Here is a 72089-nt window from a genome sequence, read left to right on the forward strand (position 1 = left end):
ACATTAGTTGTACCACAAGGGCATATGGAGAAACGTTGTGGTACATGGTTGGACAGAGAATAGGACAGTACGATAGTAACAAGCAGGTATGCTTAAACACTAAGTGATTAGCTATCAAAGGTTTGGAGGAAAAAGAAGCAACTTAAGAAAAAGATTAAAGCTAAAAGAAGCGATTCTTCAGTGTGGAGCCACAATAGACAAAAAGCAGGAATGCTGCACCGTAATCATAAAGATGCTTGACAAGACAAAAGGATTTATGATGTTGACAAAAATCAGGAAAAAGAACCCCTCCCTCTTGTTTACACTTTTTGAGCATGGTTAAAGAAATGTCAGACTTCTTTCATTTCCATAAAAAATTAGAAAGAAGTGAGTCAAGCTTCTAGAAATATAATAGAGAGATTCTGACCGGTATCACAGATATGGTATGGACGATAATGGATGAAATCATTAGATTAATAGCACCTTAATGACCCCACCAGGATAGAAATAATTGATTCCAGCTACAAAGCAAGCAGGTGGATTTGGAAATAACTTTTACCAAATTAAGTTGAACTGTCTTCGTGATGGAGTTAGAGAACCAAAGACCCAAATACTTGATCTTAGAAGGAGATCGAGTACAACCTGGTGATAGGAACAATTACCTAAAGCCATATTTATTTAAGGGAAGAACTTCAGTTTTATCAAAATTTATTTTATAGCTGGAGACAGATCAGAAGACAGAAAATTCAGCTAAGAGAGCTGGCAATGAAAAATCAAGTTTAGATATAAAAAGCAGAATGTTAAATGAAGGTTCCCACACTGAAAGCCTGATATCTAAGAGTTATTCTGGATATGAGGGAGAAAATGCTCTTAAGAAAGAATACATAAAAGAGGAGAAAGAGGGCAACCTCGATTGATTTGTCTTTAAATTGGGAAATAGGGAGATGTCATACCATTTACAATCAGACTTATATAATAAGGATATAAGAGATATAAAATGAGGACCAAATTCATGCCAGCACAAAGCTGAGAGCATAAAATCTCATCCTAATCTATCAAATTTCCTTTCAGCATAAATCACGATTGCTGCCAAGAGTATGGCAAAAGATGAGCTTCACCAAGAACATCAAAGAATAAGCGTGCATTACTTTAGGAACATCTCCCCTCAATAAATTCAGGTTGTTTTTTTCCAATTAGCCTAGGTAGAAACTGATCTAAATGAAAGGGCAAAATGTTCGCATGGATGCTGTAAATGGTATTATCAAGGGATATGAGGTGATAATGTTTACAATGGGTAGGGTCTTTGTCTTCCTTATATGTGAGACAAATAGGTGCTTTCTGAAATGTGCCTGATGGAGAATCAGGAGAGTCAAAATTGGAATAATTGGAATAACCTTGGAATAAAAAGATCAGAGAAATGATGGAAAGGGTCAATAGAAAAGCCATCTGGAGCTTCCTTAAGCATGGAAATAGCAGGAGTAACTTTTTTTTACAGAGATCTCTGCTTTTATGGGAGAGAAAGCTATAACGCTATTCCTAGGAGAGCAAAATTCCTCCAAATGATTAACAATATCAACCTGTTGAGGCACAGCATCTGGAGTATATAGATTCTGATAAAATTGTTCAAATTCAGCAAGAATATCATAATCTTAAAAGATAGTAGTTCCCTTGAAATTATGTGGATGGTCAATCTTAGTGCATTATTTCTTGACCTTCAAATAATTTGCTAACAGCCTTCCAACATTGTTGCATCCGCCATAATTTTGAGCATTCCTCTTAAGTAACAAGGTTGAGGCATTACCTGGGGAGATATTAAAACATAGCTTTGCTCTAATCAAGTCTGGCAATATCGTTTTGGATTTAGATTAATACAATCGGTGCTCTAATGCCTTATTTGAAGCAAGCAAATCATTATGTTCTTTGAGAAGAAGTTTCTTTTTCCTAGCTACAAAGTCAATTATGCATCCACGAGCAGTCACTTTAAAAGTGTCCCACAGCAATGGAGTTGAGAGAGTGGGATCATTATGAGTTGCAAAAAAAACATGTACAAATGAATTAAAATGTGAAGTAAAGGTACAATCTTTCAACAAAGAGTTTACTGAATCACCATCTGCTACACAGGCCAAGAAGGTTGCCGCAACCTGTTTTGGACTATTGAGAAGCTTATGGAAAATCCTGGATAGGGTGCCAATACAGCTCAGGAAGACGGTGGTCCACTCTCTGGTCACTTCTCGACTAGACTATGGAAATTCACTGTTCATGGGGGCCCCTAAATAGGTTTTGCGCAGACTGCTGGTAACACAGAATGCAGCCGCTAGATTGCTCTGTAATGTTCCCACACAGAAATCAGTAAAAAAGCACCTAGTGGACCTCCACTGGCTGCCGATAGAAGCAAGAATAAAATTCAAAGTCTTGATCATCACTCACGGAGCACGCCATAATAAAGGTCCGGAAAAAATCAAGAAGTTAATATCTCCTTATATCCCAAATAGGCGGATACTTTCCAGCACGGAGGAACGCCTAATACAAAAAAAAGTCAGGAGTAAAAGATGGTGCGGAAGATCATTCTCCCATCTGGCTCCCAGACTCTGGAACTCCCTGCCGTTGGAACTCAGATTGATAGACAGAGAATTACAATTTTGAAACGAGATCAAGACTTGGCTGTTTAACCAATATCTCTAAGTGATCGGCACCCTACTCTGTTTCCGACCTTACAGCGCTGGGAAGCCTCAGGACAGCCATGCGCTCTACAAATCCCCAATAATAATAATAATAATAATAGGAATGATACTCAAATCAATAATGACCAGAGCATGATCTGAAATCAGAATGGACTCATTCTCACTGGAGACAACATTTTGCAATAAAGTTTTGCTTATAAAGATATGATCCAGTCTGGACAAAGAACTGTGGACCGTTGAATAAACTGTTTAATCTCGGGAAGTGGGGTGACATATTCTACAGGAATAAATCAAACCTCCCGGGACATAGCGGATCAAAACTGGTTATGCTTTTCGTTCAGGATAAATTTAATGGGAGTTTAACGATCTATAAAAGGCTCCATAATCTGATGACAGTCCCCCAGTACAAAATAATTACCCACATATTGGATTCATTTTTTTTCCACGGGAGACGAGAAATGATAATCAAGCTGCGTAGGAGCATACAAATTAAATATTGTTAAGAAGAAATGTAACAAGTAGCCACCTACCCTGCTCATTTTTTTCTTGAGCTAAAACAGTAATATCTAGTCTCTTGTTGCAAAGAATAATAACACTATTTCTTGCTGAGGGCAGGTGAGGCAAGAATCATTTCCACCCAATGCTTTTTAAGTTTCTGAGCCTCATGCTCCGATATGTGTGACTCCTTTAAAATAACGAAATCTGGACTAATTTTACCTAAATGAGAGAGAACTCTCTGCCTCTTTATCGAATTAATAAATCCTTTTACATTCCATGAAATATCTCAGAATGTTATAAATTGGAAAAAATGGATAACTCATGTGGTGTTCTTCAATAATTAATAAAAACAATACAATAGAGATTAGTGAATTGAAAGAAGTAGATGGAAACACAAAACAAAAAGAAATAATAAAGAAAAAGCTACGAGAACATATATAAGAAAAAGGGAAATAGGATTAAAATCAAAGCAGAAAGTACATGTCAAACAAGTGGTGACTCCAAAAACGTACCTGCTTGGAATGGGAAAAAGAGGGGTGGGGTGGAGGCAACACTGTGGCAAGATAGCAGAACCAGGGAGCAATGCACACCAACTACAATATGTATAATAGGACAAACGAGGATGAATTAGGAATTTCATGTTATTGAATACACCTGCAACATAAACAAAAGAAGAAAAGTTAAAAACACGAAACAAACAATTCTCACTGTTAACATGTGATTTGCTCTGTTAACCTGAGAGTGGTTTTCTGACTAGTTATGCAGCAATATTGTGGTGTGATCATGGAACTGCCACTTCAATTTATGTCTGTTTTCATGGGAAATATATACAGTTAAACGAGTTACCACTAGGGGTGGGCAACATTGTTAATTCCATAGGCAGAATTGCAGAAATTCAGCAATTCTGCATTACACTTGTAATGCGGAATTACTAATAAATTCCTCCACTCTGCCTTTGGAATCAATCAGCCCTGTTTGTTTTTTAAACAGGCTTGGAAGAAGCAGCAATCCATCTATGTTTAAAAACCACTGCAGATTACATTTAATCTGAAGTGATTTTTAAAAACAGATCTGTTACCATGTGACTAGTTAAGCACATCCAAGTGATAACGTTGGGTATACGTTAGACAAATTAATCCTTTAAAAAGTTAAATCAAGTTAACAGTCAAAAGTCTTCAAACAAATAATGGTCATTTAACCCTTTATAATATTGTCTTCTATATTCAATAGCAGTATAGTAAATTATAGTCAATATTCAGATCTCACATAGTAAATGCTAGTAAAAAATTTTCGAAGAATATTGCTCATTCAGTTCACATAACACATTGGTTATACTGGGGAGACCTTTATACAATTTGCATAGTGAAACATTTTACTCTACCAACACATTGTTGAGTACATATTTCTTTAATATTACTACACCAGACTAACATAATTTAACACTGCATTAGGGTACTTTTCTTCAATCTCAATTTTCTTAGCTCAGCTTGAGTACAAAGTACATACATACTCAAAAATTTGTAGCTAAAAACCTAAAGATTGTATTTGTATTTTGTCCCTTTCTACGTTTAGACACTGTAAAACCGACACTACATTTGCTCCATAAAGGCACTTCAATGTTTTCACTGGTATTTCCTTTCAAATGCTCACTGAGAGTGAACCCCCATTGCAACACAGCTATGTTGCTATTCTTCTTAACATAGTTGCTCGCTTTCTGGGAGATAGGAAATGAAATGTCATTTATTTAAAAACAGAGACCACCTCAAAGAAGTAAATTTCAAATATTAATTTTTGGGGGAGAAAGTCAATTTCTAAATCACAAAATGCCTTTGAACAAAAGTTAAAAATAGTGATATGATTTTCTCTCAAATCATACAAGATCATTGTTTGGCCCTAAAGGGTTAACAATGATCTGTGCCTTCACCAGTATTCGCTAACTGAAAACGCTTTCTCTGACAAGTTTTGTCAGACTTACATATGCCATTAAACTGCCTGTTTATTTATCAGATCCATGTTACAGCAAAGATCATAATCACAATTTAAGACAATATTCCCTTTATCTTGATGCTTTGAACACCTCAGTTACAGCATATCTAGTTGTGCCCAAAAGTAAGTAAGCAAACCTCCATCCTTTCCTAAAACCAAACACTCCATGAGCAAATTATCTCATTCCTCCCTCTGACACCACATGTTCAAGAAAAAAGTTGCCACAGTCCAATTTCAGTTTGGTGAAATGTATTAATTGTGACACAGTTTTTAATAAGAGTTTCACCCAGGCTTTGGAGTTGACCCAGTAGTAACTCTCAGTTCTAATGACATCAGGATAATCATAGACTCCAGCTGTATCAGTTTTAGACACCTTCCAAAGCATCAACCATCAGATTCTCCTGACAAAACATTTGGATTTGCATTTTGGGGGCAAAGCAATTAAATAGGTTGAATATTTTTTGACAAACAAATTCAAGTCAGTGCTGATTAGACCTTTAATCTTTAACCTTTTATGATTGTCTGTAGATTTCCACAGGGCTCCTCTTTGACTCCTTTTTGGTTCAACTAATATTTGTCATCTGTAGCACATCTGCTACGTGGATTAGGTATGTTCTTGTACATATATGCATGTGAAACGCTAATTTTTGTCTACTCCAAAAAGTGCTAGACTTGGTACGATTGTACCAACAATTGTGAGTGAACATGAAGTAGCTGAAAATAGCCACTTATGTTGCTGTCCAAGATGTTTATGATAATTTGTTTAAACATTTTTATAAACAAAGTCTTTCAAATTAATTCTTCCATATACAAAAATCGACAGTGGCAACACTAAGAACTCATTCTGGAACTTCTTTTCTACTTCCATTAATCAATATCATAGGTCTACCTTAGGAACCCCACTGGATTTATTAGAAAAACTGCAAATATGGATCTCCTTTGGATCTGATTCCTAAAATGATTCATCGTTTAGAAATTCATGGATTGCCCCATGCTATTTTCACATTTGTAGATCTTTTCTTGAAATCAGGCATGGTCTTGAAAACTGAAAATGCTAATTGTTAAAACTATTCTGAAAAAGTTTAATTTAAATCCTGAAATTATAATGAATTATAGTCCTATTATTCTTCTTTCAGCTATGTCTAGAATGCTAGAAAGTATAATAGCTAGGCAGTTGCCCTCCTTTCTTGAGACTCACCCAATCTTAGATGATCCTCAAATGTGTTTTCACACCCATTGATGTACAAAAAATGCCCTAGTTGTTTAGTGGCTGATCCTCAGATGGTTGCTGACTCTACCAACATGAGTGTTCTGATTTTATTGGGCCACTCTGCAGCAATTGGTACAGTAGATCACAATGTCCTGATTTTCAGGCTTGATGGCAGTGGATTTTCAAGATTTGCTTTGAAATGGCTTTCCTCCTTTCTTAATGATAGGTTTAAAAGTCATGGTCACTTTTTATCTCCTGTCACAACCATGAACACTGTGGTCCCACAGGGATCTGTACTATTTCCCTATTTATTTAATATCAACATCCATGCCCTGGTCAAAGAGGGAAAGTAAAAACCAAACTGCATGACACTCCAGGTATGGGAACACATGGAGAGAAAAATTGCCTGTTTTTAATATAAAATCGGGGCCTTCGGTAGTCAAATCACTGAAAATACAAGATTTGAAAAACAATATTATTGACTAAGGGTGCACGTGGCAGACAATTTCTATGGACTGGATTCAAGAGAATGCTAAAGTGATCCTGGTATTTACTGACCTCTGCTGGTTGTTTTCTATCAAGAGAGTTAAATAGAAGTAGTTACCAGAAAAATAAAAAAAGTAAAGTTCCTCAAGCAGAAAGCAATTCTGGTATTTTACTGACCTCTACTGGTCCTTTTCCATTAAGACAGTTAAATAGAGGCAGTTGAACAGAAAACAAAGTCCCTAAGTGGAAGCTGACAAGTCCTGGGGCTGATCTCAAGAGCCCACAAAGTACATACACATATAAGTATATACAAATATATAAGTATATATTAAAGTATATACAAGAGGTCTTGAATGCTCGACCGATAAAGGCAGTAAGGTTATGAGACAATCGCACTTGTATTTATCTGTATTATCGGCTACGCAATTTAAACACTCAACTGTTTGTGATCCAACTGCCCATGAATCACCAAATACAAAGACCTTTTTGCATAGATAGAGCAGGAGCGTTTATCTGGATATATTTTATTCTTAATAGTTAAGAAAAATGCTACACCATGATCATCTCGTCAATTTCTTATGCAATATTTCCATCATTAAAAATATCAAAATGTAATAACATTTATCTGCAATATGTGCATTAAGTCCAACCCGAATCAACAGGGAATAATCATTAGTAATATATGGGAGCCACATGGTCTTGAAGACATTTTTTTATTTATTCCTATTCTTTTGTAAATATAGACAAATACTGACCCCAGCCAAGGCGTTTCATCCTTGCGGACTTCATCAGGGTTGTAAATTTCACTAAAATCCTGGTATGTCTTCTCTAGAAGTGCCCTGCACTGTATATACACAAATCTCAGACGGTAGTATCCAAATATATCTATATTCTCATTAGTGTATATTTACAGTCCGAGATTTGTGTATATACAGCGCAGGGCACCAGGATTTTGGTAATAATTTTCAACCCTGAGGAAGCCCGCTAGGATGAAATGCATTGGCTGGGCTGGATATTTGTCTGTATCTACAAAAGAATAGAAATAAATCAAGAAATCTTATTAGAGACCACATGATTCCTATGTTTTACTAATGATTATTCCTGTTGATTCAGGTTTGACTCAATGCACTTATTGCAGATAAATATTATTATATTTTGATATTGTTGATGATGGAACTATTTCATTTGAAATTGATAAGATGATCACGGTATAACATTTTTCTTAACTATTAAGAATAATATATGTCCAGATAACAAACACTCCTGTTCTATCTTTGTAACTCTATCTAAAAGGGTGTAACAAGGATCATGGCCATCTAAAAGAATGTGTATGTGATCTGAACAACAGGATGGGATAACAAATTGTTGAAATTGATCATGAGAAAACCTTGGGTTTAGAAGTGAGTAATGTACCTGCTACTTGTCACCTTCATTATGGCCAACTCAAGTAAGTCTTTTCCACAATGGAAGGGCCTTGTTTAGATCTCAGCGGATGGGATACTCTATCACAAACGTGATGGATATCCTGTCTGCCATTTTACAATCTCCAAAGGATATAATGTGACTGTAATACAGCGGACAGGATATCCGTCACATTTGTGAAGGAGTATACCCCTCTGTCTAGATCTAATTCAGGCCCTAGATCTACGTTAAAGGTCAGAAGTCCATCTAGATCGTAAATTAAAGCTGCACTCTCAGGTCAATGCAATTGCCTTTTCAACCACTTTTTATATGCATACTGTTAGACGTATTCTTCCCTTTCTCAGTATAAAGGGCAGCTAACATGCTATAGCTTCTATTATTGACTCAAGATTAAATTATTGTAATGGTTTGTATCTAAGAATTTATAAATGTTTGGTGCTAAGATTCAAAACAATTCAGACTTCCTTATCAGACAAGTCTTGCTATATCAGCCTGCCACTTTTCCACTGCTAAATATATCTTAACTAAACCCCACTTTTTATTTACACATTTTACAATTCATTTCAGAATACTTTGTCCAGTCCATAAATGTCTCTATGGTAAAGCCCCTGCTTTTCTTGCTGACAAAGTAATTTGTTATTTCCTTTCCTGCATGCTTTGATCAACTTTATACAACCTTTTAGGAGGAAAATCATTATCAGTGCTTGCCACTGTCTCCATGCTTTGCCTCAGTCTCCCTTTATACTTAGAGCCAAGATACTTCATGGTGTATGCAGCACTAAATTAATAGTCTGAACATAACCTAAAATAACAAGCAAAACTGTAATACTGTTCTCACTAAAGTCACAAGGCTTTACTGGAACTCAACACACTGACCTTTCTCATAGGTGCTTCATTACTCCATGGACAGAGGTTGTTAGATCCACCTTCTGATGCCAAAATCTCATTGATATCCCCAATCACCATACTTTTCAAAGGTTGCTTTTATTGGCAGAGTCCTAAGGGGTGTGGCTAGCATTCTGAACCATGCTTGAAAGGTCCTGGCAGTCCATTCTTGGCTCTATGTTTGCAATTCCATCCATGCTAGCCTCCTAGGAAAGTCTAGGAATAAACTAAGGTACATGAAAATGTATGCTTTCAGAGTCATTTTGGTTTTGAAAGATTGGTCTGAATGTCGATTTCTACAAAACGATTATCATTGGCTGCCAGTGAGCGAGCGAGTAACTTACAATTGGTTTCATGATTCACTGTATTTTATGTCTTTATAGGTATCCTTCTGCACTAAATATGTTATGAAGTATATCCCAAATAAACTTTGTGCTTTGCCTCTCACCTATTATGAGTTGTTTCATCATACAAACAAGGAGGCTAAGGAAAAAGGTCTTCCTCTGCCATCTCCTCTGGACTATCACTCAGGAATACTCTTCCATTGGAATAACAGCACATTTCTACACTATCAATCTTTAGAAACAAATTGTACACTGTATTGTTCTAATGTCAAAATATTTTAGGACAGAATGTTTGTATGACAAGCTTCAATTTATGTCACGAGACACTCTTAAAAGGGTGAATGTCTGCACTTTATAAGCATCCATGTAAAATTGAGTAATAGAATGAAAGGTCTGCAGACCACCTAGTGGTTGAGACATAGATCTAACATGGAATTCAAATATCAGTGTTAGATTTTCACAAAATTAGATAAAGAGGGTGAAGAGAACACTAACAGTTATCAAGTCCTAGGAAGAGGAAATTTATCTTGAACTATTTTCTGCTTAAATCTGTCCTCTAAATATGTAAAGATGGAAAGCATGACTGATCTCGAGAGAAAACTTGTGAATCATGATGAAGCGATGAAGCAATAGTGGGTTCAGTGAGTCTCAGACAAGCCCACAAACGTTTACTGCATGTGTTAGCATGTGATAGTGCAAGTGATATTACTCACATGCCACCCCTTTTTACAATACTAGAAGTGGTATCATGTTTTCTTTAGGCCTTTACTCATCAAAGTAAACAGCATTATTTATAAAACATTGTACATTAAAAGTAAGATTGTGGCATTTCTACAGTAAATAAAATGCTGATTTATTTAGTGAGTGCATTTCTACCAGTCTTTGCCAATGATGTTCCACAGTAGGAGACATGATATGGCATGGGCACATGCTTTATGTATCAGGAGTACTGTCTCATATGCCTAATGATAGACTGGTATGCCATCATATGCTGGCTGATACATCTTATGCAAAATGTGCCCTTGCAGAGACATATGTTCTTGAGTACTTCCAGATAATGTACAGGGTCCTGAGAGGGGCACTTTCTGCAATATTTTGTAGCAATAGTTACCAAGTCTGGAACCCATACTCTCACCCCTGGTAGCAATGCTTGATATGTAAGGATGCCTGCTGGAAGATTTTGACAAATAGGTTCAGAGGTAACAGGACACAAAGAACTACAAAGAACTATTCAGTGGTATGACCAGATCACTGCTAAAATCTTATTGTTGGATAGAGAGATGTTGTTGCTTCTTCGGAAATGAAGTCAAATTGGAGGTTCTGGACTGGTGATTGGAGGGCTGTAGCATGAAGAAATTATAAAAGCAGGACACAGCAATTCAGTAGGAGATCTTACACAAAAGACCTAACAGAACAGCACCTTGTAAGAATGGCATGCCTGTAATGGGAATCTATGACGTTATTCCACAGCCTTTTTCCCCGCAGGGAATCACAACGCGGTTGTTACAATGACCGCGTTGTGATTCCGCATACCATTACTCCGCAAGTCGAAACAACGACTTGCGGAGGGGGGGGGGGCGCTGGATGTTGGAATAGTATAATTTACTATTCCAACTCCAGTCTGTGCGGACACTAGGGAAGGTGTTGGATTTTAAATCGAACACCTCCCCCCCTCGCAAGTCATTGTTCTGACTTGCGGAGTAATGGTATGGGGAATCACAACGCGGTCATTGTAACGACCGCGTTGGGATTCCCTGCGTTGAAAAAGTTTCGGGGTAAACGTTGTTTACCCTGTAATGGATATGCAAGCCTCGAGTGGAAATTGCACAAAAAATCGAAAGAATAGGACTCATTGGCTGAAAAGAATATGGTTGATTAACATAGATTTAGAATGGAAGGAGGGTGGTAGCATACTGCCACACATCCCAGCACTCAATTTTCACCAGTGCATCCTAGTAAATGCAGTGCATGATAAGACTTACTTCAGTAGTAGTCTTTAATCTTTCAGCCTTGTTTTTGCAGCAATCAGTCTTGTTGGTGCAGCACGCTGCACCAAAAAGGCAGTGTCTAGAGGTACACAGCACAAGCTACAGAAAAAAGGACGAAACATTAAACATTACTACTGAATTAAGTCTTATCATGCACTGCATTCACCATGATGCACCGGGGCAAGTTGAATGCTGGTATGTAGGACAGTGTGTTCCCATCTTCCTTCTGTTGGAACAGGCTCCCTTGACCTACTGAGCTGATGAACTTCAGTTGATGTACCTGCACTCAGTGAGATATACAGAGACCTGAGAAGAAATTGGGCAGCATTTCCAACACCCCTTAAATGATTTAAATTACTAATTGCTCTCTACTGATGAAGGAATTAATCCAGAAACACGTGTATGGAGTTACACAGCACAGGCTGCCCAGAAATTCAACAGTTACTTGCTCCCCTGACATGCACTGCTTATGACATCACTCATGACATGTTCGAAAACATCATTTATAGCATCACTGATGACATCTCAAATGACATCATTGATAATATCACTGATGACAACATTCAAACGTCGCTTTGCAGCACATTGGTCTATAAATTGATATGGCATTAGAGGCCTGAGAGTAAGTACATAATAGCTAAGGAGAGTATCAGCCATTATTACTACCATCACATATACAACTCTCTTAACTGCAGAAAGCACACATTTTGTGCAACGTTAACCATATACCATACACTTTTACAGCTAGCATAGTTCACATTAACAGTCAACCACGGATTTATGGGAAGCCCTAATTGACTACAGTGCTAATCTGTATATAACCGTTCAGAGAAAGCCAAAATAGTGAAAGTCACTGACTCACCTCTCACTGACAGAAGTCATATGGCCAACTTAGATTTTGCTCGATCTTTTAGTGATACCAGATCTATGTCCCCTACCCAGATCAGAATCAAAAGAGTGGGTGTCTTAAGTTTTCACTTTGACAAGTCAAACAAAGAGGCCTTACACCTTATTGGACATTTAAGGCATTTTTGATTTCCCTATGGCTGCTATCCTCTGAGAAGACCATAAAGAAATTCCTTCCAAATACCATTCTATCCACAACCTATTTACCTTTGCCTTATCTAATCCTCCTGTTCTGAATCACTGCTGGACCGATATCAATATCCCTACTCTGAGAATTAACATTTAATGTACCACCTCTACTCTTCTGCAGCTTTCGACTATCTAAAGCAACTTGCGTACTTGGCACATTTTGCTTGCCTACTGCAATTACACATTTGACCCCGAAATTATCATCTTATTGAGAACAACCATGGGAGATGGTTCAGCTCTCAGCTTAGCAGACTAAATGGTATCAGGTATGCTTCATACTGTAAGTAATGGTTGCACTTGAATGGTGCAGATACATTTGCAATCCATGATCAAATCAAACTCTAAAAATGATCAAGAAATGTTTTTACAGTGGGATTTGGGTTACACTGCACTCAATACAGGACATTTCTAAACTCATTCCATAATGTAGTACATCTTCATCATTTGGGAACTATTCTCCACCAACTAAACAGGTGGACTAACAAGGAAAGCCAGCTTCATTGCATCTGTTGGCTCACATGGACCCTCTTTTATACATCAAAGCTGCCATTGTATCTCAGTTCAAATGGAATTCCACTTTGAATCTGGGATTGATTTGTAGTAAAAAAAATGTATGGTCATTTACTTATGTATGTATTTATTTTTATTTTTTTCTTAATTTATTTATTTGATAATTGTTCCATAATGTTGCATTTGGAGCACTTTTAATAGATACAAAAGCAGGGGGTCACCCTATACTCCAACCGCATCTGGGTGAAGAAACATGTGAAAAGAACAGTAATGCGTTTGAATAAATCTCTACAAGTAATATATAGAAGAAACACTTGAATTATTCCTTCAAAATGCGATACACTCTCTGGATTCAATCACCATATAATAAACAACATTGACAGAAACAAATTTGACTTAGATACCTAAAAGGGTATTTTTTATGTATATTAATGTAACACAGTATAAAAATTACACAAAACTATTGACAAGTTCTCAAAATAAATAACAGAAAAAAACGTCTAGTCCTTATTTCCCTACTAGTGAAAGTGGATGCTAACACTTATTTTTAGTAGCATTTTTCCGTATTTTTTTTCGTACGAATCGTACAAGGCACGTCCGACCCGTGAAGTACGATTCATACGGGAAAAAGTACATACGAATCGGCCCGATCCGTACGAATCGTAGCGGACACTTTTCAGTACGATTCGTAAAAATACAGTCCGAGCGTACAAGTACGATCCGGACCGGCTATCCAATTTACGAATCGTACGGAAAACGTCCCGTACACGGGGAATGACTCTACCCGCTACGAAGCGAAGTTTGTACAACTCGTAGCCCGGGAAAAGTTGTTCCCGGGGTATGAGTCGTATAGTAGCGTATGTACGCACCGTACCCCCTCCGTATGTATGCACTGTACCCCCCCCATATTTACACACTGTACCCCCAGCACGTATGTGCTGGGGGTACGGTGCATACATACGGGGGTATGGTGCGTACATATGGGGGGTATGGTGCATACATATGGGGGGGCCTGTACGACTCCTACCCCTGGGGACTCAGCTTTTACGGCTGTTATTGGCTCCCGTGTAAAAAGAGCCGTACGGAGTGCCGTAGGGACGGATCGTACTTGCTGCGCCATAAAAAGCTGCTTACATACGTACGGACATCGCGTACAGGCTGTTCCGGATCAGATTTGTAGTTTTTTTTTACCCGTACGGTCTTTTGTACGATTCGTACGGAAATAGGCTTCCTCTACGAATCGTACTTCCTAGGTTGTACGGACAGTTTACCGGGTACGAGTCGTACGGAGAAAACGCTCCGTACGACGATTCGTAGGGCCTTTTTACAGGATCGGAATCGGCACCTTAATGTAATGAAAAAATGAACATTGTTAATTTAACTTCAGAAATCGTTTTAAACTCCCAAATTTTAAAACATTTCCTTAACATACTTTCTTCCTGTGTCCCTCATTGAAATCCGGCTGGTGTATTCTCTTTCCCAGACTTTCTGAGGGACTTTCTCCCGCAATTTGAAATTTAACGTAGGTGTGTGAACACTAAGGAGAATGCATTGATAAACGATCACCCACTATTTTACAACTGAGCGTTCAACATATTTTTATGGGATTTCGCTCGTCAATTCCCTTGCACCAACATCAACAAGTGGCATTCTGTAGAGAACTTACAAGTGCTGAAGTAATACTCAGGAGTGAGTCCTGCCCTTGAACTTCAATGACTAGTTGTAACAACATAGTAAATACGGTGTAACATATTCAAGTTTAAAAGAAACCTATCTTTATCCAGTAAAAAGCCCTTCATAAAGAAGGTCCATTGCAAATATATGAATAACATTTTTTTTCCAGTTGTAGACCCGTTTGTAAGCTGTAGCATTACTTTTTTTAATTTGCGCCTCCGTCGTTTGATTTATATCAGAAAACCGATGCACTGAACTATTTTTAAGTTTCACAGGCACGTTTCAGTGGGTGAGTGCAAACGTGATCATTACTGCTTTCAATGTGTGCCTGTACTACACAGAACACATTCCTCTGCTCTTTTGTCTCTTAAAATGCAGAGGAGCAAATGCTATTTATATTACAATAGAAGCAAAGTTAAACACACTATACACAACTCATATTCACTTGGATGAAATGTCGTTTCTTGCATAAGAATGCGACGTTTTTTGTTTACTTTATGTTTCTTTTTTTTAGCTAGAGAAAGAATACTGAAAATGAAAAGAGGAAATGGGAGGGAGCAGTGACTCAGAGCACTGGGGGCTTGCATCTTGTCATGAGGTTTTATTGTCCGGAAAGCAATGCTAAGTGTAGCCTGTCAAATGACTACTGCTGTGTTTAACTAGGCCTTCTGTTTCCTAGAACTCTAACAAAAACATGTTATAAGCATGAGCATTTGTATGTGGGTTCTAGAAATATTCACAACAACTCAGGGGGATATTCTCAAGGACCTATCGTCGAGTTAGCGGCACTTTATCACAGCCAAGTAGTGATAAATTCATCGCACAATTCACAAGCTGATGCTAACAGCTGATATCACAAATTTCCCTGCGATAGTAGACGCAAAAAACAGCGCCGGCAACTAACGCTAATGAGATGCAGAGAAGGCATTCCCGTGCAAAAAGCAGTGACAACACCACTTCGCAACATTCTCAACGAGCAGCCAGATCGGCGATAAGATCACAAAACATGAGAGAAGGCGCTTTAGGAGCAGGAATTTAACACCTGCTCTTACCTGGTGTTAAGTCGGACGAAAACCTGCACCATGAAAGGGAGCCCAGCACTCAGCCACACCTGAAGAACAACAGATGCCATGGAGCCATTGATCAAGCTGCTTGGACACCCAAGAGGGCCACAACACCCACCGCCCCCACCCCCTGGAACAGTGGCCCTACCCAGGGCCCTCCCCCGTGGATGAAGATAGTTCACATCAACTTTACAAGTTCTTAAACCAAAAAAATCGCCTGAAGCCGCACAATAACAACAATTAACATTCATGTGTGGACAGACAAAGGTAAATTATTCATTCACCTTTGAATTTCCCAAAAAGAATAATTCCTCCAAATGTAACTCAATACTACTATTTGGAAGAGTCATGGCGGGTCTCCCATGGACAATCTGTAAGTCACAGCCTGCAAGACAAAATTCAAGATAAGAAGGTGTGTCATGTGCACATCAAAGGACAGAGAGAGAGAGAGAAAGAGAGAGAGAAAGATATAGAAAGGGTAACAGAGGGAGAAGGAGAGAGGGAGAAACAGAGGAAGAGAGAGACAGTGAAAGGAAGAGAGGGAGAGAGAGAAAGAGAGAGAATCATCCCTGGGCCCTGTGCGTGCTTCATTTCTGGGCTGAACAGGAAACCAACTGATTCATGTGTCTCTGTTGCAGTGTCAGCGCCACACGGACCTCAACCGACAATGTCACCCTGTTGCATGCACACGGAGGGCGGCGGTGCAGGAAGGGATTGTACAAGGAGCGCAAGGCTGCTCGGGGTCTTGCTGATACATGCCAACTGTTGTGTGTATATCGCTCTTGGTTCACCATTAGCCTAAGGCCCAGCCGCATTTACAAAGCGAAAGCCACATCACATTTCAAGAATGCAAGCAGCAGTCAGACTGACATTGTGGATGAAAGCTCCTTTGTCCCAATACAGAAGACAGAAGGACATCTGCACCTACAACCTTGGCAGTGCATGCGGCGGGCATCCCCTGAAAGATACACCATTGCAGATGACGACTCCCACCCTCCACACAGCGCTAAAGAAAAAACAACGTATCCACACCCCTCAAACAGAAGACCTTGCCCGAGATACTCCTGCATGGAATGCCCTTGACACTTAAACATAGCAAAAGTCATACGTCCAAACTTTGCACACCCATATGACTCATTGCTCCGAGCTGTGGATCATCCACACAACAGCTGCAGGTCAGAAGAGTGCTGGTTCTCCGAGACCCAACAAAGCAATGGTAGGACATCCCAGGCACATGCGAAACCCGTGTCTCGTGGAACTGTACCGTGACAGAATGGTGTATCTGTTGGGGGTACTGCCATTGGCAGTGCTGTGGATCAATTGCCGTTTGAGCTTCCAACTTTCATACGTCACCTGCGTCCAGCCATGGTTCCACTGTTGATCATGCATATTTGAGTGGCCCATGGATGTCTGCCTATCCAACACAACGGTAGCTGAACTGGATTATGACATGTGTGTGCACCCCCTGTTGGCCCACGGCCAGGAGTGTAACCGTGATACCCGTTCATGGGATGCCTTGATATTTGGCGTATGTGCTGGCAGGTGGGCATGGCAGATTGCACAATTCCTCGTGTGCAGTAACCACATCGAGGCGCTCCCCTATTGGGCTGTGTTGCGGATTTGTGAAACAGCATGGAAAGAGAACATCTGTCCGGACCAGCTAATGGAATGGCTTGCCCTCGTGTTCATTGTCGACAACTACGTAATCTTGGAACTGATTGCCAATGCAGCTGCGCTCGCTCTCATGGACTAGTAACTATGTTCCTGCAGCCACAACTGATTGTAACCCATAGCACAGGTCCCAACACTCTTTTGCATCTTGGAGGAATGGTCACATATCCCACAATTACAGTTGACATGGCTGCATTCGCCTGGACTCAGAATGCATGTGCGTGCAACACTGCAGGTTGACACACACCTGTGCAAGGTGAGTGGACAGTGGCGTATGGCAATGTTCCTCAATCTGACACCCTGCTGGAGGAAGTGTACACACATGGCAATATAGTTCTACATGTGACCCTTTTGGACTATGTCACCTGCTCACTGTCAGCAGAGCAGACAGTCAGCACAGTATGGTGGTACAGGACTATGCAGATCCCATGGGCTGTGAGTGGTGTCCCCTGACACAGTGCAATGAGAGTACGCCAAACATCACATGACTCGTCCAGCAAGGCAAGGTGGGCTGAGACCGTTGCCATCCGTGATGATTTCTGTCCATGTTTGCATCCCCATGTCTTGCACCTCTACATGTTCCTATGCTGCCTTTTAGTATATGATGCATTGGTCTGCATGTTGTGGCCCTTGTCTTGCCCGTACTGACACGCAAATGCTAATAAAGTGTACACAACTTCACTAGTGTTCAACTGTGATGAGTGTTGATTAGAATGCCAAATCGTGTGCCTCAATGAGCATTGTTTGTACACAGAGAGGGACTGCCTGATGCATCTCACTTAGTAGTGAGTCCCCATTGGCAGCTCCACCTCTGTGAGCCAGACATTGTGTTTGGGAAAGTTGCTGGTAGACCTCTGCGCTTACGTGTCTTTAGCAATGTGAGCATGGTATTCAACTTCTTGCCATGTGTGATCCATCGAAACAGGCTGTGTCCACACATTTGAGTGTGTGTAGGTATGCAAAGAGATGTACTGTTGTCACAAGTGATGAGGGACACTACTTTGGTCCTGCCACCTACTTTGACATTTTCACACACAGCCATATTTCATACATGGACGTGGAGCTACGTTGGGGAGTTGTGAGATTGTTGTAAATGAGCAATGAGGCCACAGCTAGTTCACACGTTCGCAGACATATGATTGGCCATGTGTGTCACGGTCAAACATGCGCATTGATGTCATTTCCCAGGGTTTACGTTTTTGTGCAATCGATGTCCGTACATTCAACCATACTTTTTTTCTTGACTGAACATAGACATGACACATCTGTGTGATTTTGAATATTTTATTCACATTCTGTGGAGTGTCGGAGCTAGAGCAGTACATGGCCATGCACAGCCCACATTACATGGTTGCACAGTGGAGTGTCAACCAGAGTCCTTTGGGGAATGACTAGTTATTCGGAAGAGGAAGAGTCCAGTCGTGCAGCCTGATTGCTGTGTCATTGGCAACCAGTGCAGTTATGGCAGTCCATGTCGGGAACCAGGTGAATGTCGCAGAGTGTTTGGGTGGACAGTGGAAGGTGTTGTTCCAGGGCATGATGCAGAGCACTGAACCAAGCAGGAACAGGCCACATGGCGGGGAAGAATGGTACAACCTTCTTTTTGACACAGAGTCATTACCATCCACATCTTCATCCTCTAATATGTCTTCTGTGTCAGGTGTTTCAGGTGTGTGTAGTGGTGTTATGGCTGCATCACTGTGTGCCTCAGACACATCAGGGGGGAGATGTGTGTGTCGAGGTTCCTGCAGCAGTCATCTGGGACAGGCTCTGTGGCAGCAATGGCAAGCTGAGGATCTTCAGGGCATGGTAGATCCCAGCTACATCTCGCTGGTGTTCAGCTGTGGCAGCCATCCTTCCTGCTTGCATCCGCTGCATGTTCTCTATTGCCCTCCGCATCTGTGCCAACTCTGTGCTGTCGTCGCTGGAGCCTGTCTGACTAGACAGTTCTTGTATCTGAGTAATGGCTCCAGCGAGGTCAGCCAAGGATTGTTGTAGGGCATGGAACAGACTGTGGGTGTCCATTAGGGACTGTAAGTTGTCCCTGATGGGACTTATACACCCAGGTATGGCATTGAGTTTGGGTGCCATGATTTCGAACCCCAGACTTACATGTTCAGCCAGATCCTTCTGGCAGTCTAACACACGGCGTTGGAACATCATGTGTTCTTCGGTGAGGTGCTGCATCCGTGGTGGTGGGTGCTTCCTGCTGTGTGGTCTGTGCAGGGGGTGGGGTCACCTTGATGCAGCTGGGCTGTACTGCTCATGGGGTGGGGTGCGGAGGATGTCCATGAGCCGTTGGAGGGTGTCGGAGCAGATGTCCAGGGTTTCCTCTTCATCATCATTGAAGAGATGTCTGGTCTGCTCTGCAGGAGGTGTTGAATGTCCCTCTGCAATGTAAAGAGGAGATGCAGGTTAACAGTGTGTCCCATGTATGTTGACGCATTGTAGATGTTTACATACAGACTGTATGACAATGTACATTGTGACTGTTTTGGAGGAGATGGCTATTTGATGGAAGACAGTGGACATTTCGACTACAAGAAGGATGTGAGGTTGTACTTGTACATTTTCATCTCACAGTGTCCTGCTATGCCAGATGCAATTGGCCAGTTTCTAAGCACAAGCGGCACCTGTTGTTTCCTCTGTTCTGTAGTGAAAGTGTTGCACCTTGTACCACATTGTCATCAATGTTGATGTGCTGTGATTGCTATGTGCGTGTGCCGCATTGTGGGAAAGTCGCCTCTGCAGCTCTAACTTAGCAGCCCCTTATCCCTTTGAGGAGGTGTGCCTTCGACTTGTGTGCTTTTAAGGTGCAGAGATATTGGCGACTTGGGTCATTTGTGCTCTTGGACGGTTTTTGTACTCGTGTGCATTGTTTGTTTGCAGTTTTGTTGTTGACATCAGGGTTTGCACTTGCATGTGTCAGAGTGTGATCTTCTCATTGGAGGATGTGATCCACACTGGGCCACCTCAGTGTTGTGGCATGCACCATGTCATGTATTTTGACTGCAGCCATGCTATTGGTCATGCAGTGTCACTTGCATTGTCAGTGTGGCTCACAAAGCCGTTGCTTACGTGGATTCAGCACATGTGCATGGGTAGGTTGTGTGATTGATGATAGGGAGGGGGGCCCCTTTGTGCACGTAGTGAAGGGGGGCCTACTTGGTGTTTCTATGTGTGCTCCAGTGTGCCAAGGGGATCAGGGACATGTTCCACACTCATTGTGGGTGTTCAGTGTGCTACACATGATTGTGCATGTGTACCATTGTCCTCCTCCATTGACCTCCTCGACACTCGGACTGCATTCACGTTGTTCACGATGGACTGCCATATTTCCGTTTGTGTTGCCAATGACACGTTTGCGGTGCCGAACAGTTGTTGGCAGTTTCCCATCACCACTGTAACGATGATCCTGTGGACTGAACCAACGTCTTCCTCTTCCTCTTCTCCTTGGCCTTCCCCGAACCCGGGGTTCCTTGCGAGTCGTCTATGGGGCTTGCGTTGTCCTCTGCACTCGGTCTGGGTGCATCTATGGTGCTACCAGTTTATTTTCTTTAGAATTTTTTTTTTGTTCTTCTTTCACAGTGCATTTTCCCGCATGAAGCGTGGAAATGGCAGGCCTGTCGCTGGTTATCGCTGATTTTTGTAACATGATTGGCCACATCAAATTTTTTCACGTTCGTGTTTTGCGTTTTTTAGGCGTTGCGTTTGTTTTAACACGGTCATTCGGCGAGTTGTCGTGAGGCTATCACATGGTGCCGCCGGGTTCAGAATACAATGATGTCACAGCATTATTTTCCCGCGATAGACTGCGATGTGCAAAGTTGCGTTAAGCAAATTTTGCGATAGGTATTACACGTTCTTGAGAATATCCCCCTCAGTTGTTTGGAAGACAGGTACTGAAAAACAACATTAAAATTAATTATTTTGTTGAAGATTATGAGTTTGAGCTCACATATTTGTATTGCATGTGCTTGGGTGATTTACTGATCAATAAAGCACTCTGGAGCTTGGACACGAGAAAACAGATTATCAAAAATCCCTCCGTTTTATTTTGTACAACATTAACGCGCAAATTAATTAATTACATGCATTGTAATAGTAATATTTGCAATTAGCATGCGATTTGGGCTTCAAATAAATTTAGTCAAGAAGTAGCGTCATGAAAGGAACTGTGACTAAAAACAGATTGTTTGTAAAAAGCAAAAAGATTGTAAAAATATGTTTTAATGTAAAATATTAATGTCAATTATTTTTTTATGTTTATTTTATTTGCAGAATTACCGAAAAAAACATGCTACAGAATTATTACCTATATTTTGACTTAAATATTTAACATTCAATTATTCACAAGTGAATAAATTACATTACATTTTTTAAAATTATATTTCTCCCAGTTAAATTGGAAAAATTAATGCCCACCAAAAGTATTTTTTACTATCCATTAATAATTTGTTAAATTGATATGTAGATTTAATTAAGTCATTTCATTATCCACCCACATATTTACATATAAGTTTGCGAAGGTGTTTACCCTTGCACTTCGAAATGGATAAAAGACAGAAAGCAGGCAGCCACATGGTTAACTTACAACTTTAAAGTACGATGTAAAGTGCCTTGGGAAATTAATGTGAAGGATGTTGCCACTCAGCGCCATATGGAATTGACTTCTCTGAGGCATTAAGAGGGCACTGTTTCAGAGCTTTATTCTTAGAGACATGCTTTTACTGTGGCAAGAGGAACAGAAACAAAATTGCTTAGGATAACATTCTCAAGGCATTATGGACAATGAAGTCCTGGTTGCGTGGTTACTATGATCAGAGCTATAGAACTTCAACTTTGCTCCAAAGAAAATGCATTGGCAGGAAATGAGTCAGAGTATTTGTTAAGCGCTAAACTATAATGTGCCTGAAACCCATGGTTTTTTCAGTGAATTTCAATGTTTTTTTTAAATGCTAATTTCTAACTATAACATTCCTGAAACCTATGGTTTTTTCAGTAACTAACGCTGCTGTCTTTCAGTTACAGTGGCATTCGGAGCAGCGAGTGACTGTGCTTATGGGGGAAAAGTTCACGAGGTGAAACCTTGAAATTTTAGAGCTTTGTCAGTGCGAGAGACCGGCAGCCCACTTGGGCATCATGTAAAGACTTCCATTCCCAGAATGCTTTGCTATCTTGCTCACTTGATTGATATGCAAATAAAAGGAGGTGGGAATAGCATGGAAGCCTTGTTTGCTGGTCATTCACGCTGCAGTTGCCTATGATTAAGGGCGTCAGGCCCGAAACGCGTCAGGTGTGGTTTGCCAACGGACCTTCCCTGCTTTGACCGGCTTGCTGCGAGTGCGTCCCGCAATGTGGTGAACCCTTTTCTTCCATATATATATATATATATATATATGATTCGGTCTGGCCCAAGGTCGAAGGCTTCCGGGTTCTCTCTGGCGGTGCACGCGAGGCGCAGCAGGACCCGCTGCGGGATAAATAATTCAGTTTTTCCCGTAGGGAAGGTTTGTTCCTCGTGCACTCCCGTGTATAGCATTCAAGAAAAATACCACCAGGTATTCGTTCAAATTTCCAAAACGTTTATTACAGCATCCAGCAAAAGAAAACCTTACGCGTTTCGGTCTCTACGGAGACCTTGCTCACAGGTAAAGTATATGATTGTGATTTACTTTTTTTAAATTAAAAAAACCCCGCGGAAAAGCCCAATCGGGTTACATCACTTCCTGTAAACTATACAGGCATTATGGGACATGTAGTTTTTTCGACTGAATACAAACGCTATTATGCAAACAATAATAATTAACATACCTTAAGACATTAAATGCTCTCATTTTTTGATCATTCCATGTTTCACTTGAACATTGATTCACAAATAATTAAGTATGAGTGATTAAAATTAAATGCGGATACAAAGATTAAGCCCTCTAGTGGGCAACGTTATTCTACATTAGAATCTGTGGAATATCCCAATTTCAACAATAAATTCAACCATGTCCCAATTGAAGAGGGGGTTTTTGAATTACATTAAGAAAAAGAGAGTCGGCATCATTTACTCTCTGATGAATGTCATTACAGGTGGCAGTGTAATTCTTCATCTTGATTATGGCCATATGGGCTCAAAGTCCGAAAATTCATGATGTGTTTGGATTCCTTTTGTCTCATTACCAGTTCACGATCTCCTCCTCTTTTATTTGGTCCGACGCTTTCAATGCCATAAAACTTTAGGGTTTTCCAATCCCCTTTGTGTTCCTTCTCCATATGTCTTGCCATCGCGTTGCTGCGATCAGAATTGATTGTGGCACGAACATGCTCCAAAATTCGTAATTTGAGTTCTTTTTTTGTACTTCCAATGTATTTCTTAGAACAAGGGCATTCAAGGGCATACACAACAAACTGAGTTTTGCAGTTGATTAATTGTTCAATTTTCCATGTTTTGTTGTTTGCCATTGGCAGTTCCTTCGTTGTTTTCGCGATGCAACAAACTTTGCATCCTGCACATTTATAAAATCCTTTTGGTCTGCCCCATGGTTCTAGTTTTTTAAATTCCTGAAAGTGACTGTGGATCAATTTGTCCTTTAGGTTTTTTGCCCTTCGATACGTCACATTAGGAAAGTCTCCCACAATTTGAGATATTGTGGGGTCCATGTGGAGAATGTGCCAGTTCTTTTTGAGAATCCTTAAAATTGAGTTGTTGGCAGTTGAGTGGGTGGTGATGAAACGTATTTTATCTGATTCCTCTTTTGACGATTGTGATTTATCCATCAATAAATCTGTTCTATTGATCATTGTGGCACGATTGGAGGCAGTTTGTATCCATGCTGGATTGTATTTTCTTTTTAAGAACCTAGTTGTGGACTGTTTCTTTTGTTCTTGCCAATCGTTTTCATTGGAACAGATTCTTTTGATCCGGAGAAATTCTCCATACGGGATATTTTGTAGGAGGCAAAGTTGATGGAAGCTCTGAGCATGTAAAACCGCATTTGTCGCGGTACTTTTACGATGAAGGGTAGTGTGAAGAACATTATCTTTTACAAAGATCTCAGTGTCCAGAAAAACAACCCTCGAATCGCTGATTGTGTACGTGAAATGTAAACCAAAGTTTGAATTATTCAACGTTTCAAAATACTTGGCAAATTCTTCATTTGTTCCTTCCCAAATTAGCAGCAAGTCGTCTATATACCTTAACCATGCTATGGTTTTTTGGACTGCTTGATCATTTTCCGATCTCCATGCCCATGTTTTTTCCCATTGTCCCATTGTTAAGCAGGCGTACGAAGGGTTGAAGGAAAAGCCCATAGCAGTACCTTTTGCTTGCCGGTAAATTTCATTGCCAAAAAGAAAGATATTTTGCTCCAGGCACATTGAGATCATCTCCAACAGCATGTTGTTATGGTCAGTTAACTGTATGCTTCTCTCTTTAAGAAAAGATTTAACTGCTTCGATGCCGATTTTATTTTCAATGTTGGAGTATAAGGATATTACATCCATTGTAATCAATTTATAAGATGGTTGCCATGGAGTGTCCTGTAGTCTTCTTAACATGTCACCCGTGTCTTTTATGTAAGATGTCAGACCCTTTACATATGGTAACAGAAATACATCAATGTAATTGGCAATAGGTTCTAACAATGCCCCTTTGGCAGAGATTATTGGTCTCCCTGGCGGTCTGGTGGCGTGTTTATGAATTTTGGGCAAGAAATAGATTGTAGCCATTTTGGGGAACTTAGTTTGAAGATATTTCAATTCATCAATGTCTAAAAGTTTTTGCGAGAACCAAAATTCCAACTTTGTATCCAATTCTTGTTTTAATTTATGTAGAGGGTTGGTTTTTAATTTTTCATAATATTCCTTGTTGTTTAATTGCAAATGAGCTTCCCACATGTATGCCTCCTTATCCAGAACAACCACATTGCCACCCTTATCTGCAATTTTGATTTCAATGGTGTTATCTTTTTGCAATGAGTTAAGAGCCTGGCGTTCTTGTCTAGATAGATTGTCCTTGGTGAATGGTATCTTTAGCTGATAAAGATCTTTTACAACGCATTCATGGAAAAAATCAATTTTGTTCCCAGGGGGGAGTTGTGGATAAAATCTAGATTTTGGTTTGATATTAGAGATTCCAGCCCCTAGCTGTACACAATAAGTTTGTACTTGTCCACCTCCTTCCTGTGGAGCTTGACTTAATTCCATAAAGTTTACAAAATGTTCTGCATCCTCTATGGGAGTTTGGAGGGTTGGTAGAGTAATATTTCTTCTGTATGCAGCCATATCGGGTTTGTCAATAAAAAGTTTTGCAAGTTTGATCTTCCTTATAAACTTGTAAAGGTCAATTCTGGTTTCCGCTAGATTCATGCCGCTGGTGGGGCAGAAATTCATGCCTCGTTTGAGAACCTGTAATTCCACTTCACTGAATTGTTTCGAGGACAAATTAATCACTTGTAATTCTTGATCCGTAGAAGTCTCGAGTTGGTTTGTTTCCAAGCTTAACATATTTGTTTCTTGATCCAAATTTAAGCGTTCAATTTTTTTCTCATATTGCGTGTCATAGTTCCTACGCGGTCTGCGCCAGAAGCTTGAGCCGTATTTTCGCTTGCCTCTCCTTGTTTGTTTGGGGGAATATTTCCCCGTCCTCTTCCCCTCCCTCTTCCTCTTAGATTTGTGTATCTGGGGGGACCCATTGTTTGTTCCCAAGTCTTTTGGTTGAAAGCCAGTTTCAGATCGCCTAAAAAAGAATTCCTTGCTCTGGCTTCTCTTTGCTCTTCTTCTCCCCCACTGAGGCTTGGTTCCGTTGACGCCATGGAGGATACTGAGGACATACTTCCAAATTCATGTATTTCTGTTACCATATGTAAAGGGTCTGACATCTTACATAAAAGACACGGGTGACATGTTAAGAAGACTACAGGACACTCCATGGCAACCATCTTATAAATTGATTACAATGGATGTAATATCCTTATACTCCAACATTGAAAATAAAATCGGCATCGAAGCAGTTAAATCTTTTCTTAAAGACAGAAGCATACAGTTAACTGACCATAACAACATGCTGTTGGAGATGATCTCAATGTGCCTGGAGCAAAATATCTTTCTTTTTGGCAATGAAATTTACCGGCAAGCAAAAGGTACTGCTATGGGCTTTTCCTTCAGCCCTTCGTACGCCTGCTTAACAATGGGACAATGGGAAAAAACATGGGCATGGAGATCGGAAAATGATCAAGCAGTCCAAAAAACCATAGCATGGTTAAGGTATATAGACGACTTGCTGCTAATTTGGGAAGGAACAAATGAAGAATTTGCCAAGTATTTTGAAACGTTGAATAATTCAAACTTTGGTTTACATTTCACGTACACAATCAGCGATTCGAGGGTTGTTTTTCTGGACACTGAGATCTTTGTAAAAGATAATGTTCTTCACACTACCCTTCATCGTAAAAGTACTGCGACAAATGCGGTTTTACATGCTCAGAGCTTCCATCAACTTTGCCTCCTACAAAATATCCCGTATGGAGAATTTCTCCGGATCAAAAGAATCTGTTCCAATGAAAACGATTGGCAAGAACAAAAGAAACAGTCCACAACTAGGTTCTTAAAAAGAAAATACAATCCAGCATGGATACAAACTGCCTCCAATCGTGCCACAATGATCAATAGAATAGATTTATTGATGGATAAATCACAATCGTCAAAAGAGGAATCAGATAAAATACGTTTCATCACCACCCACTCAACTGCCAACAACTCAATTTTAAGGATTCTCAAAAAGAACTGGCACATTCTCCACATGGACCCCACAATATCTCAAATTGTGGGAGACTTTCCTAATGTGACGTATCGAAGGGCAAAAAACCTAAAGGACAAATTGATCCACAGTCACTTTCAGGAATTTAAAAAACTAGAACCATGGGGCAGACCAAAAGGATTTTATAAATGTGCAGGATGCAAAGTTTGTTGCATCGCGAAAACAACGAAGGAACTGCCAATGGCAAACAACAAAACATGGAAAATTGAACAATTAATCAACTGCAAAACTCAGTTTGTTGTGTATGCCCTTGAATGCCCTTGTTCTAAGAAATACATTGGAAGTACAAAAAAAGAACTCAAATTACGAATTTTGGAGCATGTTCGTGCCACAATCAATTCTGATCGCAGCAACGCGATGGCAAGACATATGGAGAAGGAACACAAAGGGGATTGGAAAACCCTAAAGTTTTATGGCATTGAAAGCGTCGGACCAAATAAAAGAGGAGGAGATCGTGAACTGGTAATGAGACAAAAGGAATCCAAACACATCATGAATTTTCGGACTTTGAGCCCATATGGCCATAATCAAGATGAAGAATTACACTGCCACCTGTAATGACATTCATCAGAGAGTAAATGATGCCGACTCTCTTTTTCTTAATGTAATTCAAAAACCCCCTCTTCAATTGGGACATGGTTGAATTTATTGTTGAAATTGGGATATTCCACAGATTCTAATGTAGAATAACGTTGCCCACTAGAGGGCTTAATCTTTGTATCCGCATTTAATTTTAATCACTCATACTTAATTATTTGTGAATCAATGTTCAAGTGAAACATGGAATGATCAAAAAATGAGAGCATTTAATGTCTTAAGGTATGTTAATTATTATTGTTTGCATAATAGCGTTTGTATTCAGTCGAAAAAACTACATGTCCCATAATGCCTGTATAGTTTACAGGAAGTGATGTAACCCGATTGGGCTTTTCCGCGGGGTTTTTTTAATTTAAAAAAAGTAAATCACAATCATATACTTTACCTGTGAGCAAGGTCTCCGTAGAGACCGAAACGCGTAAGGTTTTCTTTTGCTGGATGCTGTAATAAACGTTTTGGAAATTTGAACGAATACCTGGTGGTATTTTCCTTGAATGCTATACACGGGAGTGCACGAGGAACAAACCTTCCCTACGGGAAAAACTGAATTATATATACATCCATCTGGACTACGTTACCCAGCATGCATCTGCCTGGGAGGATGTTCGCGTGATGCAGGTACACCTTTAATTGGAGGAGGGGTCGAATATCACCTGACTGGGAGTGGTCAACTTATCAACTGCACTTTGCCTGACCCCCAGAGAGACAATGGAGTCCGTGAGACCGGCACTGAGGAAAGCCAAGAATGGCTGAAACGCGTCTGCCAAAGCGTTTCAGGGACTACCAGAAGCACGCAATTGTCATTTTAATAAAGCCCTTTTGAGAGACCCCGGAGTGTGCCGAGCCTTTACTTACCTGGGAGAAGGCAGTGGTCGTTATATATATATATATATATATATATATATATATTCACCCAAATTTCCAAATTTGCCTCTGGCTCAAGAATGCAACACCAACGGAAGGTAAGTTTATCAAAAACCTTTGATTCCTGAAGCTGCAAATCACGGCTGCTTTTTTCAATATCCCCGACGCGTTTCGGAGCCACAAACTCCTTCCTCATGGGGCAAATGTTTGGCAAAAGTCCGGAAACAACCACACCTATAAATCAACCAAAATGCATGCGTTCTCCAGTGAAGCATGCTGGTAGATGCAGTCTCAATCTTACCCGTAAGTCGGGTCCGTGTTATATTGCCAAACAGTTTATACAATGCTTTTCTTCCAATTTACAGCCCTCCAGTGGGACCCAGACGTGATGTGATGCTTCTCAATATCGAATCCTTCCTTCGCCGCTGTATCGATTGTGAAATCACAACCGAGCAGTCCTACTACCACATTTCAAGTAGGCAGCGCATTCTCCGCGGCTGAGGCCGCCGCGCATTTATTCACCCAAATTTGCCTCTGGCTCAAGAATGCAACATCAACGGAAGGTAAGTTTATCAAAAACCTTTAATTCCTGAAGCTGCAAATCACGGCTGCTTTTTTCATTATCCCCGACGCGTTTCGGAGCCACAAACTCCTTCCTCATGGGGCAAATGTTTGGCAAAAGTCCGGAAACAACCACACCTATAAATCAACCAAAATGCATGCGTTCTCCAGTGAAGCATGCTGGTAGATGCAGTCTCAATCTTACCCGTAAGTCGGGTCCGTGTTATATTGCCAAACAGTTTATACAATGCTTTTCTTCCAATTTACAGCCCTCCAGTGGGACCCAGACGTGATGTGATGCTTCTCAATGTCGAATCCTTCCTTCGCTGCTGTATCGATTGTGAAATCACAACCGAGCAGTCCTACTACCACATTTCAAGTAGGCAGCGCATTCTCCGGGGCTGAGGCCGCCGCGCATTTATTCACCCAAATTTGCCTCTGGCTCAAGAATGCAACACCAACGGAAGGTAAGTTTATCAAAAACCTTTAATTCCTGAAGCTGCAAATCACGGCTGCTTTTTTCAATATCCCCGACGCGTTTCGGAGCCACAAACTCTTTCCTCATGGGGCAAATGTTTGGCAAAAGTCCGGAAACAACCACACCTATAAATCAACCAAAATGCATGCGTTCTCCAGTGAAGCATGGTGGTAGATGCAGTCTCAATCTTACCCGTAAGTCGGGTCCGTGTTATATTGCCAAACAGTTTATACAATGCTTTTCTTCCAATTTACAGCCCTCCAGTGGGACCGAGATGTGATGTGGTGCTTCTCAATTCGCCGCTGTATATATATCATTCCAACTCTCTCCTTCACGGAGAGCAATGAGCCGCACTCCACCCAGTGAAATTAAAATGATTTTTTATTCATTTCTCGGTAGTCCTGATGCGTTTCAATCGTCCTCGACCTTTCTCAAAGGTTCCGCCTTTAGCATCTCGTAGTTACCACAATGTTGCATTCCCTGTTATTTCAACAGTTTTCGGCCCCTGGTGGGCATCCTTCGGTGGATATTAGCAATGCATCCTGGGATTTGTGGTGCTAAATTAACCCCTCCAGTGGGGGATGTCACAAATTTGTATAATTGCATCAAGAATAAAAGTCACTTGAGCTTCACTGTCGCTCCGTAGCATACCCACTTTGAAGGTTGCTGGGAAACCATACCGAAGCCTGTCTTCGGTAGTGCCTGCTAACCCTTTCTCGTTTTCACGGACAACAAGCAGGGTTCAATTTCGGGCAGCAATGGCACACTTGCTGGCGGTGCGAACCTTGGGGCTGAACTAAGCCACCTGAACATCATTCCAACTGTCTCCTTCAAGGAGAGCAATGAGCCGCACTCCAACCAGTGAAATTAAAATTATTTTTTATTCATTTCTCGGCAGTCCTGACGCGTTTCAATCATCCTCGACCTTTCTCAAAGGTTCCGCCTTTAGCATCTCGTAGTTACCACAATGTTGCATTCCCTGTTATTTCAACAGTTCTCGGCCCCTAGTGGCCATCCTTCGGTGGATATTAGCAATGCATCCTGGGATTTGTGGTGCTAAATTAACCCCTCCAGTGGGGGATGTCACAAATTTTTATAATTTCATCAAGAATAAAAGTCCACTTGAGCTTCACTGTCGCTCCGTAGCATACCCACTTTGAAGGTTGCTGGGAAACCATACCGAAGCCTGTCTATATATATATATTACCTACTGGGGGTCGCCAGTAGGTAGTTATAGTTACAACCTAGAATCCATAGGAAAAGCATTTTTTGATTTGCTAATTACTTTGGCGTCGTTTAACGAATCTTTATGAAATTTTCCAAAAAGTTGCACTCCTATCTTGAAAGTTTGGGGGTGATTTGTCAAGCAGGGGCTGAGAAAAAAGGGGGGTCCCAAAACGCATTTTCGCATGTTAATTTCCATAGGATATTTTGCAACAAGCTACAGCCCGAAGGGAATTACCCGAAATTTGGCAGAAAGGTAGAGCTTGGTTCAGAAAGCGGTCTTTTTTTTAAATGGTGTAAATCCGTTCAGTAGTTTTTGAGAAATTCAAAAAGAACGAGTAAAAAAATCAATTTCCCATGGGAAACTTTGTGCAAGGCTACAGCTGAAACTACTGAACGGAATTACCCCAAATTTGGCACAAAGGTAGTGCGTGGGTCAGAAAGCAACCTTTTTTTAAATGGTGTAAATCTGTTCAGTAGTTGCTGAGAAATGAGAAAAATAAAGGTTTCGATATCTGGGTGGAGCCTAAGTCCCGTGCACGAGCTTAACTGTGATTGGCTGCCAACACTCCAAACCAGGAAGTGTTGGCAGCCATCTTGTGGCGCGGTAGAAGTGAGTCGCTAGAAAACAGAGAAACAAAGGTAGAAAACAAGATAAGGGCCTCCCCAATTTTTTTTAAATTTTTTTTTACATCGGCCTAATTCGCATTGGGGTCACGGATTTCTGTGTTTTATTTTAATGAGACCCCGGGGTGGGCTAGGTCCCGTGGGCATTTCTTAAAAAATAATGGTGGGGGCTCGCTGGGGCTGTGGGTGCTCGCTGGGGTCCGCGTAGTCTCAGGGCTTCACTCATGTTGGGAGGGGGGTTGCGCAGCCCCTCTCCGGGAGCTCTCCGTCTGCTTATAACTTTGACGATTCTTCACAAAATTTTCCAAAAAGTTTCTCTTTTTTGATCAGCTGCTATCTTGAAAGTTTAGGGGTGATTGGTCTAGGGGGGCTTAGAAAAAAGGCGGGGGGTGAAAACGTGTTTTCTCAATGGATTTTCCGTAGAAAACTTTAGACAAGGTTACAGGTCAAACTGCTGAACGTAATGACACCAAATTTGGCAGGGAGAAAGGTCTTGCTCCAGAAAGCGCGGTTTTGTGGAAATGGTGTAAATCTGTTCAGTAGTTTTTGAGATATTAAAGGTAAAAAAACTGATATATTTCTGGTCGGTGCCTTACTCCCGAGCACGAGCTTGCCTCTGATTGGCTGCTAATGCTTCAAAGCAGGAAGTGTCCTCTGATTGGCTGCTATCACTTGAAACAAGGAAGTGTTAGCAGCCATCTTGTGCCTTGCATCTAGTGAAAATTAAAAGAAAGGTTACGGGGGCAAGTTAATATAGCGGAGCTCTGTGTAATGATGATTTGGACGCAGTGAAGGTCTAAGATTTATTAACATTAAAGGAGAAACAGGTGAGCGCCAGGCAGCACGACTTCCACTCCAGGACACTAGTAGGAAGATAACCCTTTCACGCTCCCTGTGCCCAACATCACCACTTTGGAGGTATGCCTTTAGAAGCCAGTCCGTCAGCTCGCAGCTGTCTACCTTTGCGAGCTAGTACGCTGCTATTCCTTTGGGAGCAGACGGCTCATTGTTCGGCCTCTGTGAGTCGAGCGGACGGGCCGCAGTTGTCCCTCTGCGAGCCTGGGTACAAACTGTTCATAAGTCTTACTATATGAGCATTGAAAAGCCATTTTGTGATTCAGTCCGTCAGCTGGCATCTGTCAAAGGCATTTCTGAAGACATACCGGAGCTCTGTTTGTGAGAGATACCCTTTTCATGCTGCCTCTCCCCCCATCAGCAGGTAACGCACCCAATTCCCACATCACTAGCACACCGTCAACAACCTTCTTAGGCCCGCAAGTCTCCCTCTGCGAACCACTGCTGGGCTCGCATCTCTTCCGGTGCGACTTCTTGGGCCCGCACTTTTACGAGCCAGGCCGCCGGTTTGCAGGTCTCTGAGAAGGGATGCAATGGAGGCAACGATGATGCAGGTCAGACACCCAAAAGTACTCTGACATCCCCCAGCAGCAGCTGCTTGTCCGCCATCCCCGCTCACCCCCCACAAACAAATGTGACAGGAACGTTTTTAAATGTGGAGCCTAACAAATCAGCTGGTGTTGCAGTTTTAATGAACAAATAAGAATCTTAGTCATGAATGGATTTACATGTAAAACATTTTATTAAAAGAAAACGACAACAAATAAAACTATGTGTGTAAAACATTTTATTAAAAGAAAACAACAACAAATAAAACGATGTACAGCCATGGCATCCCTCGACAATTTGTGAATCACAGCCTGCAAGACAAAAAGAAAAATAAGATGGTGCGTTATGCGTCCAGCAAAGGAGAGAGAAAGAGGGGAAGAGTGAGATACAAGGAAGATAGAAAGAGAGAAACAGTGTGAGGGAGAGGAAGAGAGAGAAAGAGTGAGAGAGGGAGGGAGGGAGGGAGGGAGGAAGAGAGAGAGCGAAAGAGAAAGAGAGAGAGGAAGACAGAAAGAAAGAGGAAGACAGAGAGGAAGACAGAGAAGGAGTGAAAGAGTGAGAGAGAAAGAGAAAGAGAGAGATACATGGAAGAGAGAAAGAGAGAAACAGTGTGAGAGAGAAGAGAGAGAGAGAGGAAGACAGAGAGAGAAAGAGAGGAGAGATAGAGAGAAAGAATGAGAGAGAGGAAGAGAGAGAGAGGAAGAGAGAGGGAGAAAGAGTGAGAGAGGAAGAGAGAGAGACAAAGAGTGAGAGAAAGGAAGAGAGAAATATTAAGAAAGAAAGAAAGAAAGAAAGAAAGAAAGAAAGAAAGAAAGAAAGAAAGAAAGAAAGAAAGAAAGAAAGAAAGAAAGAAAGAAAGAGTGAGATACAAGGAAGAGAGAAAGAAACAGTGTGAGACAGAGGAAAAGAGACAAACAGTGTGAGAGAGAGAGAGAGAGGAAGTGAGAGAAAGAAAGAATGAGAGAGAGAGGAAGAGACAGAGAAAGAGAGAAAGTGTGAGATAGATTGAAATGAAGAGATGGAGAGGGAGTTTTGACACTGGAGAAAATCTTCGCAGCTCACCTCTGTGTCACCGGTGTGTCTCCAACCACGTGCCGGGACATACTGCACCCTCAAGTTTAGGTATCTGAAAGATAGTATAGAAATAGTAATTGCAGACTATATACAACTGCACACGTGTAATTCTCTGTTTCGGGTCTGCGCACCCAGGCTGCTGCATCCCATCTACTTCCACTGCCCAGAGGTGTATAATAGTCGCTGCACACCCAGGCTGCTGCACCCCATGCACTCCCATTATCCGGAGCTGTCTGCCTGCCGCTGCGCATCCAGGCTGCTTCACCCCATCCACTCCCACTGGCCGAAGCTGAGTGCCTCTCTGCTCACCTTCCGCCACCGGCGTGTGTCGAAGAGAGTCGACCACGTGCCGAAGGCAGTTCGGGCTGGACTGTTCCCATGTGGCACAGGGTCAGACTGATTTGCATATGGCCATGTCTGAACTGGGGTGGTGGAGTGAGCTAAAGAATGAAGATGGATTAAACCCAGATCAGTTGACTGGGGGTGAGTGTTTGATTAGCTCAAACGCTCCGTCCATCATCCCCTTTGGTATCGAAGGAACCTCCTCAGCCTCAGTACACACGGTCAACGGCGCTCACATTTCAAAATTGGTGTTAATTGCCAGGATGGCCACGTATCATCGCAGGTTCTACACGTGTTCAGCTCTGGTGGTGTTGGGGGGGACGTCAATTTGTGAATCAGAGTCTGTTAGATAAAAAGCAAGATAAGATTGTGCGTCATGCGTCCATCAAAGGAGCGAGGAAGTGAGAGAGAGAGAAAGAGTGACACTGGAGAAAATCTTTGCAGCTCACCTTTGTGTCACCAGTGTGTCTTCAACCACGTGCCAGGACATAGTGCACCCTCAAGCTCCCACATCTGAAAGATAGTACAGAATTAGTAATTGTAGGAAAGACCAGTATGCAGGAATGAAAAGACAGAGACGGTAATTCTCTTGATGTGATTTAATCCTCAGAACATGTTTTGTAAGCAGCAAGTATAAAGCAAGAATGACTGAACCCCCATTAACTTCTACCTCCCAACCTTCTCACATTCAAACCATAACATTCCCCAAGCGACGCACGGCAGCCACGAGCTGTGAGAAGAATGTCACGCTAGTGTCTGCATGCTTCGATGCTCCCAACACACCTTACCTCTTTAAAAAAAAAAACAGAGAAAGGAAAGTTCGTCAAAATTTGATGGTAAATTTAAGGGTACAAAGTATGAAAAAAGAAATACTCAACTACTTTGCTACAGATATGGGAGCGACAGACATTTGGCCGACTGTAAAAACTGTCCTGCTATTGGAAAACTTGTTCAAAATGCAATAAGAAAGGGTAATGGCAGGGTATATACGACTGCGTAGACCTAAATCGCTGTGCAGCCTTTCTGCATTCAGGCTGCTAAACCCCATCCATTCCTGCCACCCAGAGGTATCTGCCCGCCGCTGCGCACCCAGGCCTCACTGCTTACCTTTTCGCCATCACAGCACCCTCCACATCATGCAGCTCCATTCTAGAAAGTAATAGGTCTCACATTGGGTACTGAGTCTTGATATGGCAGAGGACATACTAGTGCACCTATCAGCATCGCAGGTTGCACACCCGCTCAGTGCTTGCGGTGCTACTAACTCAGTGAGAAGTGAGGCCATGTATTCTAAACTCTAAAATGGCGTAGTGCACGTGCACCTGGTCTTTTATATTAGCAGGGTCACATGTCCTGTGATGCCTGTGCTGGGTGGGTGTGGTGTGGGTGTATACCAGCCGTGAGGGGGTGGCTGTGGCATGCAGGTGTCCATGTTGTTGGAGTGCTACCGTCACCTGGGTTGCAAAAGCCAAAGTGTCACTCTGTGAGCCAAGTCCCACAATATGGCCAACATGGAAGGTACGGGCAATTACTGACCCTATATTCATCCATAGTTCCACACAAGAAAGATGGTGGACATGAGATATCTGTGTAGAGATGAATGTTTATTGCACATTCACTGGAGTGTTGCAGCTGTAGCAATACAGGGCCATGGAAAGTTGAAGTTTCAGTTTGGAGGGCAGCCAATTAGAGACAAGGTCGTTGTCGGAGTAAGGCTGCACCAACATATGTACTTATACAATTACTCCAACGACCCTCACGCACTTATACATTCAGTATACAATCCCCTTGCAGTACTCTGATGCAGTCTCTACGTACGTACTTGTATAATGACCGAGACAAAATGACATAACTAAATTTTTCCCCCACTGTCAAAGGTAAGCTGGTTGCATATGTTGTCCAGAGCACTATGTAATGTGGTAGGGCCTAGGGGCAGCATGTTGCATACATAATGAACACACGGACACAGATAGATAGTGGAACTGGGTATGGGCACGTGCACTCGACTCCTTTTTATTACCAGGGTAACATGTCCAGTGACGTCCGTGCTGGATGTATGTGGGGTGAGTGTAAGCCAGCCCATCAGAAATGGTTGGTGCTGGTAACAAGTACAACAGTAATCATTGGATCACACACAGACATTCAATCATAAAGGGTCCATTACTTGTGCTGCACTAAGTTAGGGGCACCAGATGTGAAATAACACACAAAAGATTCTATCATAAAGGGTCCATGACTTGTTGTGTACTGAGGTTGGGGCAGCAGATCTGAAATCATACACAAAAGATTCTATCATAAAGGGTCCATGAGTTGTGGTCAGAAGCATTCAGCGTGTGCGCAGCCAGCGATGATGCATGGTGTGGGCTGGCCGCACTGGGAGCAATGTCTCTTGCCTACTGAACTACATCATCTGCAATCACAACTTGATCTGAATTGTGAGCCCTGCTGTCCGAAGTGTAGATCGAAGACAGTAGTCAGCTCAGACATAAGTCTGCGGTGCTGTGCCGCTGTGTTCGCAGGGGGCCTGTGTCAAGAAGGCCCGCGGTCATGACGGCAGCCACGTGGTAGGGTGATGGCAGCTGCCCTGACAGACGCGGAGGCCTTCACACAAGTGAACCACGCCCAGAGTCCCGGCCTATTTATTCACAATTCTACGCTGGAGTGGCGTATGTTGGACCAGCCCACTGCGCTTACGCTTACAGGGGACGACGATACAGGTACATGACCAAGATCTTCCCCACTCCCTAAGGTAACATGGTTGCGTCCACTGTCCACAACACTACAAGCACCAGCAGTATATGTGCACATGGAGAGGTTTGTGCTCTGCATAGTGAGGTCTGTCCAGCGCATCACCTCTACACTTGGTATTGTGGGCATTATTATTGGTGGGTTACTTGCGTCCTTCATACATGTTTGGTTGCTACATCTCGCAACATTCAGCTATTGTGTGGCTGAGGGGCCATGCCATTTTTGGAAGGTCCACTGTCCTGTTGTGCACTGCCGCAGTGGTAGTAGGGTGGGGTGGTCCAAGGGGGAGGTCCTGCGGGTGGTGGCAGTGGGTTTTGTGGCCTTCTTGGGTGTCGGAGGTGCATGATCAGTAACTCTATGACATGTGTTGGTATTCAGATGTGATTCTGGGCTGAGCTCCCTTTCACACTGTAGGTAGTCGTCCTACTTTACACCAGTAAAAGGCAGATGGTACATTCCTACTGCTAACACAGCTTATCGCCTGTTTTTGGATCACACCGCAGAGTTGGCTGCTCATTGAAAATATCGGGAAGTGGTGTTTTTGTGTTATTTTTGTACAGGAACGCCTACTCTGCATATCATTTGCGTTAGTTGTTGCTCCTATTTGTGGCAATTTTTTTTTGCGGAACCTATTGCTGGAAAACTGGCGATATCACCTGTTTCGACCAGGTTGAAAATGCAATAATAATTTAAAATTACTGAAAAAAACATAGGTTTATGAACATTATAATTAGAAATTAGCACTTAAAAAACCTTTGAAATTCACAAAAAAACCATAGGTTTCAGGGACGTTATAGGTACAAATTATCATTTTAAAAACCTTTGAAATTCACTGAAATATTCATAGGTTTCAGGGTCGTTATAGTTACAAATTAGCATTTAAAAAACCTTTGAAATTCACTGAAAAAACATAGGTTTCAGGGACGTTATAGTTAGTTGCACATTTCCCTCGTACAACCATAGAAATTCAGCGGTATAGCTAGTAGAGCTAACTATAACTCGCCCCCCGCAATGCACTGCTGATGACGTCACATATTACATCACTCATGACAAGGTCAGTGACATCACTGATGACATCACTGATGACATCTCAAATGACATCACTGATGACATCTCTGATGACATCATCCATGTGATTATTTGATGCACCTCTTCACACCCTAATATAACCTTTGATACACCCACTCTAAAATACTGACTACCATGTTCTAAACCATAGACAAATCAATAGCAGTTACTATATACCCAATGACTACTTCCTAGATATACACACACATTCATTCATTCACCCTTACAGTAACTCATACATGCAGTCACTCATCAATATAGCACTATTTTATGTACTCATACACCTATACAAACACTCATACACCGTCACTCATCCATAGAGTTATTGACACACGTAGCTAGTCATGTAAAAAATCTATAACATTGACGTTTACTCACCTATTCAGTTACACTTTCAGTATCTAACCTATTCATACAAATAGTAACATATACTGACTCTCTTCTACAATCACTGACACATGCACACACTCATTTATATAGCCACTCTCACAATTACTCACTATCACATAGAGTCATTTATATACTCCAACGCTCACATATACTGCCTTTCACATATGTAGTTACTCACACATATACCAGTGAGATATACATTCACTCTCCAACACAGTGATACACACACAGACACTCACCGAAACAGCTATTTTCACATGCACTATTGAACCCATACACCTAGTAAATTAGCCACTCACACGTGTTGGCAGAAAGTTACACACCGCCCACCCACCTACACACAAACAGTGAGCCACCCATACTAATACTTATGCTACCAATAAGTAAGCCATATAGACAGTCATGTACCTAATCATCAACCCATGCAGCAGCTTATATAACAACTGAGAGACTGATACAGACATTCACACAGTTTAGTCACTAACCCATGCATTCAGTAAGAGACATTTAATCACTAACTTATACAGTTAGTCACACACCTATTAAATCCTCCACCCAGACACTTATACACCAACTCATTCTTCAATACACCTTGGCATTAACATACATAAAATATATTCAAAGTTTAAAAAAACACACATTCACTGGATGATGTCCTCAGTGATGTCATTTGAGATGTCATCAGTGATGTCATGAGTGATGTCACTGACCATGTCTTGAGTGATTTAATATGTGACATCGTCAGCAGTGCATTGCGGGGCGCGAGTTATAGTTAGCTCTACTAACTATAACGGCCGAATTTCTATGATTTTGTACGAGTAAAATGTGCAACTAACTATAACGTCCCTGAAACCTACGGGTTTTTCAGTGAATATATATATTTATAGCAACATAATTCCAACTTCACAGCGCAATAAAAAAACAAAGAACAGGTGCAGGCAATGCAGGTGGAATCCAACCTGAAATTAAGGTAAAAATCAACAAAAAGAATTGCCATGCTCCAGAGATCCATATTCTCAACGTTTCAATTCACTTCCACTACCACCAACGCGTTTCACCACAAGGGCTTATTCACGGTTGGGTAAGTCCTGTTTTCATTTTTATTATACTTGTATCCCAATTGACCCATCATGAGGCATTCTGGGATTTGTAGAAAATGTACCATATATACAATATATACAATTGTATCATTCCATACAGTCATAATTTTGTATCTTCAGTGGTGGGAACATAAAGTTATAGTTATGGATACCTGATTTCTACATACTTAGTGTCATATGAATGCAACATGTGATGGTTTGCAAGTCAAATATTCAGTATTACAGTTACATATATTTGATTGTGTCTGGTAATTAGATGACATGGTTATTTAACCCAGAATTATCTTTAGGTAGTATGTCTAAGTGACTTTATTTCATGATTGACAATTCTGAAGGCCAGACATAATGTATACCATAATTTCGCATGTCCATAACTAGTTCAAGCCAATCTAGCCTCAGTGGCGATTGATTTCTAACATACACTTGAAAGTTTTCTCAAACATAATCAACACTTGATATCCAAAATAATTGTTTGTAGATGAAGAAAATCACATGTTGGTTATTATTATGTTGTCACATTTTAAAGTCCCATAGCACCGAAGATAATCATAGTGAGATCATTTGCAGCACTTTTCCAACTGGTTACAGATGTACAGATGTACATAAAGTTATTCATCAGCATTGAGACCTTGTGGCTGTTTGGTCCTATACCGAATGATCATTTTTTACTCTAAGAGTCTCAATTTGAATGTTCTGTCGCCTGCCCTCTCATGTTTGGGAACATGTGCAATGCCACAGTATTTCATATTTTGACATGTAAAATCTCCATGTGATGCTAGATCTTTTGCCTTGGCATAGTTTACATACTTATTCGGTACTGATGTGTTCTAATATCCTTTTCTTCAGTGGGCAAATTGTGCTTCCTAGATAATATAGGCCACAATCACAAGTGATCATGTATACCACATAGTTGGTTTCACATGTGATTTTATTTGTGGTGGTAAATAGTTTACCTTTGAAGTCTGTAAGACTGTGTTGTTGCCCACTTGGAAATTTCTAGGCGGTGTGCCAGTGGACTTTTACTACATGAGCAATCCAGTTTTACCTTGTCCTTTGCCATGAGCGACTAGTTCTCATTTTTGTATTATTTTTGCAAAATATTTTCTATATTTGTATGTGCGCTTAAATGAATCGAGCTTCTTTTCATAACTATCTGCAGCAACTTAATCTCAACTAAAATTTTCCATGTTTATTTGTACAATTGTGGTGATTTGCTGATGTGTTCATGTTAGCTTTGAGTTGTGGCTTTGTCTTTTTGCAAATGCTGTTAAGTTAGAGATTGTCATTTTCCATCACATTTGGGATATTTTCTTGTTGTGCCTTAATTTGTATCATAAATGTTTAAGTCAATGACTTTTATTACATTTTCAGTAACTTCTTTTTGTGTAGAAGAATTTTCCCTTCTTTTTACAATACCAGTTCCTTTCAGTAAAATGTGTTCTCCTTCTTAAACTCTGGTCGTGCAAATTAGTTTCAAAAGGTTTCGTGTTACTTTTAGAAGTGACGGTTTTTGTTGTATTACATTATTTGGCCACTTCTTTGTGTATAGAAATATTTCTTCCTGATTTTACAATTTCATTTCTTTTATAGATAGTGGTTCTGTTTGTAAACTGAAATTGAGAACATCTTCTCAAAAGATTTCATGTTACTTTATTGAGTGATGTTTTTTTGTTTTATTACATTTTTGTAGAGATATGTTTCATCCTCCTTCTATAAATCCAATACTTTTGAGTAGGTGGTGTTCCTTTTGTGGGTTTCAGTAACTTTGTACAAAATTGGGAAGGTTCAATTTTTTAAGCTGAGAAAGTTCCTGTTTAAACGGTGTAGCACACATTTAGTTCAAAAGGTCTTATAATTCTTTTATTTTTAGTTGACTATGTTCTGTTGCGATTTTATTTCAAAACATTTAATGATTTTTTAATGATATGGCAATAACTTAGAACAGCCTTTGGAGTAACTTTAAATTGTGTTTTTTCATAAAACACATACTTTTGCAAGCTAGGTCACGATAGGTGCACCACATAAATATGCAAAAAACTCCTACCTTCCCAAAGGAATCTGATAAGCGCACATGTGACTTGCAAAGGATTTCAGAATTTCCTAAGTGAACCAACCTATTGTCGTATGATTCCTTTAGGGCCCACTTAGTTTTTTCATATTTTGGTTCACTGACACGTTTGGGCTGCTTTGCCTTGCACCCATAACACTTTTGCACATTAATTTTCGTGTCACAACATTATTTTAGAAAAGCACTGCACGTTTTTATTGTTTCAGACTGTCTGATCATCTTGTACAATGTCAAACAACACTGTGCCCGGTCTTCTTGTGGTCGGTTTGCAAGCATTTCTTAGAACTTAGACACAACATACAGTCACATCTGCTGTTTTCAAGAGGGCACGTTGGGATGTGTACACTGAGACGTGCCATTTTGAAAAATGAGAGAAGGCATTCTAGCAGAGCAAAGGTACAACGAGAGAGAGATCCACTGCCTGAGACATAGAACAACTGCCGCAGCATAGCAGATATGGGGACGCCCAGAGATCTACAATATAACACTGTGTTTTCATAGTGATGGTAGACTGAGGCAGATAAATAATTCACCATGGTAGGGCTTCTTATTATTCATAGTTTACTTGTAATGTTTCTCACTCTGTTGGGATGCATATGTTTGTTGCAGTGCAGATGTTTATAATAGAGCACAATAGGTTTCAATAAATATTGTAAACTGTTTTCATGTCCTTTTTGTTTTATATGGACAAGCATGAGTGAGAAAATGAAAGGTTGACGATCTGTTTTCATGGCTCCCTGAGGGGACTAGACTATTGTGCTCTGGGGTGCTAACATATCTGTCACTCTGGGAAGGTTAGGAGGGCAAGTAAAGCACTATGATCTACTCTGGATTGGGGCTTAATGGTACTGATGTGTTATGGTGACTCAGTCCTTACACACTGACATTCTGTGGTTCCAGGCATGGTTCTGTTTACACAGAGTTCTTGCGACACCATCACACCACTGACAATATGTTGACATTAATTCAACTTGGGAAGGCTGGGTAGAATAAATCCTTAAATGTACTCACATAAGAGCCAGAAACTACACCAGAGAGTACTGCAGTATAATGCATGATGATGGTGAAGTACTGATTTGCTCTTTAAGCAATGTAGTGTTGGGAGTCATGTTTGAAACACACAATGAATATGCATGTGTAAATTCCAAAAGCACATGAAAAACTGTGGTGATGATGCAGAGCCACAGTCTTCTTCAAATGGTTCCAGTTAGTTGCTTGTGAATTCCTTTTCTCAAAGCGTACGGCTGCAAGTGCATAAGACCAAGAAATATTAACTAAGTTGGACAGTGGCTGAGCAGAGCGGAACATTCTGCTCAGCAAAATTGACCCGAATGTCTTGCACAGATTCCTTCATGAGTAAGGGAAAAATGGTGGAGCAACCCAGGGATCAGCTGTCAGAACATTATCACTCAGAGGGATATAAGGGTGTCAAACATGAGTTAAAAAATCTACTTCAAGACAGGAAGATCAGTGACATAATCAACGGGACTCTGAATGCTGATGGACACTATGTACTGAATCTTTTCTTTGCAGTAGTTGCATTTCAGAACATTATTTCCTTAATACAGACAATTCTGTATGCATGCTCAATGCATGTATTACTTTGTTGCAACATTCATACACCAACTCAATACACAGAACACACTTGGTGCAAATATGATCCTATTAGCACAAAGCCCAGTGGTCCAGGGTAAACAGTTAAGGATCTAGAAAATAGAAACATTGCAGTAAGAGGTTACGGAGGGGGAAGCCCCCTACCAAATAACTGGTACACTCTCCGAAAAGCAGTACCAGGAAGTATGGAGGGAGGAATATATTTCCAACCAAGCTGCAAAAAAACATTATCTTACGCAGCTTTATGACAGAGGGTATACATCTGGCCATCTCTTACCCTGACTGAGCAAGATAGAAGAAGATTGTTGATGGGTGGGGGAAATCCTTCAGGAAGATGGGCAGATGCGCAGTACTGACCGAGAAATAGCTCAGGAATTTGCACGATACTATCAACAGGTGTACGAGGGGCATCGGCTTGCTTCAGCCCAGAAAATGGCTGAATTCTTACAGGTACCCTCACTGGGCAAGAAAAGAGGTGATGGAGGAAGAATTCTCCCTGGCAGAGCTCTCTGCCACCTTCGCCGCCATACTCAGTAGGAAAGCCCTGGAACCAAATGGGCTCCCAACAGAGCAGCATAAATGGCTGTCTGCAATTGCCAGCCCGCAAATGCATAATATGTTCAAAAGGGTCGATAACGAGAAAAGGCTTCCCACTGATTCCCGCCATGCCACCATAGTGGTGATTCCGAAACCAGGCAAACCTGTGTGGTTTCTATAGACCCGTCTCTCTCTTAAATATAGAAGCAAAGGTGTTGACCAAGATGTTGACTAATCACCTTGTGAGCGTAATTTCCACTTTAGTACATGTGGATCAGACAAGCTTTATGCTGTGGAGGTCAACTTGACAAATCCTTAGGAGAGTACCTGATTAGGTAGGACAGACACAGGAGCCACTTGCTATATTGCTACTCAACGAGGAGTAAGCATTCTATTGATTGGACATACCTTCCTCAAACACACAGGATTTGGGTTTGGAAATAAACTTTGTATGTGGATGGCCCTATTTTATGAAACACGCATTGCAGTAGTTAGTGTTACCGGACTAATGTCAGCCCCATTCCCTCAGGACATGGTACCAGGCAGGGGTGCCCCTTTTCACCCCTGCTTTTCACACTATGTATTGAACTACTGGCATCCTTGGTGAGCCTAAGCGGGGATATTGAAGGATTTCCCATGGTTATGGGACAGGGCGAGAAAATGTCATTCTATGCAATTGATATTTTACTCTACCTCTCGGACACAGAGATGGCTATCTCTGTATATCTCCCAGTATTCTGGTCCTTTGAAAAATACTCTGGATATAGGATAAACTGGGGGAAATTCTTACAGTTCTACTTAGGCCCCTGGGATATACCGGACTATTCATACTGTGGCCTCAAGGTGGACAAGGTGGGGTTTAGATACCTTGGGATAGAGAAAACACTTGACAAGATGCAGTTCCTGGTTAAAAATCTGGCAAGTGTCATTCAAGACTATCAGGCAGATGCCTAATGATGGAAAGTGGAGATTTTTTCTTATCCTCCAAACAAAATTCCACTTTGGGCTGTTGTTTCAGAATATAACTTAAAAACAACTTTGTATGTTTGCAAAGCAGCTTCATCAAACTTACAATGCATTGACAGGAACCATGATTGGGGTTCCTGACAGTGGTTACAATGCCCACAGGGTTGGGGACTTTACTCCATAGCCCTGGAAAAGTAAAAACTCATCTGCCAAACTATACATTTGGCCATTTGTTGTTTGAGGGATGGCAGTACTCCCTATTTTTCCTTTATTTTGTTTGTTTGCTGCTGGAAGGCCTGGGCTTAGGAGTAGGGATGTCTTGCAGGCCCCTTAGTGATTCCAGGATAAGAATATAAGGGTAGTAGACACTTTGGGAAGTTGAAAGCCTGATGTTATATACATATACACCTTTTCCAATCTAATATTGTGAATGTTTTCCAGATGTGTCATTATACTAATATATTTTATTATTTGTGGCCTCGGTTGCTGTAGGCCACTTATGAATTTTCACGTTCTCACTGCTGCTGTGCTAGAAGTATTTTCTTTATTGTCAGACATTGGGTTCTTGGTGAAACCCTCTTGAAGCAACAGCCACAATCATTGCCTGAGTGAACCACAAAAATTCACTAAAGTAACATGTGCTTAATCTTCTGGTAGCTTTGCACAAAAGCAGTCAGGTTTAACTTAGAGGCAACGTGTACAATATTTATGCAGTATTCAAACAACAATAAAGTGACAAATCCCACACCAATTTAGGCAAATAGAGTAACCCTAAATACATTATTTGACACCAAAATTGAAAAAGTCAATTAGTAGAACCAAAGATATGCAATTTCAAATATTTAAGGTAAGTATAGCGCCTAAAAGCACCACTTTGCAGTTATCTGGTTGTGCAAGGCGGGATGGAAGTCACAAGTTCAGGCTGACCACGATGGAGTGTGGGCCGGATACAGGGACCAGGTTAGTCCTGCTGAAAAATTTACCTTCTAAAGTCCAATACAAAGAGTTCTGCTCACAGTGGAAGAGGCCACGAGAAACAGGGAGAATGCCGCAGGTGGTCATTGTTGTAGTGCGAAGATCCTGCAGGGCATTTTGGACCTTCATTGCTGGCAATTTGCTTTGGCTGTCAGCGCCAGCTGTCGGTGCTGTATTAAAAAATGCAGATCTCATGTTACCAATCATAATTGGCTGTAGATGTACTGTGAAGAGTGGGATTAACCAGAGCTCTGTGTTCGCAGTCAGTGGGGGCGGCAAGATCTTGCCAGTCTCGAAGAGCCCAGAACTCCAGTATTTCTTATATTCTTCAAGTAGGAGCTCAACTGATACCACACTAAGGGGCCAGGACCAGTGAGCCACTTCTTAGGGATCAAGAACTCACTCCAACAGAGGCCAGCAGGGCTCAGACATTTCTAGATGCAGGTCCAAGTATGCGCAGGGCAGCAAGTCAGTTGGGCAGATTCAGGGAGACCACTGGAGCTTGTTTTGTCCTTGCCGCTATCTAGCCAATGGAGTCACTCAGGTAGCCTGGGATGAAGAATGCAGGTCCAGTCTTCCGTTTCAGACAGCAGGGCAGGCCTCATGCAACAGGGCAGCAGGGCAGTCATCTGGCAGCAGGGCAGTCCATCTTCGGTAGTATCAACAGGCCTAGGAGTTTACTGAAGTGCGGGTCTGGGGGTTCTGCTTTAATACTTGGTGCTCCCTTTGAAGTGGAAGGTACTTGCAGAGACAAGAAACCAACAACCCACTGTCAATGGCTCTTGACCACCTCCCTTTTTCTGGAACTTGCATTGACTGTTAAAAATTGAAGTTTCAAGCCGGATATATTTTTTAACTGTTGCTGTGCATCAATTGCTTGAATTGGTTGGTGACAAAATGAAGGAAGCGCTGTCTAGATGTGCTCTACATACATGTTGAACAATTGTCAAGCTAAAGAGAACATGTATTTCACTGCACAATGGTTAACTTTCAAGAGGGCTAGGCAAAGATCAGCCACTGGTGCCAATAGTTTCAACATTGCTGATTCCATTCAAGGCAAACTCTGGCATAAAACACTTGGAATTTTCTCCATGGAGAAAACACAAACATTAGAATAATTAAATTACTAAAGTCTATGAATTGCATCAACAGATAGGTCCCAGCATTAGATTTGTTACATGGGAAGTTATATTGCCAACACCATGGCTGATTGAGGATACCTCTAGAGTGATATGTTCATCTCATTGCATGTCAGGACACCAATGCAGCACGTCAGGCAGTCTACTTCCGGTCTGCTGAGAGATTTAAGTTAGGTGCCATGTGTAAGAAATTGGGTTATTGGTTGAGGGAGTGAAAGCCTTACTCAAGCAACAACCACAATTTGTGTCAGGGTGAATCACTAAATTCACTAAATTAACCTGTGCTTAAACCTATTATAGCTTGACACAAAGTATTCAGGCTTAAGTTAGAGGCACAGTATAAAGTATTTATGCAGCACACAACAGTAATAAAGTGAAAACATTACTCAAGAAAAACCCCAAATCAATTTAGAAAGATTGTGAACCTTTTTAACAAATAAATAAAGACCAGAACGAAAAAAACAATCAGTAGAACTAAAGAAATATAATTATTAAGTTTTAAGTAAAAATAGTACCTAAATACACAAAGCGGCACTCACGGTCATCTGGCCGTGCTAGACCGGGGGAAAGTACATCAATATAGCAGAGGCTGGGTACAGGGACCCAGTGAGGACCACTGAAAAAGTTACCTTATCAAATTCTGCGGTGATGAATTCCATTTACATTGGAGGAGGCCACAAGCAGCAGGGTGAGCATTGTGGATGCTTATCACTGCAGCGCAAACAGCAGACCGGGCGGTGGGGGCTGTCATCACTGTAGTACAAAGAACTGTTCGAGCATCAGGCACAGTCATTGCTGCAGCTTCACATTGGCAGTCTCCACAGTCTGTCTTTGCTGTAGCATGATGTGCTGATCTCATGTTGCCAGATGTCACTGGTGGTCCCTGTTGCACAAACAGTGACGTTCACTGGAGTAATGTATTGACAGTCATCAGGGGAGGCAGAGTCTCAACGCAAATGGGCACGTTCATTGATTCGAAGAACCCAAAATGTCAGGATTTCACCATCATTCAACGAGTAACTCAACTGATGCGACCCAAGCGTTCAGGACCTGGGGAGTCAACTCTTTGGGATCAGAAACTCACTCCAGCAGAAGTGAGCAGTGCTCAGGTTGGTCCATTTGTAGGTACAAGCAGGTTTAGTGCAGCTGGTCAGCTGGGCAGTTGCATGGAGGCCTCTGTTAGACCCTGTAACTCAGACAGAAACTCAGCTAACTGTCCCTTGGCATCACTCAGGCTAGCCTGGGATCCAGTCTTCCTTCTCAGAGAGCAGGGCAGTCCTCAAGCTACAGGACAGCCCTCTGAGGGTCAAGGTAGTCCTCAAGCAGCAGGGTAGTCCTCTGCTACCAGCAGGGCAGTCATCTGGAGAGCAAGTTGGACTCAAGCAGCTGGGCCGTACTTGGTGAGCAAGGCAGTCCTTCTTCTGAAATGTCCCCAAGTCCAGGACCGTACTAAAGACTGGCTCTGGAGGTCCAATGTTTATACCTGGCACCGGCCACAAATGTGGGAAGATTCCATATACTACTTCCACATCTGTTTTTGGAAAGTTCTCCCCTTCCTGTGTGAAGGCTCCAAGAAGTCTGGGGTGACAAACGACTAGTGCCAGGTTCCTTCGTGTGTGCAGGAAGGAAAGACCTTTTAAATGTAAGTGGGGCTGGGTACAGCTCCACCCCCAACTATCCTGGCAGGAACCCCCAACAAGTCCACTTCTAACCACATTTGGGGCACTGTCCCGAAGGTATACACAAGCCCCATAAGCAGAACTATTCACAGTTATGACCCAACGGAGTGCCAGAAGGCACAAATGGTAAGCACAAGAAAATTCCAACTTCCTAAAAGTTGCAGTCTCAGAAATGAAAGGCACACCGCCTGAAAGGGATAGGGGCCAGCAAAATCAGAGCTGCAGGGGTGACTCTCCCACAATGCAACACACACACATAAGAATCAGAGCACATCAACATTGACAACAACGTGGTACAAACTGCAACACTTTCACAACAGAACAGAGGACACAACTGCTGCCACTTGTGTGTAGAAACTCGCCAATCACATTTGGCATAGCAGGAAACTGTGAGATGATAATGCACAAGTACAACCTCACATCCCTGATGGTGTAGAAATTTCCACTGTCCCACATCAAATAGGCATCTCCTCCCAAACAGTCACAATGTACATTGTCATGCAGTTTGTAAACTTGTCCAATGCGTGAACATACATGGAACACACTGTTAAACTGCATCTCCCCTTTACATTGCAGAGGGAGAATCAACACCTCCTGCAGAACAGACCGTACATCTCTTCACTAATGATGAAGAGGACCTCCAGACCATCGACACCGACACCCTCCAACAGCTCATGGACACCCTCAGCACACCACCCCCCGGAGCAGGGCAGCCCAGCTGCATCAAGGAGACCCCACCCCTGCACAGACCACACAGCAGGAAGCACCCACCACCACAGCCGTTTCCCAGGACCCCCACGACCAACACATGGCATTCCAACGGCATGTGTTAGAGGGCCAGAAAGAGATGGCTGTTCGGGTGAGTTTTCACCTTATGGCAGCCAAACTAGATGCCATACATGGGTGTCTAAGTCCCATCAGGGTCCACTTACAGTCCCTAACGGACATCCACAGTCCGCTCCATGCTCTCCAACAAGTCATGGCTGATATCGCTGGAGTCATGACTCTGAGACAAGAACAACTGTCTAGTCAGAGTGGCTTCAGCGATGTCACCCGGGAGTTGGGACACATGCGGAGGATCATGGAGAACATGGAGCCGATGCAGGTGGAAAGAATGGCTGCCATGGCTGCACACCAGCGAGATGTAGCTGGGATCTTCCATGCTGCTGGGCGCAGGACGGGTCTGGGGTTCAGTGGTCTGGGGTGCAGCAGGTGCACAGAATTGCGCCGGCACCACTGGTCACGGTGGAGGCATTGTGGCAGGATGAGTGGCACCGCCCTGGCAGACACGCCCATGAAGGCAATGACAAGATGTGCGCCGGGTTGCGTGTGACGTAGCAAACTCAACGCCAGTGTAGATTTGTCCGTTGAAGGTGGTCGGCCACATGTGTGTAGGCCCGTGGTCAGGAGATGGCAGGCACAGAGACTCATGCAGTAGTTACTTTGGTGGCCATCCCGAAAGTGAACCACGCCCAGAGCCCCGGGCTATTTATTCACACTCCTACGCTGGACTGGCGTACATCGGCCCAGCCCACTACGCTTACACTTACAGGGGGGGTGACATAGCTACATGCCCAAGGTCTTCCCCAATGCCTGAGGTAACATGGTTGCATCCACTGTCCACAACACTACAAACACCAGCAGTATATGTCCACATGGACATGTCTGTGCTCTGCATACTCAAGACTGTCCAGCACATCACCGCCACACTTGGCATTGTGTACATTCTTATTCATGAGTCACTTGCCTCCTTCACACATTCTTGGTTCCCACCTCACCTCTCCCCACATTCTGCAATTGCATGGCATAGAGGCTGTGCCTTTTTGGATGGTTTGTCTACATGTCTGACCCCTGTTACCACAGTAACTTGTGTTGTTGTGTCTGGTAGGTGGGAATGTTGTTTGGCATGTTGTATGTGATTTTGTTACATGTGCATTCCCACAGTTGTGAGTTGTATGATTGTGGAGTTGAGGTGTGTGGTGTGTTCTGTTGATACTTACCAACAAGCAGTCCATTTCTATAGGAGCCATCCTGAAAGCGCTGGTTGATGATGGACTGTTGGAAGATGTAGGAATCATGCACACTGCCTATGATGTTGGTGATGACATTGGGGAACAGTCCCCGGTGGTTCACTATTGCCTGCACATTGATGGAAGGCGTGTGCTTTCTGTTGCGGTAATTGTGTGCAGTGTTGACAGGAGGCACAAGTAGGACATGTGTGCAGTCAATTGCCCTCAACACATGCGGGATGCCAGCTACGGTGTAGAAGCCTTGCTTGGTCTCCAGCTGTTTCTGCACAGTGTGGGGGAAGTGAAGGTGCTGGGGTTTCAAGTAGGCCTGGCCGTAGTTCGCGAAGTAGCACTTCCCGAAGCTACGCAAAGTGAAGTTCGCACTACGCGAGCTACACGTAGCACTTCGCGATCTGCATTGTACCTTGTTTGCACTGTGCCAGATGTCGTTTTCAATGATTGCACAGTGCGGACAAGCAACCGGCACTGTGCAATCATTGAAAATGGCATCTTGCACAGTGCGAGCTGTAGTTTTCTGCTGCTCGAGTAGATTTTTGCTCGAGCTTCAGCTTTCTCAACGTGAACTGGTAGTTTCTCATCGCGAGCGGTCGCGAGCATACACGACCACTCGCAATGAGAAACCTGACCTCCTCGCGTTGGGAATCTCGCCGGGAGGTTTATTTTCCATGCTCGCGATCGGCAACTTGAAGTTGCTGATCGCGAACAAGGAAAAAGTCTCGCCGGGATGTCATTTTGCTTGCTCGCGGTCGCCAACTTGACGTTGAGGACCGCGAGCAAGCAAAAAACGACTGCAGCACTACGCTACGCGTGTTCGCACAGTGCTACGTGCAGTTCGCATAGTGCGAAGTAGCGCGAACTTCGCAAACTACGCGAGCGTAGCGTAGTGCTTTGCCCAGGCCTAGTTTCAAGCTGATGATGGCATCCAAGACAGGTGTGAGGAACTTTGATAGGGCTGGCTGTGAGACTCATCCGACTCTGGCAGTTGTTGGTTGGAAGGTACCAGAGGCCATCAACTGCAGCACAACTGGTAGCTTTGTCTGTGGAGGGATGTTGGTTGTCTGCTGTGTTGGTACCGTTAGCCTGTGGGCAATGTGTGTCAGGATGCGAAGGATGGTTGTATGGTTGTCCTTTTGAGTCTGTAGTGGGCAATGACATCCTCTGGCGTAAAGTCTCTAACGTTGGTGTGTTTTCGGAATGTCCGCTGTCTTGTTCTGCGCTGCCTCGTGGTAGTCCAGGGGGTGGTCCTGGGGGTGGGGGTGGTCCTGGGGTGGTGGCGGTGGATGCTGTGGCCCTCTTGGGTCTCAAGCTGCATGATTAGTAGCTCCATGGCATCTGTTGGTCTTCAGATGTGGCTCTGGGCTTGGCTCCCTTTCTACTGCAGGGTTTTGTCCTACTTAAGACCAGAAAAAAGCAGATCTTAAGTCCCTGCTGCTAACATGCCTTATCGCCTCTTTTTGGACCGCATCACCAATCTGGCTGGACGTTGAGAATATCGCGAAGTCGTGTTATCGTGAGTTTTTGCACTGGAACGCCCATTCTGCATATGATTAGCGTTAGTTGTCGCTGTCAGCCTTGACGATGTTTTTTAGTGGCAGCTATCGCAGGTAAACTGACGATGTCGGCTGTTAGCGCAGGTTTGTGAATAGGGCGATAAATCTATCGCCACTTTCGTGGTAGAAAAGTGCCACTAAATCGGCGATGAGTCCTTGAGAATATGCCCCACAATTTTTTAGGGTAAGTGAAATTGCAAATATTTCCATAAACAAAAAAATATTTAAGTGCATCCTAGATAAGTTTGAGGAATTCAGAGATTCTACTTTAAAGATTTCCAGGAATCTGCATTCACAGTTATTTGGTCATTTTTTATACTAGTTAACTGATGTTTGAACCTTTTAATAAACTTTTTTTTTGACCAGCACATTTGTGGTGCTTTTTTCGGTTAAAGAACACATGGATGCGTTATTTCACTTGTATGGAAAGAAAGACTAAGGCCCTCATTACAAGTTTGTTGGAAATAAGGTGTGGTTTTTTACCTCAGCATCCTATGTCAAAATTTTAAAAGGAAAATGGAGCATAACACACAGAATCATTTTTAACACACAGACTTTCTCATGTTGTGCCTTTTTTCTGGGCCTTTTCCCTCGATAGATTCTGGCAGGTTTGACCTGCCAGAATTTATCAGAGGAAAAATGTATTGATGTAATATGTATCAGGCAACTCCTAATTCCGATACCTGTGCAAATTTAGCTCTAATTTGTAATGAGGGTCTAATTGTAAAAGACCTTAGGCATACAGCTGTTAAAGCAGGTAACGACCAAGAACAGCGCACAAGAAAATATCAAGACACTTAAAACAGTGAGTGGCACTTCTGGGAAAACCCTGTTGCGATTTGCACTTGATTGGGTCATGCATATTGAGATATTTACCTCTAGTGCTCTTTTATTCTCAATGGTTTAAACCATTCCCATCCTCAACACTGGTTTATACTGACATAACTATTGTGCTGCATGTCAAAGTAGCTTTTGATGCAGATACTGGAATTCAACAAGATACTCTATTTAGTAGTGACCCATCAACAAATGAAGACCCCGATGTGACCACCTCTCCTGTCTCCATAGGATCTCTTCCTTAATTTGTGTATCTCTTCAGATTTTGGAACTGTACTGCACAGAAATGTGAGAAAAATGTGTGTTTTTAGCCCAAGTTGAGGTTTGCAAGGGCTTCTTCGTGAAACAGAACACCTCAAGAGATCCACACAAACCAGGCCACCTCAGACTCCCCTAGTTGTCTAGTTTTCAGAAATGTGTGGGTTCGGCAGGGTTTCCTATGTGGCAGCACAGACAATCCCCAAAATACAGAACTACACACATTGCGAAAATAGGGAAAAATGTGATGTGCCATTCCCTATCATGAGTGATAGGCCCACCAAGTAAAATTGGGTTCCATTTTCCGTGGAGAGAATTGTGGATTGCCCCAGATTGCAGATATTTCCTTTACAAAATGTATATAAATGAGAAATCTTAGCCATTTACACCAACGTTGACAAATCAACGTGTATACAAACACACCTGAAGCAAACCTCTACACACATATGGCCAGACATGTTGTCAGTTGAAACCTCAACAAGCTTCATATCTTCGGTTTTGCATCACAGGGAACACTTTGATAACATGGTCTGTGTTCCATCCACCATTCTGCACAATGCAGTGACTGCAATTGTTGGGTCAAATGGCAAACGGGACATCTACCGCATTATGAAAGCAGATAAAGCAGGACCGTGAGAAGGTCCATGATTTCCTCACCTAGAGGTTACAATTTGAAAGTCTGCTTACCTAGTGAAGTACAGGGCCATAGAAGGTATGTATCCATGCAAATCCAATGAAAGCTGTGCACTAGGGCAGCTCCACCTCAGTCAATTTCCCAAAATGTCACTTTTGTATGGTACTAAGTAAAGTATCCAAAATATATGCCTGGATGAGATGGGCACTTGGGGCAGTAACAACGATTCTCCTGCCTCTTTCCATGATTAGAGTAGAATCTCTAATAACAGCATAGTTGAGCCTTTCTCGCTGTGACTGGATTGCAGTCAGCATACTGATGATCCAGCAGACTTGCCACATCCTCCACAGCAGATGAAGTATAGGGTCATGCTTGTGAAGAGTTATGACTTTCAACTTAATTCAAAGAAAGTCATCAGTCTTCCTTTCTGATGGTAAACAATACATTCTGTATGTTGCCTACTGGATCAGGAAGAAAAACAACTTCTTATACGATGTGCACATTTTTCAACTAGCTTTGTATGGCTGAAGTACCTGATCATTCTTATCCACTGCACCCACATACTTGTAATCCAATATACAGGGGGGCTTGTGAACTTTTACCAACTGATCCCAAACTGTGACCCCAAACTATTACCCGGGAAGTGCTCTAATCATGAATTGTAGTGAGGATGTACATATCCTACCATTTGTGGAACTTGTCTGAGAGCAGTTTCTTCAAACACAACACAGTGCAGAGGGATTTATGGAGCTTCTTAAAAACGAGCTTCTGTGGAAATACTTTGGGGTGACATTAAACTGTACGACAGACCAAGGGGCCAGCTTGGTACAGCTCTCAGAACAGCTTGCAGAACAGCTCGACTCCCATTTAGAAGTTATCCACATAAAGGTTATTATCTTTATGAAAAAAGGAGTCCTTCAGTGTACACACTCTCAGTCTGTACACAATGACAGCAGATTTCTAACTCCACATGTACATTTTGATGCCATAACAAGCTCTTTTGCCCACTGTGTACTGCCTGAACAGCAGACACCCTAGGTACAGGTTTAATGACTCATCATTTGCTATATTCTTTCATGGAGTATAAATCAATAAACATCTTGCAGATAAACGTTCCCCTACAGACTGAATTTTAAACAACCAGTCATGGTCTGGATGGTCTTTGAACAATGCAGCAAAATTATCATTGAAATGCAGCATACACTGCAATTAAAAAACTGATCTCAGTTCATGACTGGTGCAAAGTTGAGTGTTACTTAAACTGTTCAAGTAGAATAGTAGGACTGTACGCTCGGTTTGTGCACTATCCCCATTTTGTGCATAAGGCCCAGAAATTTCTTCATCTCCCCAATTGTGGTGGGAGTCCACCTGTGTGCGATACAATGAGGCCCAAGAGTGCCTCCAGGCTCCCTCAGAAACTGTTTGGCACACAGGTTTGTTTGGTGCATAGTTTCCTGACGGAAGTCAACATCCAGAAAGAGAAAGGCTGCTCGAAATTGCAGGACTTCTAAGAGAGCACTCTGACTGCTTGAAGCCACATGTGCCTCTCTGGGTTGTTCTACCATTCTACTGTCTCCCTACTGCACAGATTGTGCTTGTGAAGGGACATAACAACTGCCATACCATGTTCCTCAGAATCCTTCAAAGACGATTCATCAGCTATAACTCTGCTGTCTGAAAAACCGCTCCCAGAGTTTGCTCAATTTTCCGCTCAGTACCTGATCCTGCCTCAGAGTTGTTCTCCATAACTCTAGTTAGTGCCTGTTTTTCACATATGTCTATGTCTACAGGCACGCACAAATGCATGCCCAGCTTTTCTGGTGTTCTCACATTTCTTATATATTGATCGTCACTATAGAGTAACCAAAAGCATGGTAGGCAGAACTCTTATAGCCTATGGGTAGTGCAATCATTACATTGGTGGCAGACAGTCACCCATCGTATGTCACTAATTTATGATATAGTCAGTAATGTGGGACAAACTGAAATGCATAACACTACCACACACCCATAATGTCCCCACCACACTGCTTCCATTCTGCAAGTGCTGTTGTAACTCATGTTAAAAAGGAATCTGTGCACCATTTTCGGAACAGGAGGCCAATGATCCTGCCCAGGCCTGGTAGAACCATTCTAATCTTTTGTTTCTGACTAGGCAGAAGATGAGCCCTCATCTACCTCTATCACCCCCATTAATGGGTTTACAGATGAGTGAAAGGAGGTGAGAAATTATATTATTACACTCCCTTTGGGTATGCATCCCGGGGCCAATGGGGTCGCGGATAACATTTGGAAATTTCTGCCGGATGTGTGGGCCCCGTTTATCACCCATCAAATTAATGCACCCATTAGAGGTCCCCTGCCTGATGTTTGTTAGTGATCTGTTATCGTCCCCATATTCAAGACAGGCAATAGAGCAGACCCAGCCTATTACAGGCCTATCTCACTAACCAATGTGGAGGTCAAGAATATTGGGAGGGTTATTTTGGAGAGACTCACCATATGGGAAAATGAGAGGGCACTTCTTTCCGAAGTATAGTATGGGTTCAGATCCGGCAGGGATACAATAAAATAGAATCTCAACTTACAGCTCTTGATTTCGATATATACCCGGGTGAAGCAGGAGCCATACATATGGCCTTCATGGACCTCAGCTTGGCCTTTGATAAAGTTAACAAGGAAAAGTTCTGGATCGAGTTGAGGTCCATGGGAGTGAATGCATCCCTAGTAGAATTTATTAGAGCCCTCCATACTGACTCACAGAAGTAGTTAAGTATGCTTCTAATGACAAATTTACCAGCCCATTTGCTTTGAAAAGGGGTGTCCGACAAGGTTGCATCCTTGTACAATTTTTATTTGTCATGCATATCAATTGGATGGAGGTTGTTTTAACTAAGGTAGGAGCAGATGTCCCTAGGGTCAGCGAAAGACCAATACAGGTTCTTCTGTATGCTGATGATGCTGTTTTCTTTGCCTGCACTGCCAGGAGTTTGCAACAGCTTTTAGATTCTTTTATTACATTTATGAATAACCTGGACCTTTCTACTAATTAAAAAATTCTGTTTTTATGGTAGCAGACCCAAAAAATACAAAAACCTGTAGTCTTTTTGGACAGGGCCAGACTCCACAGTTGATGACGTCTCCTATTTGGGGCTTCTCTTGAATTATGCTTAGTTGGACAACTTTCGTTTTAAAAAAAAATGGCAGAAATTTGCAAAGAGCCATTTCAGGAGTGCATAACTTTCCTAGACATGTGGGTCATAAACCACTTGATCTTCTGTTAAAAATATACAAATGCATTCCGATGTCCACCTTTGGCTGTAAAATTTGGGGGTATGCCAAACTGACCAAATTCAAATGGCTGAGAATACCTTTTTGAGAAATCTTTTGACTGTATGTCAAGGTACCCCTGCTGAGATCATTCATGAGCAATTGGGGATGGCCTTCATTCTGACCTCATTCGTATATGCCCGTTTTTAGAAGTATTGCATTTAATTAGACAAATCCTACAGGACTGTCTGTCACTAGAAAAAGGGTATCATATCCCATGGATCTTGTATATAAAGAAAACTTTCACAGGATTGGGCCGACCAGACCTCTTTATTAATCCTGTGTTTATCCCAAACAAGGGCCCAATTCAGGTCAAGCAGGCCTTTGCCCAGAGGGTGATTGTAGAAAGGGAGAATTCTGTCTTAACAAAACAGTTATTTTCTGGTTATGTCATGGTTATATCTGTCCCGGGCATGGAGCCGTACCTCCTTTTAGTTTTGCCTAATCATCATTGGTGTCCCTTAACCTTTCTGAGACTGAAAATGTTCCACCTACTGTTATTCCCAAAGGGGATTTGTTTCTCTCAATCCAACATGCCTCTCACAACTTGTGACAATATGTTCATCTGTACCTCCATGCACACATTACTTTTATGGTCAAAATTCTCCACCCTCCAACATAAATATCTGGCTTATCTATACTTGTAGCTTTTGGCTACTCCAAAACTGTGGGCCCAATTCAAGAACTAACTTAAGACAAAATCCTAAACTTACCTCTTTTGGTATTCACAGAAGGCATTTAGTACTAGTAAAGTTAGGATTTTGTCTTAAGTCTGTCTGAAGTCTGTCCTAAGTTTGTCTTAAGTTTGTCTTAAGTCTGTCTTAAGTTTGTCGTAAGTCTGTCTAAAGTTTGTCTTAAGTCTGTCTTAAGTTTGTCTAAAGTCTGTCTTAAGTCTGTCTTAAGTCTGTCCTAAGTTTGTCTTGAGTCTGTCTTAAGTCTGTCCCACAACTTTTGGTTTTCACAGAAGGCATTTAGTACGTTTAGGATTTTGTCTTAAGTTAGTTCTGTGAATCGGGCCCTGTGTTTTTCTCATCCCTCATTTTTTTGTCTGGGGTTTTAGGCTCTACTCAATAGGTTTTTTTTGTGTCTGTGGAATGCTTTGTTGATATTTTTTAAGAACTGTTTTTAAAAAAAACATGACTAATTTGAATGCTATATGAATTGGTTTATTTTATTATTTATCAAATCTTGCTTGCTATGAGGAATTGCTTTTTATTCTGTACTTGTATGATTTTCTTTGAAAATCTAATACAAGTTTATTGATTGATTGAATCTGTGAACCACTTTTCTGTGAAGCACTTCAGCTTTCTTTCTGTAATAGCTCTTGTACAATCAGGATGCAAGTCCCAGGATATTTAGTCACTTAACAATGCTGTAAACACTGAAGAGAATAACTTCATTGTTACTATGAACCAACTGAATGCATGTATAAACTATTATTTTGCCTCTCTGCTACTATGAACTTTCTAGACTATCATTGAAAGTTAGGTTTTCCCTATGGTGATTTTATGCAGCACCCCCATCTCTTTATAGACTATTTATACTGCACTATGCCTAATGAAAATGCCACCAATACCTGGTCTTGTGATGTTATTGAGTTTCTTGCCTATTTACTCATCAACTGGGTGCGCAATTGTGCCTCCAAGGGGAAAACATAATCTAAAAAAAAAGAACAGACATCAGAACTTGACTATTATACGTTATTAGAGTCGAGTTCTGACATTTGAGTGCCTGCTGCCAGAACCAGCAGCCAAGGTGAAAGGCAAGTCAGGTCACGGAACATAATTGAAGCAGTTGGTTAGAGCAATGAAAATGCAACATTGCTTTTCTTTCTGTGTTCTATTTTAATAGAATACAATGACAAGCAGAGATAATAGATTTACTTTTTGCACTCCTTATATGGATTAAAGCTAGAATCTTTCTGTATGTTTCTACACATTCGGAGCTACTTCAGCTTTTTTTTAAAGAATGGACTTGTATGAAACAAATATATTTTTTTTAAACAATTTTCATTAATATTAATTGTGCACCTTATGTCAATATAAACAATATTCTCACAGATGCAATTGTAACAACAGAATGCATCAGACTACACCATTGATCGTACTGTTATCCATTTAGATCTAACATTCCCACACACCTCATTGTCCATCTTCGGGTCCTTGCCACCCCCGGATGCCAGTGTCCCATATGGCGTAATGTTGCCAATGTTCTAGTCGCTCAAGTACGGATCTGAGTCTACTGGAGGGGGTTCACAGATATTGCCGCTAAACGTGTTCCTTTTTCCCCAAACCTGCTGCCATTTCTGGGGGCAAATGACACAAATATTAGTTTTTTCATGTGTTTAATTTTGCACTAATGTGTTTTCTTTTAATTCTTCATGTTTGCAATCATCCTCACTCTTGTATGTGAAAGAGCTATGAACCAAGTTTATAAGTTGTTTGTGGAAAAGTGATGGTATTACCATGTATTATATGTGATAAAGTATCCACTGGCATACATGATAAGGATATTGCAAGTCAGCTCAGAGCTCCATAACCTTAATATATATAAATAGGTATTCCCCCCTCTCTGAGCTAATAATGGTCCCGGTAACCCCATCTCTCGAGGTGGTCTTACTAGCTATGTCCTGGGAGCCCTCCCCCTGGGCATAGCAGTTTCCCTATCTGGACCGGTACAGGCAGGGACTGGTTTAACTCCCACTTCATCTAAGCATTTTCAAAGCTCCCCCCCATGCAGGAGCAAACACACAGTCTGCTTCCAGCCGGCTGGAGCTTTGAAAAAGCTTCCCCTGGCTGGGAGCAGACTTTTGACCTGTTTCCTTACCCGCAGTGATGTGGGCAGGGAAACAGATCAAAATGTTGCTCCTGCCCAGAAGCAGCAGCATAAGTAGCTGCTCCCTGCGGGCACCAGCAATGCCAGCTCCCGCTGCATGCAGGGAGCTGGCTGGCATTGTGGGGACCTTTGGGCTCTCCCCACGGCCCCCAGCGAGTACATGGTGGGTGCTCTGGGTGGGCACCAACTTTTAAGAAATTAGAGCCCCGGGGAATTGGGTCCCCGAGGTTGTATAATATGTGATAAAGTATCCACTGACATACATGATAAGGATATTGCAAGTCAGCTCAGAGCTCCGTAACCTTAATATATATAAATAGGTATTCCCCCTCTCTGAGCCAATAATGGTCCCGGGAACCCCATCTCTCGAGGTGGGCTTACTAGCTAACTCCTGGGACCCCTACCCCGGGGCATAGCAGTTTCCCTGTCTGGACCGATGCAGGCAGGGACTGTTTTAACTCCCACTTCATCGAAGCATTTTCAAAGCTCCCGCCATGCGGGAGCAAACACACAGTCTGCTTCCAGCTGCTGGAGCTTTGAAAATACCTCCGCTGGCTTGGAGCAGACTTTTGATCTGTTTCCTGACCCGCAGTGATGTGGGCAGGGAAATAGATCAAAATGTTGCTCCTGCCCAGAAGCAGCAGCATAAGTAGCTGCTCCCTGCTGGCAATAGCAATGTAAGCTCCCGCTGCATTCAAGGAGCTGGATGGCATTGTGGGGACATTGGGGCTCTCCCCACGGCCCCCAACGAATACATGGTGGGTGCTCTGGGTGGGCACCAACCTTTAAGAAATGAGAGCCCTGGGGAATTTGGTCCCCAAGGCTGATAAATGCTCAGTGAGGAGGGCCATGTGTCTCCCTCCCCTTTATTTTCTGAAGTGGCCCTATGGGAAGGGGCGCAAAGATCCTAAACAACTCAAGGAGGGGGCCACCCAGCCAAAATGGCTTTTTAAAAAATATTCCAGGAGGATTGGGTCCCCAGGGCCAAATAAGGCTCAAAAAGTGAGGACAATTGACCCCCTCCCCTTTATTTAAGTAGTGGACCTTGGGGATGGGGTCCCCGGGGGGGACCATGTGTCCCCTCCATTTTAATGAAAAAAACAGCCCTGCGTTTGAGGGACTAATAATGCTTGGAGAAGGGACCCACATGCCCCCCTCCCCGTTAAAATAAATGAGGCCCTCCCTGGGAGATGGTGTCCCCTGGGCCTAATGAGGTTCAGGGAGGAGGGCCATGCAGCTTTGGGCATATCACCTCTTGCAAACATAAGGAGGAGGTCACACTGTCCAAAAATTAAAAACTAGTGCTTCTCCTCTAAAAAATATTTTGTGTGGTCATGCGCTTGTGGGGACATTGAGAGAAGGTGTCAAGGGATCCACCACTTGCCTCTGCATTGACTGGAGAGACAGGTGGTGCCAAAATCAAAACACTGACAAGCAGGTGTAAGGAAACAGTCCTTTGGGGAGGGTTTTCCCCACTTATTGCCCCATTTGGACTATTAGCTGCTGATTTTTTGACTCTGAGAGTGGAATGAGGCCTACTAACTGGAGCCCAGTGCTAGAGTTCTGATTCGTTACAAAACATATGTCAACTTGGATGTCTCCAATTGGTAAGTACTGGCTTACTTATATGTCCCTAGTATTTAGTACCCATGCTACCCAGGGTATGTAAGGCTGAGTGTCAATTCAGGGCTTCAGCACTGTTTGTTTTACCCTGAGTGTGACAACTGACAAAATGGTGACCAGCCTGTCACTGCAGAATGAAAGAGTAGTCTGTGCACTGCTAGTTTTATTTTGCTGTTACCATTGACGACAAAGTTCCCACTTCCCTTAATATTATATGTAAGTCTCCCCTAAGGAAGTCCTATGGAGCCCTATAGCAGGGATCTATATATATTATCAAGTGGGACATATCATTTTGACGTCTCAACAGCAACCCTTTTGTTTTGCTATGCAAAGGTTAGTAGCCCCATTGGCTAAAACAGGGATCTGGCTGGCATCCCAGCCCGGCTAAACTCTGACTCCCAGACTGGTTGTTGAAGATATCAAATTATTTGTGGCATTAAATCTGACTTGGAGGCCAAGTCAAAATTTAAGTCACTTTTAAAGTAAAGCAACTTTTAGAAAGTTGCAACTCTGTACCCAGCTGGTCCAGTGGCTTTTGCACTGGCCACCAGACAGCTTTCTTCCCACCTGGGGAGACATGTGAAGGACTCCCAGGCTCAGTAACAAATGCAGTTGCCACAGAGTGAGCTCTGACCTCCTCTCCCAGGAAAGTTGCAATGGGTGTTAGCCCAAATGACAAGCCTTACAGGGGAAGCAATCTTTTAAGATCCGCCTGTGACAACACTTTATGGAAGGCTGCCTTTTGTTGCTGTAGACAAGTTGGAGGAAAGGCGAGAGAAGCAAAACCCATCACCAATTCAGTGTTCCCGGGAGGGTTGTAGTTTCAAGTAGGAACACCTCTGGGTTGGGCTACCAATCTCGAGACAGTCGAGAAAAGGTTTAGACACTTGAAAGTGTCAGGTATATTGCAGTGTGGGATAGCCAAATGCCACACATCACTGTAACTTTGTCATCAAAGAGGAGAGGACCACCTAGCTATTGGCTAGTGACTGTTTCGTCCTCCCAGGGCACTTTCCCAGGTTAATACGGGCTTCCCTGGAACCCTGAACCTCAGTCAACCGGGGATTGATAATGCTCCACAACCATATCATATAGTACACCCAGATCCTCAAATTGGTGCTTAGCGGTGGTATCCAGTACTTGTGGTTAGCTGCAACAGAAAATTAATAAGTTGGTAACCACAAAAAGGACATACTGAATACAGTCAAAGTAACACTTTCAAGAAGTTTGCCAAAAGTTCTGCATGTACTAGGCACTGTTTCCTAAAGTGGAAAAATATTTTTGCAAAGGCTTCAAGAGGGGTAACATGGCAATTGACTTGGCAGACCTTCAATGCTGAAAACAAATGATTTTAGAGGAATGTGCAGGAGAAGGGGAATCAGACTAGACATGTCAGGATTCCTGCAACAGCTCACCTCTCTTCACTATCACAATTTTGCGGAATGACTCGTATCATTCCTCCCAACAATTATGAATGAACAGACATCTTTTTACCCTGACATTTGGCCATATTACATGCTGTTGGAAATAGCTAGCTGATGCTGGTGTTTCCCAGTTTGTTTTAAAAAGCTTAATAGCTTTCACAAATGTTTTACCATGCAAGGTCACGTTTCATGTGCCACGGAAACTGGCATAGATGACCTCAACGTGAACATTCCAGAAGACAGCCCCCATCAAATTAATCCCCTGCACCTGTTCCTTGCTATAAGCAATTAGAACACAACCTTCCTGAACATTCTAAAGCATCTCTAGAAAGCAGCCTCATCAAGTTAATTATCTGCACCTGTTCCTTGTTTCAAACAATTAGAATGTGACCTTTCAGAACGTTCTGAAAAAGTCTTATTTAAAGACGGTCCACACTCCTCTCCTTCGCTTAGGCGCTTTACCTGTTTCCCGGCTTCCAGGACTCTTCCTTGTGAGCTCCTTGATCCTCCCACTTCAACCTCATTGCAAAGAACGTCCTGCATTAGTCTTGCACCTGGATGGAAAAAAGAAAAAGAAGAAAAGCAGAGGTGCATTAGCAGACTTGATTTTAATATGCACTGAGCACAGTCCCAATATTGTGCGACAAACAAAGTTAACCAGTGTTTTTGTTCAATTTGTACATACTTTTGGCAGGGCTCTGCCAGAGAGGACTTAGCTTACCCCATCCAAATTGTCTTGTTGGTTTGCGGCTGAAATCATACTCACTACAGACAATCTAAATGAAAACAAAACAAAAAAACTAAAGGTTTGTTGAGAATTGAAAATCTTTCGTGAGTTGATAACTTAAAAGCTAGAGTTAATACTAGACTAAAGCTTTATTATTTGTTTGTTTATAGGTACCATTTCTTTACCATATATCTTGAACCATTCATGAGACTGGTGTGAATGCCTGGTGCAGTGTTGCTGTTGAGTAGAGGAGTAGACGAGCCACAGCATCCTTGACTCTACACACTCTCTCCGTCCCAACCCCCTTCCCCCAGAGATTTGCCATTGGAGCAGTATCTCCTCTATAAACTGAGGGCTAGTCTCGGGAGGATTCAGGAACTAGCATCGCCGCCCCATTGGAATCATCTGGGATCCAGGTAGGGTGCTTAGGACAAGGCAAGATGGCCAAAAATGAGAAATTGTAACAAGTGGTCAGAGAATAGAAAGAGGTCAGGAGGGCCCAGGTGGCAGGAGAAGTCCCTACTGATAGTGGTGATGAAGGGAAAAATAGCTTTAATCCTTTTGATAATAAGTGGGGCAACATGAGTGCGGTCCCCAGGATCCGACCAAGAAATTGCTCACTATCTTGAAGCGAAAGAAGCTTCACTTCCATAGCGAGATCCAAGGAACTGAATTACCAGCTTGCCCTCCTGAAGATTGAGGAGAGGAAGTTGGCACTTTAAGCAAGAAAACTAGCCCTAGCGAAGAAGAGACCCAGCTGGGGTTACCTCCCCAAGAACATGGTGTCAGCAACACAGTACAAGAGGTGCATACAGAGGATGCCCAGGATCCCAGGTTGTCCAAAGGGATAGTTCCCAATTTTGTAGAGGGAGATGACATAGATAAATGGCTGGCATCCTCTGAGAAAGCTCTCCGGATGAAAAGGGTGGGTACTCAACATTGAGGGGACCTATTGTGGGAGTTATTACCAACATTAGGGAGAGATAGACTGCTGATGAGGATGATGTGGCAGAATCTTACACTCATGTGTTAGAGGCACTAATTGAGCTATCTGATCTCACCCTAGAGGAATACAGACTTAAGGTGAGTAACACATCCAAAGGGTCAACACAGATATGGGTGAACTTTGTGGATGCATCTGTAAAGTAACTAGATGGCTGGTTAAAGGGTAACAAAGTTGATAAATATGAGGACTTCTATAATTTAGTGTAGTGGCCAGGGAGAACATTCTTACAAATTGTATATCAAAGAAGTTGCACCAGCATCTGTCTGATTCAAAGTTTTCTAGCCCTAGGGAGATGGACTAGAGGGCTGATGAATGGGTTAGAAGTGAGTTCCCATGAAACCCCAGGGGGGTGATCCCAAGGGGGAGATTAGGTCCTCACAGAGAAAGAAGGAAGGTGGCAAACCCATTAAAGAGATTCCCTCAGAACCCTAAAAGAAAGCAGATCCAAACCCATCCCAACTCTAGCAAACAGAGTGGTGGGGAGCCACGTCTTAAACAACTCTTAGACAGTATGTTTTGCTTTGACTGTGAGCAAACAGGGCACTGCAAAGGTAACAAAGCTTGTTTGGTAAGTGTATCCTTCGAGGAGAACTACTCTGATGAGGATATCCTAATTGCTTTTAAATGGGAAAAGGGTCTAGATGGGGAGGTGGTGATTTCAGCGGATGGTGGTGAACACTTCCATCACCTCAAAGTACATGAGACCCCAATCACTGCCCTGAAGGAACAGGTGCCAATCACATCATAGTGGTCGACAGGTTGGTGTCCCCAGACCAATACTTACCAGGAGAGGTGAGAAGAGCATGGGGCCATCCCAGGGGAGGTCATTAACAGACCTATGGCCTTAGTAACTGTAGAGATAGGGGGTTCCCTCAGATATCATAGGGTGTTAGTCAGTTCAGAAAACCCCCTAGACTGTCTCCTTGGCACTGAGATCCCAGAGGTTGGTCCAAACCCAGAGAGTGCAGCTGCTCAGGACACTGCCTCAACACAGGGCTCTGGAAGTCCTATCCCCAAGGTTAGGAAAATTAGACTCCAGGGGAAAGTCAAAAACTAGAAATGTAGGAAAGGAAGGCAACTCTTAGAAAGCCAAGGGAATTCTAACCTAGTAAGGGAGAACCCTAAAGCTGGCATGGTAAGGCCTTACCTGTTCCCCTGGGTGTGACAAACGACAAAATGGTCATCAGCCTGCCACTGTAGACTGGAAGAGCAGTGTGTGCACTGCTAGTTCGACTTTGCCATTACCATTAATCGCAAAGCCCCCACTTCCCTTAATATTATATGTAGGTCTCCCCTAAGGAAGGCCTATGGAGCCCTAAAACAGGGAGCTATTTATTATATAGTAGTACATATATATGTTGTATGTCTTAACAGCAACACTTCACATTTTTAATTATGATGTGGAAAGGTTAATAGCCCCATTGACTAATACATGTTTCCCGGCTGACACCCCAGCCTGACTAACTTCTGAATAGGAATACCTAACTGGCTGCTGTAAGGTATCACATTAATTGTGGCATTAACTCTGCTTTGATTGACAAGTCGAGATTTATGTCACTGTTACAGTTAAGCAACTTTTAGAAAGTTGCCACTCTCTGACCCAACTAGTCCAATGGCTTTGCCCAAGCCCTGGCCGCCAGACATCTTTCTGCCCACCTGGGGAGACATGTGAATGATTCCCAGACTCAGGAACAAAGGCAGTTGCCTGAGAGTGAGGTGCATTTTGGTTAATCACTTTTAAATTTGATTCTTCACCCACTACCCCATGGATGAAAAAATAACTACAGTTAGATGTCGGTCATCTACTTGTAGAGGCCTCCCCAGACATGTTGTTAGTAGAGACCCCATTACCTTTTTTGTGTGATTAAGTATCAATGGGATGATTTACTGGGGCATCTTGCCAGTTTTGCCCTCTCGTTCACTTTTATCAGTACATATATAATTAAAAGGCATTTTTGAAGGTGTACAAATGTGTGGCTGATGACCAACGAGACATCACATTCTTAAAGCAAGTGTGCATGTTTAATATTGCAAGGCTCAACATCTTACCCCAGAGCAAGAGTGCATATTCGGCCATCCCTGATTTAGGATATGGTCCCAAAAAGGACTTTGAACACATAGGGCCAGAAGCTGCTATTTCACCAATTTTGGGGGTGAATGACACTGAACTCTTTTGGAGTGGGATGGCTGGATGCATGCCGGTGCTTTTACATGTGACAGCTGTGTAAAAGAACCGCATAACGATCTACTGCAGTTAAAATGAACAACAGGATCTGAGAAATTATTTTATCAGTCAGGCATTGCTCTTTCACAGATCAGTCCATCCATGCACTTGTATTTTGGCCTGGCAGGGTAAGCACTTTAATATCTTGAAAAAGACTTTAGAAAACGTGTATATGCTGTGATGAAATAACCTCCCTTTGTTGTTTGCTGAAATGTGATAAATAATGAATGATAATAAAGGGAGTGCTGAAAAAATACCTTAAAAATCTAAACATGCTTCAAATTTTCTGTTTTGATTCTACAAAATGTGCTAATACATGACACAATAAGTGCTAGGGTGTCTGATAGCAGAAACATGCTGTTATGGTTAGGAAAGTGGGAACATTTTAAATGTAAGTTTAGTAGGCTTAAAATTGACCATAAAATATTTTGAAAACATGTTCCGTATTCCCATCCTAACCACCTTTGAAACTGAGGTAATTGGTGCCCTTTTTCTTACTTTCTACAACACTCACACCTGGGACATTCATAGGAAATAGAGATGCACTAAATGAGTGTGAAATTATTTTACAAATATTCACACATGCACACTATTTTAATATTAAGGGACTTGTTTACAAAAACCTTGCGACGCCGTTAATCAACTTTTTCCCATATTAAAAGTTACTCACCGGTGGCACAAGGGGCTTGTAAATAAGCCCCTAAGTGTGTATTACTACATGTGCATTAGATTCGCATAGGCACTCCTCTGACACATATATGAAAACGTCCGCAAGCAGAAGAAGCATCTAAGCTAAATGTACAGTTAATTAGATTTTAGTGGCTTACATCAGTCAGGACCTGATTGCAAGCCGCCCTATGCAGGAGTGCAGACTTTACTGGGTTTGTGATCACTGATTCCATTGGGCAGTTCCAGCCCGTGCACTGAGCTATTGAACTTGGAAATGTGAATAGCATACTGACCTGTTTCTTTCAGGGTCAAAACATTCATGCGATCAATAACATGCTCTCCTCCATTCCCATTTAACTCCTGCTTTCAGAAGATAGTAAATGGAAGCAGGGGCATTTCTGCAGGTCGAGTGTGGGGAGGTAGGGAGGATATCTATAGCTAGGGAAGAAGGTTTCCAGCCAGAGAGGAAGTGTTCCATTCTCCCCTGTGGCAAAGGTAGTTGTTGTACTTTGATGGGCTGTACTGGTGGTCAGGCTGGACTGCATGCGATATTGCCTACCACATTTTTGTACCCACGAATATCTGACCCCACACTCTCAAAGCCAGGGCATGAGTGATCATCCAGAGTAGTATTCACCCCGAGATACCACTCCCTCCAACTTGTAATCGGTCCCCTATTGTGCAATGTATTTAAGCATGACTTCCACTCTTTTACTGTTCACTACACCGACTATTAAGTGAATACCAAATTTTGAAAGGGAGTTTGTCACCGACATTAAAAAGAAGGCCAGCAGTCGCTGTGTTGTGTAATTAGTCATTTCTATGTCCGAAACATTTTTCACCAATTCAGAATACAGATAGAAAATGTGTGTGTGCTCTGAACAACACAGTATTGATGTCCAACCCTGGCTACTGTCATGTTATTCTCCACAAATCTTTTATTATCAGGCACATGTAACCCTCCATCTGTTGGTATTGAAACAGATACAATTTAATGTTGAGGTTTGCCAGTCTATTTCCATTTATTGACACAAAGTGATGTACTGCATTCATTCACAAAGTAACAGGCACACATTTTGGTGCTGTGCTCTATAGATTGTTTCAGAACTGCTCTCAGTTTGTATGTGTCTGACACTCAATACCTTCTCCAGTAGTATAATATCTTAAAATGCAGAGGAGCAACCAGAGCATTTATATCTGAATACGAAACAGAACACAAAAGAGAGTAGACAAAGCATATTTATTGGGTTGGAACAATCTTAACCTGACCTGACGTCTTTTCATTGCATAAGACTGTGACATCTTTTGTTCGTGTATTTATATTTTTTTATCTTTGAGAAAGAAAAGTGCAAAAGGAAACAAGAAATATGAGCAGTGGTGCATGCACTCCCTTTGTCATGATTCTGTACCGTCTACAAGGTGAGGCTAAGTGCTGCCTGTTAAGATCTCTTCTATTGTGTTTAGCCAGAAACCCTGTCATCTTGTGCTCCAGGAAAATAATTTAAAATGTAACTGTATTTTTTATAGTGTTGTCTAGAAATACAAAGACTAGCTTAGTGACTGCTTAGGAAAAAAAACACCCTTTAAATTCATAATTCATCATACATTGGAAGGTTGTCAGCTTGAGATCATATGCATTCATTGCATACATTTTGATGATGATCAAATAAACTGATTGTAAAAAGAAGTGCACAGGAACTTGAAGAAGGATGCACAATGGACCATAATTTCCCCTTATATATTTTTCAGCCAGGTGTATCCGACCCCTCATACATAATATTAATATTGTAATTTAGCATTTCATATGTACCCAAAAGGGGTGCCTTATATAGGGAGTACTGCTACTAGGACGACATTGTATTAATCTCACAGAAAAGTCATACATTTCCTCCAACTGTTGTAATTACTTTGCATGGGTTTAGATGTACAAGTTTAAGAGTTCACATCATTTTCAAGAGATTTGCTGGGAGATCTGGGACAGTAACAGGAATCCATGCGTAGATGCCACATAAACCTCCCATTACTTTTCAATGAATAAATACAACCACAATGCATAAGTACAGTTCGTTTAGCATTGCCGCTTCTTCAAACAAAAATATCACTCTGGGATTTGGTTGGGTCACAATGTTAGACAAGCTAGGTAGTGAACGCAAACAAACACCTTTCATAATAGAGGGTCAGAGCTATAACCTATGATGATCATGATGACTCAGAATCATTGAAGCACAATGAAGGGGTGGAATAATGGTCGATGAAAGACATATGGTGTTGGTTGGCAAATGCAATGGGACCTCATGCTTTCCAGCCATGCTGCACTGTCATGGAAACTGCTGGCATACTGTACAAATGAATTATACAGCACTAAACATGGGGAGGGGGAGGTCCATGACCATGGCCACTCTCTTATTAACTCAACTGTTAGAGCATGAGCAGCAAAAAAGAAATCCTTCTCAACAAACATACATGGTGAATATTATTTATAATATTGGCTTAATTGGGCCTGCAATCTGCATGGTAGACAGCAGACAGAAGAGTACCAAAAATGTGTTCTTAGTCTTACAGTACCACAATATATATAGGAGAGAGGGAAATATTATTACCAACAAAGCAGAAGATTAGTGAACTAGAGACTAGTGCTAAGGGTTGGCAGAGTTAGCAGAGTGGCACTACACGGAATTTCGCGGCATTGATTAAAAACTCAGTGGAATTCTGCTCCACCCTATGCATGTAGACCTGGAGGGTTGCTGACCCCCAAACTGTCAGCTCCTTTACCTGCTTACATCTGAGTCTGCCGTCACCCGTGGCGTTTCTTCTCCAGTTTGTCCTTCCTGACTCCTGGCTGGGCTGTAACGAATGAAACCCCTTGGCTGCAGAACTCGCAAGGACTGCGCATGCATGCGCATGGAGAGTGGAGTCCTGCAGCCAAGAGGTTTCATTATTAGAGCTCAAGACTGAAGGAGAAGAAGAATCCTGCACCGCTGAGATCTGCCTGTCTGAACAGATAGAAAATGTCAGTGGAGTGCCAATGGGTGGTGGAGGGTGGGTTACTTTGTGGATGGGTTTGTAAGGCATGCTTGTGCATGTCTTTGGGGAGCACTGTCTCCCCCCAAGACTACTCTGGGGCAGTGGGGCATGCGTTGTGGCCAGGCAATATTGCTGGCTGCAGCCCTTGCTCTGCAACATTAGACTAGGGTTGGGCAGCAGGGGCAAACTCTGCCACGCGGCAGAATCTGAGTTATTTTGCCAAACGGTGTGCTACTAGCAGAGTGCGGAGTTAGCAGAACTCCGCAAGCTCCGGTGTCGGAGTGGAGTTCACCACCCACTAACTAGTACAGACCGGCAAAAAGTCAGCTACCACAAAAAAAACCATGTAATAAGGAAAAAAAGATGATGTAGGGATAACAGAAATGAAACAACAAGGGAAGTTGGTAAAAAAGGAGACAGTATAAAAAATGAACTATGGTGACAGGAGGACAGAAGAGTTTGCAATAGATTCCTAATTATTCAGCCAAAGTGAGTTTCAATGATAAGTACGATTAGGTAGCACAGAGTACCATTCTAGCAGAAACTGGATCACTTAATAATAATATTCTTCACGCAAACTAAAAGTAACTTACTTCTGAGTGTGAGCTGCTAGTCAGAAAATAAATGTTAGCATTGTAGAACACAAACACCAAAAATTATTAATACTCACCGAGCCCCGGAATCTCGACACTGAGCAGGTCAAACAGGTCCTGGTCCCAGTCAAGAATATCCACCCTGGCCCTTATTATCTGCAGTTAACTTCTCTTTATACATACATAGCCCGGGGGTACTCCCTGGCCTCGGGGGACTATTGGACCTGAATTTTGTTTGTGATTTAGGGGATCTGATTTATCTCTGATAATTATCCATTTGATAGACACCTGTGCTGTGATCACCTTCCCATTGTTACAGATACACCTTTGGGTTACAGGCACTCTGCACTTTGAGGATGTGGGAGGTATGTTACTCACCAAGCAGGGAAGAAGGGAGGGAGTATTTAGGGGGACTGTTTATACATGTTGAATTTTTTTGCTCATTAAGGATGAGGATGTAGCCTTACGGCTAGAGCGGTCGCCCTAGAAGCTGGGGAACCGGGTTTGAGTCTCAGCAACAACGCTAAAACACCCTGTGATTCCGGGCAAATCACTTAATCTCACCGTGC

Source organism: Triturus cristatus, chromosome 2_2 (genome assembly GCF_964204655.1).
Source record: "Triturus cristatus chromosome 2_2, aTriCri1.1, whole genome shotgun sequence".
Lineage (NCBI taxonomy): Eukaryota > Metazoa > Chordata > Amphibia > Caudata > Salamandridae > Triturus > Triturus cristatus.